The sequence below is a fragment of the Sciurus vulgaris genome (assembly GCF_902686455.1).
Source record: "Sciurus vulgaris genome assembly, chromosome: 14".
In the NCBI taxonomy this organism is placed as follows: Eukaryota; Metazoa; Chordata; class Mammalia; order Rodentia; family Sciuridae; genus Sciurus; species Sciurus vulgaris.
In genome coordinates, this window is record NC_136475.1 from 7,448,165 (window position 1) to 7,518,122 (window position 69,958).

The 69,958-nt window shown below is 55.2% G+C and overlaps 1 long non-coding RNA gene across 1 annotated transcript; it reads left to right on the plus strand.

Annotated features, from left to right (window-relative positions):
- Positions 1-2,820: 2,820 nt before the first annotated feature.
- LOC306644115 lies at positions 2,821-55,882 on the plus strand. Its single transcript, XR_013759168.1, has 2 exons — positions 2,821-2,886; positions 55,569-55,882. It is a non-coding gene; the product is annotated as an uncharacterized lncRNA (long non-coding RNA).
- Positions 55,883-69,958: the final 14,076 nt, after the last annotated feature.

The window sequence follows — 69,958 nt, forward strand, 5'->3', positions numbered from 1 at the left end:
CAGAGCTTGGCGTCTGGAAGGCGTCTGTTAAATATTTGCAGGAGGCTGAGCTCAGAACTTCCTGTGCTTGGCTCTGGACTCTGGTGTTTGGGGGTTGGGGTCCGCTTTACTCGGTGCTGTTTATGATCCTGTTCTTCACTCACAGGCACAGAGTTTAAAAAGATGATGCATATTTAGTGGGTGATTCATTTATTTAAATTCTAGGCTTTTGATTGTGACCCGTGACTCAAATCCTGCACTGGTGGGAAACTTTCAAATATCAGCTGCACACATCATGGGGCTCCTGCTAGTTCAGTGGCACTTATGAATGAGCTGAGGCTTGGAGGTGGCACTTGTCACTGTCCTGGGCACTGAATGGGTATTATAGATTTTTAATTCTCATAGATCATGGCCAGATGGACTATTGTCCTCTCCGTTTTGCCAACAAGCTGAGTTCATTCTTCCTTCCTTCCTTCCTTCCTTCCTTCCTTCCTACCTACCGACCTAACTTTCTTTTTCTTTTTTCGGTACTGGAGATTGAGCCCGGGGTGCCTCACCACTGAGCCACATCCCAGCCCTTTTTATATTTTATTTAGAGACAGGGTCTCACTGAGTTGTTTAAGGTCTTGCTAAGTTGCTGAGGCTGGCTTAGAATTGGCGATCCTCCTGCCTCAGCCTCCTGAGCCTCTGGGGTCACAGGTGTGGCCATGGTGCCCAGCCCAGGTGCCTTTTTCTAGTGCCCTATGACTGAGCGACTTAGACAGCCTGCGTCTCTTGGCTCAGGGTTCCATGAGTCAGACACCAGCTGTCTGCTCAGGGTCTCACAGACCAAAACTGAGGTATGGGGTGGGCCGGGCTCAAGTTGGGAGGCTTTGGAGGAAAATCTACCTGCACGCTCCCTCATCAAAGCCAAGTGCTCCCTAAGCCATGGGTCCCCACCCTTTCCTCCTATGCCACCAGGTCTCTTTGGGAGAAATCCAGGGTAGAGGCTGAGGCCCTTTCCTGGAACATTCCAGAAGGCTCATGATAACAGCATTGCTGTGGCAGGAACCACTCTAGAGCAGCCAGGGGGCGTTTCTAAGTTATTTTGGATTTCTTTTACCCCTCCCTCTCTCCTTCCTCCCTTCCTCCCTTCCTCCCTTCCTTTATCTCGGCTCTCGCAGGGGTTGGTGAGTCAGCCTAAGGGGGGCTTCGCCCACCAGGCCAAGCTGAGGTTCCGTCCAGGGCAGACAAGGAGATTTCTGTCTTCAGCAGCCCCTGCCCAGCTCCTGGCCCCGGCGTCCTCCCCCCGGGGAGGGGGGTCTCTGCACTCCTGCCATCTGAGGTCTGCTCCTTGTAGAGGACAGAGGTGAGAAGCCGTCTCTGAGGCGGCTGCCCCTCGCCCTCAACAGAACACACTGCAGCCGGGTGCCACGCACACGCCTGTACTCCCCGCGCCTCGGGAGGCTGAGGCAGGAGGATTGAGAGTTCAAAGCCAGCCTCAGCAACTTAGCAAGGCCCTGAAGCAACTCAGTGAGACCCTGTCTCTGAACAAAACAGAAAAAGGGCTGGGATGTGTCTCAGTGGTTAAGCACCTCTGGGTTCAAACCCAGTATCCAAAAAAAAAAAAAAAAAAAAAAAAAAAAAGAAAAAGAAAAAGAAAAAAAAAGAAAAAAGGAAGGATACTGCAGACAAAGATGTCCCTAAACTCCTGCATAGCAGCTGGCTTTGGGCTCTCCTGGGAAGAAATAACCCCAAAACAAAACTGCAAGGACTGAGATTTGACCAAGTGGCCAACTTTTACAGCAGAAGCAAACACTTGGTATTATCTGATGGAAAGATGCCCTGATTTTCCTGGTAAACTATCTGGAGTAGAGAATAAGAGACGAAGACACCCCCTGAGATACACCCCACTGTCCATGAGGCCCGGGGCCTGGGGCCCTGCAGACGCGGGGCCGACGTGGCTCCGCAGACGCGGCCGGATGACACATGGATTCTGCTCTCCCATGCTTCTCTTAATTCAAAAAACGCCCCAGCGTGTGGGGAGGGCCGCCCCGCCCTCGCATCATTCAAAAGAAAACTGGAGGCGAGGCCACATCTGCCCTCGCATGTAAATATCTGCCAACCGTTTCTAGAAGCCCGAGTGCCAAGCCTCCCTCTCATTCCCCGGGACTTGGCTGTGCTAGTGCAGCACATTCTCGAGGTCTGTCAGATGCAGAGAAAAGACACGGTCCTTGAGCCTGAGGGACAGGGCAGCAGCCCTACCCAACAGCGCTGCAGAGACACTGATATTGGATCTGTGACTTGAGCTATCAAGGGACAGAGGAGGAAGAAAGTGCACCAGGAAGTGGGTATTGGCAGGCAGAGCAAACCCAAGCACCGTAAAGAAGAAGACCACATCTCATTCTTGTCCCTTCCCCGGAACTTTTGCAACACTACACGATTTCAGCATGTACTTGACATTCAAATGCACACATGACTCCTGCATCTTATTTCTCTGTGGTTCCCAAGTCTCCTAAATAAAGCATTTCCCAGGGTAGGCGATCCCCAGGGTTAGGAATGTGGGAACAGCCTTTGGATCTCTCTCCTGGGTTAGGAAGGCCGTTCTTTCCGGAAGGGCGGCAGAGACTCTGGGAACTGGACCAACCCAGCTTGAAGTATGAAGAGAATGCCGGGGGAGGAAGTGGCAGCCGAGAGTCAGCATGAGTCATCTCGTCCCAATGAGAATGAGGGCCGAGGTGTGTGCTTTTTTTTTTTTTTTGGTCTTAATTGTGTGGACACCGCTGGGAATGGAGGGGACCGGGTGACTGTGGTGGTTGCTGGTTTTAGAGCAGGGCTCGGTGCAGGGAGGCTGTGCCGAGCTGGTGCAGACTGGATCTCTCTGGCCCGGTTTCTGGGAAGGAAGGAACAGCCCTCCGCGTCTCCCTGGTGAGTATGTGCCTGTCATTTGTCTTCATCGCTCAGTGTGCCTCCGAGTCCCAGCTGGGCGCATCCCAGAGTGGACGCTGGGTTTCATGAGATGTTGAGGGTCTGAGCTTCTAGAAAAGTGGCTCTCTGCCCCCCGCCCGGGGCTGCTGGGTTTTAGCCAGACTCTTGGAGGAGGTTCTTGGTGGTTCATTGTGAAAATGAAATGTTGGTCATCAGTCTTGCTGTCTTGGGGGCAAGGATGAGGGACGGAGCTGTTGGCTGGAGAAGATGCCTGAGGCTTCTTCCAGAAGCACAGAGCGGCTCGGAGCAGGGGCGTCTGAATCAGTGCAAGGCAGGCTGCGGCTGTTGGCTTCTGCTTCTCAGGGCTGGAGGAAGGAGCCCAGGAGCAGATTTTGGCCTCCTGGTCCAAGGAGCCCAGCTGGAGCTGCCTGGTTTCAGTGCAGTGTCCACAGGAGCCGGGCAGAGGCTGTTCTTCCTTCTCTGGATCCGATGAATGAGCCCAGGAGCTCATTTTACGTCCTTTCCTTTCCTTGGAGGCTGAGAGCCACAAACTGTGGTTAAAAACCAGAAAGAAAAGAAAGCTGCTGGGGCCTGGGGGGGCCTGGGGGTGGGGGAGGGGCCCGGAGGGTCGGAGGGCGAGGGTGGACCTGGCCCCACAGTGTCTGCCAGAGTCCCTGTTCAGACGGAGCTCGGCTTTACTGTCAAGCGAAATACAGGAAATGTTCTTTTAATGTCATCCTAGTTACTGTAAGTGGGACCGTTGAAATGTCATAAATACTTTGTGATAAACACTTTTCGAATTTGCTAAAAAAGTAGCTCCTGGGCCAGCAGGGCATGACAGGGAGCTTTTTCAGAGCCGCGCTTTGAGGCTTTGAGCGTCAGCTTCCTGGGTTGACAATGAGTCAGCAACAAGTTTCTAGCCCGGAGGTGCATCCAGGCCCCAGCCGGCTGGCTCCTGCCCAGCTCTGCCTCCGTCCTGGGTTCACAGTTGCGCTGAGTGGTTGGCCTAGGGACCTGCTCAGTGCCTCCAGGCCTCTGGGCTCCGGCTGCAAGGCCCCAGCTAAGGGCCTGGTCCTCTGGTGGTGGTGGAGGTGGGGACGTCGCCTTGGGCGTCCCCAGAGTCTCCTGTGGCTGGAGCTGGTGACTTCTAGGTCCCACCTTGAGGAAGTGGCTGAGCACATGGTGACGAATGACCTGGTGCTGGGGATTCAGGCTGTGTCCATCTCCTGGGTGACACGTGCTGGGGGTTGGGAGGGAGGGTCGGCGAGGATGGGACCCTCGGAGCTGGACGTGTGACGTGTAGGTGGGAAGAGGAGGTGGGCAGAAGACAGGGCCAGGAGGAAGGCTTCCCTGGGTGCTCACTCCCCAAGGGGAGAAATGCCCAGGACATGCTGGAAACTGGACTGGCCGGGTTGGGCGGCGGCCCTGTGTGGACTGCTGAGTGCTGCTTCTCCTCCCGGGACTGCTTTTCTGAGTGTAGATAAGGCTGGGTGGGGTCCCAGCTCTCCGGATCTCAGGCCCTGCCACACCCTGAGGCTGCGAGGCTGGGAGAGCCCTGGAGGGCAGCTCAGACGCATCCCGGTGGCCCCAGTCCTGCAACTCAACCCTTGCCTGGCGGGGCCACAGGCTTCCAGGTCCTGGCACCGCCTGCCCCCTGGACCCCTGGGGCTCCCTTGGTTGGCACCTGCCAGGGGCTTAGGCTGGACCCGGATGCAGGTGGATGCACTGATGTAGCCCTACTGGGTGCTCTTGCTGATCTGTCCTCTGGGGACCCTGGCTGCTGGGCCCTGAGGAGGCTTGAGCTCTGTGCTGTTGAGATGGACGACCTGGCTGTGCGCAGGCTGCCAGGGTCTGTCCAAGGCGGGAGGCTGGTCCTGTCTGTCTGTCCGTCTCTCCTGGTGAGTGATTTATCCCCCTCATGGTGGGAGAGGAGCCCTGGGTGGAGACGCCTCCAGTAGGAGGCAGACCATGTGGGCCAGCACTCTGTCCCATGTGTCCCAGGGGCCGCCTCCGAGTCCTCCCGCGGGCACTGCCGGGCGAGGTCCCCAGGTGTTGGCAGCGATGGGGACTGAGCAGGTTGGGCCAGCTCTGACCCATCCAGCCTGTGCTGGCCGGCGACGCCATTCTGTCATCGGGGCAGAGTCACTCGATCAGGCCGCGGACATGTGCGCACGCAGAGCGCTCATGCAGTGGTGCGCGGTTCCTGAGGGCTTTTCCAGCCACCAAAAGCCACTCCAAGTGTGACTGCAGGCAGGACACAGCGGGGAACTTCCAGGGAAGAAGCTGAGTGCGTTTTGGAAGGACAGGATCTCAGGACATCAGCAGCCCGGGGAGGGGCATGGCGCCCTGGGACTGGCCGCAGCCTGAAACTGGGATGGCTGGCCTGGGAGCCGCAGGGCCGGCAGGGCAGGGCTTGGCTCGGGTCCCGCATTGCCAGCTGCAGCTGCCTCGGCCGTCCAGCCCAGACCTGGTTATGAGACCGTGGCCGGGAAGGGAGGTGGCTCAGGTTGGAAAATTAAGTAAGACACACTTGGAACTCAAACCAGAGCGCAGGGATGTGGCCGTCCTGATCCCCCCCACGCTCCAGGGCCAGGGGCCAGGTCCTTATGCCCAGCCTGCATCAGGGGCCCCTAAGAGGTAGCACGGGGTCCCAGGGAGGTGTCCCCTTCTGAGAGCTGCGCTCGGAGGCGACCTGAGTGGTCAGCTGCAGCGGTGCTGACGGGTGGGTGTGGCGGGGGTCCCTGCAGCAGCCCCGCCCCCTGCCTGAGGCGGGGCTAGACCCAGGGACAGGGACAGGGCTCGCTGCAGGCTCCGGGAGGCGAGAAAAAGCCAACAACAGATTAGAAGGAAGTTGGGCCCCCAGGAAGCAGGGGCGGCCGCGCTGGGCAGGCGAGGATTCCTTCTAATTCAGAAAATACAGACGTTACCCGACGAGCGTGCTCACGAGCGCAGGGGCTGCAGACCTTATCCACTGAGGTTTTCCTGCTTCTCTTGCTTTCAGGGCCCATCACCCTACTGAGCAGGGGCTTCTGCTCCAGGGCCTCTGGGCCCCTCCTGCCACCCTGCCCCTTTAAAACTTCATGGGGATTTTTAAGGGCCGCAGGAAACCTATCATGTGAGCCCTTCTCCCTGCACCAACAGTTCACGGAGCCTGAGAGGGCGCGCGGCTTTCTATCAGTTCAACTAGACTCATGGGAAATGTATACAGCAGCAGTGCCCTGAAGGACTCGGGCTTGCTTTCTCTCACACAGAAAGGCTTCTGTTCCCTGTGCAAGCTGTTCCCAGACAGAAAGGGAAAGTCTCGGGGCAAGGCCAGTAGGCAGCCAGCTCTTCTGGTCCCTGCCCTGGCAACCTTGGCCTTGGCTGCCTTCCTCCAGCTTATCCGATAGTTTCAAGAAGGCTACTGGAGCTCCAGCCCTCACCTCTGCATTCCAGAGAGGAGGAAGGAAGGGGCAGGCCAGTGGTCAAGACTCCCACGTGTCAGCCTCCTTGAAGGGCTTTCCTGAGATCCCCGGTGACCCCACATCTTTCGATAGCCAGCCTACCTGTGGAGGGGCTGGGGTGGGGTAAAGCCAGGCTCAGAGAAGGTTCCGAGCAAGGGGGGGGCGTGGGGTCAAGGCAGACAGCAGCAAGCGCCTCCCCCAACCCCCACGACCTCTGCTCTGGTGGGGAGTCAGGTCCAATCATGTGAAGACTCTCCCGAGAGCCAAACCTGCCCTGGAAGTTCTAAGCAGGAACCACCAGCTCTGCCGGAAGCAGCCGGGCCTGGGCAGCCAGGTCTGCCACTCCGCTTGCTGCCCTCGGGATGCAGGGCATGGTCCCCACCCGGCAGGGGCACTGTGGGAGGCGATGCCCTCGGCCGAGCCAGTCACCTGGGCACTGCAGCAACCTGACCAGGCAGCTTCTCTCCGCAGTGAGGCTGAGTCCCCCACTGCCCCGGGTCCCCCACCAGGCCGTCAGCTCCAGCCTGGTCCTCTGCTTGCTGCCGGGGCTGCCCTGGGCCTCTTGGTTCACTCCTGCGTGGACATCGGAACACAATGGCAGTCTGCCACCCACGGTTCCGTGAGGATGAAGAGGGGCCAGGTGTTAAAGCCCCAGACAGAATGGTGTGCAGATTGTCCCTGTTGTGTTACTGGGGTCAGGAAAGTAGTTGCTAAGTGCACAGGCGGTGTGATGGTTAATCTCAACTGTCAACTTGGTTGGATTAAGAGATGCCTATGATTAAGAGGCTCTGGGTGTGTCCCTGAGGGCTGTCGGGATGATTGGCATGTGGGGTAGGCACTGAAGGAGCCCCGCCCTACGCGTGGCCCCACCTCCCGATAGGATGGAAAAAGGCTGGGTGAACAAGGAGGCGGCAGCAGGTGCAGCTCGGCTCTTCCTGAACTGGCTCTTGGTTGCTGCTTCACTGGTCTGAGGACATCAACCTCTTGCTTCTTCACTCTTCCAAAGAGAACTCTGCCTGTGGTTCTCCAGGGAGTTTCCAGAAGCCTTGGCCTTGGACTAGGTAGCACTGTTGATCCTTCTTGTTCTGGGGCTTCCGGTTCTTGGACTGCACAGCTGCTGGTTCTTCCAGCTCTCCAGCTGCAGACAGCCATGGTGGACTGTCCAGCTTCTGGTCGTGTGAGCCCATCTAATAAATCCCCTTTTATAATCACACGTCCTGCTGATTCTGTTCCCCTAGGGAACCCGACTAACACAGGTGCAGAGATCCGGGTGCACGCACCAGTCACAAGCAGCGCCTGCTGTCGGAACACCGCGGCCAAGTTGCTCAAGGCCCTGACACCCCAGGCTCTGTGCCCCTTCCTGCTACTCCTGGAGAGGGCAAGTCACAGAGGAGCGGAGCCGTTTTCCCAGGGTCCACTCCCAGGGCAGAGGGCGGCATAAAGCACAGAGCTGTGGTGGAGACTCCGAGCTGACCCTCCTGTGCCCATCCTCTTCTGCTTCCTGTGTTGCGATGACTTCCAGGTTGCCAGGGACAACAGTGTTTCCAATTAAAAACCGCATTTCTGCTGGCCGCAGCGGTGCACGCCTGTCATCCCAGCAGCTCGGGCGGCTGAGGCAGGAGGATCTCGAGTTCAAGGCCATCCTCAGCAAAAGTGAGGCACTAAGCAACTCAGTGAGACCCTGGCTGCAAATAAAAATACAAAATAGGGCTGGGAGTGTAGCTCAGTGGTTGAGTACCCCTGAATTCAATCCCTGATACCCAAAAAAACAAACAAATAAGCAAAGAAGAAACTGAATTTCTCAGGCTCCTTTACAGATAGAGTGGCCAGTGAAAGATGTAGGCCTAAAACTTTCATGGGGGATTCTGGGAAAGCTCTTTATAGGAGGCTTGACCTTTTGCCTACCTCTTCCCTTCTGTCTGCTGTCTGGAAGGGCAGAGGTGATGACTGGAGCCGTAGCAGCCTTCTTGAACACTTCCACACACACACACACACACACACACACGACCTCCTTGGTTTAAAGACAGGTATCATCCTGGCTGGATGTATTACTGTATATCCACTTTTACTAGATTCATTTTTTCCTCTGATTTTAATAATGAATTAGAACATTTCTGTGTGCCCCTGAAGGTAGCAGGACCTCATGTACTGTACCCTTCATGCCCAGGGGAGGAGGAGGCCCTGGGGGGCAGAGAGGGGCCAGACAGGGGCCTTCCTGGGAGCCAGGAGGCTGGGCTCCTGAGGGGCAGCCCCGAGGTGCAGACGGGTACTGCAGCCCCGGGGAAGCGGGCGCTGGCTCCCCTGAGCTTGGCAGACGGGTCGGTTCCTGGATCGCTGGGCCCTGGAAGGATGCTGCATGCTTCTGCAGCAGATGCTCTGCCCTCCGCCCGTCTCTGTTTCCGTGTGCCTCATTTCCTCCTACGAAATCTCTGCTTGCTCAACTTATCCTTTGGTGCAGATGAACTTCAGTCTCCGAGGGGAGGTACCAGGACGTGAGGAACCGCCCTCCTCCTCCAAGGTTCCGACTCCTGCTAAAGCTGCCCGAGCATCCTGCCCCGCCCACGACGGGGAACTAGACTCATCTCACTGGGACCCTTGCGGGTCTCAATGCTCCCGTGACTTCATGGTGGCCCGCGTGATGTGGGCAGCTGGGGGCGGGGGTCCTGCCTGGGGCAGCCGCCCCTGCACGCCGGCACCTGGAGGCTCTATGATCAGGGCCTGCACCTGTGGTCTAGTCCCTGGCCACAGGCTTGGTTGCAAGATGTATCTCTTCCCTGGGCCTCTGGGCTGCCCTCAGCTGTGTGGCAGGCTCTCTGCAGGCCTGGCTCCCCATTGCTGGCCACTGCTGGCTTCTCCCAGCCTGGGCCTTCCCATGGGCCTCCCAGGAGGAGGAACAGCAGTGACAGCGAGGAGGCAGAGACGGACAGACGTCAGGGGCTGGGGAGGCACACGGGGCCAAGCCCTTTCAACAGTACTGTCCAGAGCAACCTCCACAGTGCTGGGAACGGTCTGTCTGCACTGCTCAGGGAGGTGACCACAAGTCACACCTGGCTCCCGAGCAGTGGGAGAGTGGCTAGCCTGATCAGTAACTGAACTGGAAGTTTTGTGAATTCAGGGTCGAATGCCCATAGCTACATGCGGCAGGAGCTGCGGGCTGGGACATGGACTTCCTGTCTGAGGACAGACATCCTTGAGGTGGTCCCCACCCCACCCTGTCACTGTCCACAGCTGTACCTTCCTGGTTTCAGTCACCCGTGATCAAGTAAGGGCCACACAGTTCAGTTCCAGAAACAAACCATTCCCGAGTCGTGACTTGCACGATGAGCAGCATGATGGGATCTCTCACGGCCCTGCTCCGCCCTGCTGGGGACACGAGTCAGCCCTTCATGCAGCGTATCCGCTCTGTATCTGCTGCCTGCCCGTTCCTGACTTAGAAGCCACAAGTGATGCTGGCCATTTTATTACAGTCTGTTGTTATAATCGTGACAATACAGTATTCTGTGGTTAGTTATTGTTGTGACTCTCTTGTGTACCTAACTGTAAACTTTATGCTGGGTAAGAATGTATAAGAAAAAACAGGGTATGCAGGGTTTGGTGCCAGCTAAGGTCTCTGGCATCCTCGGGGGTCTTGGATAGTATCCTCTTAGCTAAGTGGGGACTGATGAGATTGGCATAAGCAAACCTCAGGTCAGGGTCCTGCAAAGTCCCCTAAGCTGTCTTTGGGTGGTTTTGTGAGAGAGAAGCACTAAACAACGTGCCCGCACAGTGGGCTGGGCCCTGGCCGTCCCTCCCCTAAGCCACCCATCAAGTTCCAAGATGTGGCGAGCAGTTCTTCCATTGCACACGGAGCCTCAGCTCCGGCGTTGTGGACCGTCCTTCCCTGGGGAGGCCAGGAAGCATGCTGGTCATGCCCCCACCCAGGCTGAGCCCGGCCCGGGCAATCACTGGCTGCAAGCACAGGCTGTACCCTGCACCTGCCTTGGTTTCCTAATCTGCAGAACGGGTGCGCAGGGCACTGCCGCAGAGCGCTGGAGGAGCAGGGAGCCACTGCCTGCAGCTCCTCTGGAAAGTGCTGCATGGACCAGGCGCTCCGTGGCCTCTGCTGGGCGTGGAGGATCTGTGTCTTTTCCCGTTTATTCCTGCCCAGTGGTGCCTTTCTCCGGACACGGCCCTCAGCTCCAGCAACGCCCCCTCTGCCCCACGCCCCTCGTTCCTCCCACCCGGGTGCGGCTGTAGCTGCGAGTCCTGGCGTCTGGGGGCAAGAGATCCAAGCGTCAGTCTTCACTGGTCATTTGCAGCAGGGTCGTGAGCCACTGGAGGGGGCAGGAGGATGTGGCCGTGCAGATTTCCAGCCGAGGGGACTTGGCCTGCCAAGAGGGACCCTTACGTGCAGCAGGAGGTCTCCCTGAGGACTGGCGTGAACTGGCGTGTGGGACAACCGGCTTATGCACTTGTGAGCTGGCTGTTTTCCTGGATGGAAGCGGCAGCTCCAGCGGGGACAGGAAGAGGGACCTGGGGACACTCTGTGGTGTCCATTCCCACTTGGAGTCAGGGGCCCCAGGGCTAAGCCCTGGCTCCTCCTGCTGGCCGTGGCTGATGTCCTTGATCGTCCCCAGGCTTGGTGAGTGACCTAGGGTGGCAGACACTCAACCCTCAGCTTGGAGCCACCGTCATTGCTGAGACACTGAATTGCGGTCATTGGGTGCCAGGGTGGTCCTGGCCATAGCAGCCCCTCTGGGAGTCCCCACAGAGTGCTGGCCTAGGCACCCAGGAGCCTGTCCCTTCCCCAGGCAGCCCAGAGCATGGCCTGTTTGTTCTTGGCTTCGTACCCTGGAACCACTGGATGGCACTGTGATTCTACAGATGGTCACGAGCCACCGCCCCTGGGCCCTGGCTGGGGGCACTGCTGCACCAGGCCGCAGCCCAGCCTCAGCCATCCCTCCTCCCTGGGAAGTCCCCTGGGACACGCATCCGGCACTGGGCCCGCTGCCCTCCTGGGGGTACGCTCGCCGCTTTCCAGCATCCCTTGTCCCCTGAGCACGGGGCCTTCTTGTGCTGGACCCAAGGCTGAGGCCGCTGGCAGCCACGTGAGTCTGCTGGGCCCACACGGCCCTCACAGCTGCCGACGTGGGGACAGGCCTCAGGTCACACATCTCTCCTCCTGTGTTTGGGTTGGCCACTGTCTTGCCTGGGATCTTCAGTGGGACTTGCCATGGTCCTTGGTGAGTCCTTGTGAGCTCTGGCGCTCTTCAGCAGGAATAGGAAGCCGAGCCAGCTCCTCCACACCTCGGGCAGGGGCCACCAGGGTCAGCGGGCCGGGAGCTCTGCCCCCAGAGGCTGTTCCAGGTGGCCAGCGTTCCAGTGTTCCCAGGAGTCTCCCCAAATGCAGGCTGCCCCTCTCGCTGCACAGGATGGGACCCAGGGCCCTGGGAGACACGGCAGAGGACAGAGCGTCCCTGCGGCCCTGGGGGGCCTGGAGCCGGGTAAGCTGAGCACTCAGCAGCCTTCTCTGGCCGGGCACTCGTCCACGTCCTGAGGCACAGGGACGAGGGGGAGGCTGGCTGGCCCCAGGAAAGATGCCCGTGTAACTCACCCTCGGCATCCAGGGACTCGCCGGGGTTCATGGCTGCTTTAGCTGCTTCTGCCTGGCCACGTCCTCGGGTCTGTGGGCCGATGCCTTTGAAGCTGGTGCCCTGAGCCCAGTGTGACGGATTCTGGCTCATCTCATCCCCAGGGGGTGGTCTCTCTGAAGTCCCCAGAAGGGCCTGCTCACAGTCCTGCTTGCAGAGGGAAGTCGGGGACAGGGGTGGGTGGAGACTGCCACCCAGCAGCCCAAGAGGTGGCTGCAAGGCAGGAGGCTTTGCAAGAGGAGTGGACTCCCAGACCCAGTCACCGCTCACTGCCGGGTGTGTGTCACTTGCCTCTGCGATCACATGGGGCACCTGGACACGACAGGTCCTATCACTCGGGGACCGACAAGGGCTGCCTGTCCAGCCCTTAGGCGGCCCTTAAAGGAGCACAGCTCTCGGAGCTGGACAATTGGACAGCCGTCGGGTGACCCTTCCCAGGACGAGTCCTGAGCAGGGACTCGCGGCTGGCTCACCTGGACAGGGCTCCATCTGGTGTGCCGGCCTTCTGCAGGAGCTTCCAGCAGCTCTTGAGAAGAGCAGTGGGGTGTCTGTCCACCTGCAAAAGAGGCGAAGGACGGACGAGGATGTTTCAGCTCTGATTCGCATTTGAATAAGATTGAAGATGGGACTCTATAAAAGCCCCCGGAGCAGCGCTCTCCCCGGGACCGGGAGCCCTTTGCTTCCTTTCTCACGCGTCCGTCCGTCAGTTTCTTCGTGCGACTCTGAAGAGGAGTGACAGCCTTCTTTTCTGTCCTATTTTTCACAGAAGCTATCACAAATTGCTTTTCCTTTTTTCCTTTTTGTTCTGTGGTGCTAGGGCTGGAACCCAGGGCCTAGAGTGCCCGGCAAGTGCCAAGTCCCTGAGCGCCCAGGGCCCCCGGGGTCCTGAGCTCCGCTGCCCACCTCTGGGGCTGGCTGGGCAGCTCCCTGGGCGAGTCAGGGGGCCCCGGAATCATCCAGATGTCCCTAGGGGAGGTTGGGACAGATGGACGGGAGGCCTTTGCACAGAGCAGGGCCACTCAGCGAAGTCCCGGGGGCCAGGCCATAGCTGCCACCACTGGGCTCCACAGTGGTTCTGAGGTGTGCTCTCAGGGGACTGGGGCTTCGTTCCCCAGGGTGATGATCCTCCCTGGGAGCGTGACTCAGACACCAGGGGTTTCAGGAGGGTGACCAGTCACCCTGACACCAAATTGTGTTTGCAAAGCAGATGGGCTAGGAATTGGGTCTTGGAAGGAGGTGGGAGTGTGTGACCCACCTCTCCTGGGGACAGCAAGGCGGGTGGCAGAAGGCCCCAGTCTGGCTGGCTTCTTACGGCTCCCCCTCGACTGAGCCGTAAGGCTAAAGGGCTTCGCAGGCTTTCACCTGCATCGCGACTGCCGCCATCATGCCTCTCCTAGGGAGGAGGCAGCGCCCTCACCGGCTGGCAGGCGGGAGTCAGAGGACGCCACTGTTGCTCCGCCTGCCCCAGCAGCTCCTCAGCCATGCGGCACCCCTGAGTGCAGGGCAGCACCTCCAGGGCAGTGGGGCCTCCTGAATCCTGCGCAGGGTGCCCGTGGTGTCAGAGCCAGCGGGAGATCTGCAGGGGCATGGCAGCCGCCCTGTCCCCTGCAGAGGCTGCGTGGAGGCCCTAGGAGCGCTTCCCGAGGAGCACCCTCTGACGGGGCATGGTTTTGAGCTGCCCTGAGCTCCTGGCTTTCAGCACCTGTGACTGACACCTCAGCGGAGATGTGGAGGAGAAGGCAAGTGCTTACCCGGGCCGGCTGCCCGCAGGGGCAGAGCAGGGGAGGAGGCTGGCAGAAGGAGCCACAGGGGCTCCCCAGTCCCATGCTCCCAGCAGCTCAGAACATGACCTTGTTTGGCAGCAGTCCTGGCAGACGCTGTGGGTCAGGACAAGGGCTAACTGGAGCAGGGTGGACGCCTAGTCCTGTGTGACGGGTGTCCTTACAAGAAGAGCACCTTTGGCAACAGACACAGAGAGAAGGCCATGTGACTGTGGGGTCACCCTGTAGCAAACCAGGAACAGCAGAGGCTCAGAGAAAGGCCCGGCAGACCCTCGCCTCAGAGGAAACTGCTGACCCTCTGATCTCAGCCAGGCCTTCAGCACTGTGAGTCAACAAATGCCCCCCGTGACGGCCACTTGCTTGGTGGCATGCAGATGACAATCCTCACAAACGCACAGGGAGTGGACGCAGGGTGCGGTGTGCCCTCCCAGGTGGCTCCTCCAAGCAGGTCCCCCAGTCCGGGTCTGAGCTGCTCCAGGGCGTCTGCCAGGGATGGACACCCAACCATCTGAGAGCAGGAAATCGGCTTTTTTTTTAGTTGACGTGCGCCGAATGCTCTTGCTTTCTTTGAACTTTCCCCGAACTACAGAGAATCGGAGGCTTGAAGGTGGAATTTGGTCTTTCCATTTGCTAAAACAAAGCAAGATGTGATTCGTCCTTACAGGTGACATGACCCAGGTTCCGACCAGCTACAGGGTGTGTCCTGAGCAGGGACCCCAGGGCTCCCAGGCTGGTGGCTCCCAGCTCAGGGGAACCGCACACCCAGAGTCTTGGCCGCAGCGGAGACTTTCACCTGACCCATTGTTTTCCTGTTCCTGTCCCTTTCTCTGGTGCTCACCAGCATCACGTCAAGTGACAAGTGACAGAGGGGACAGAGGCCGCAAGTCACTTCTCATGTGGGGACTCCTGGCCTCGTTTCCTAGTTATTGAACAAGCGTGCTGGGTGAGCCCGGTAGAAACAGGCTCTACCAACAGTTCAGAACAACAGGAACCCTCAGTTCATGAGAACCTGCAGAAAAAAACAGTTTAAAGAACCGAGAAGGTGCCACAGTATAGTGAAAGAGTGTCGGGTTTTGGAAAAGACAAAAATGAGCCATCGCCACCCCGAGGAGCCCGCTGATCAGTCACACGAGACGGGACCGCACACAAACACGGGCATTTCTTATAATACCCCGGTATTTACAGTCAGGACGCTTCTTCAGAGTTCGTGGAAAGTTATTTTCGTCACGGGGTCGCCTCCAGCGATGAGTGTGTGTCAGTGAAACCGTGACTTCAAAGCTGGGAGGTGACGGAGGACTCAGAACTGGAGCGCCCCGGCTGGGCCCACGTGCCGCCTCCTCACAGGGCCCGGGAGGTCCTGGGATCCTCGTGCACTTGGCAAACGTGGCCAGGCAGCTGGGGATGCCCTCGTGGCTGCCGGGCGCCCAGAGCACCAAGTGCCAGCTTTCCCGTGTTTAAATAATTCCTTTTATTGTGAAATCGAGGATGTCACTGAAAGCAGCCAAACATGGCATGAGAAGCAGCACACCTGTGGCCCAGAAGTGGCCCTGCTCTAACGTGACGGCTCTGAAGCACCGGGGGACAGGGTCCCCGAGGGTCACCGCCCCAGGAGAGAGGAGTGGCCTGCTGGCTCCTGCCAGTGCAGGGTTTAGGAGAAAACTCGTTCAGATCTTCCTGCACAAGGGCCAAGCGCTGCTCCCAGCCAGCACGGTCCCCAAGGTCCTCTGCCTCTGTGTCATTTGACAGTAGCACACCCATCTCCCACGCCCGTGGTCCCCTGGCAGTTTGTAACCGTACGGTTGATGTTGTGCCTTTGGCCTCCATGCCTTCGGTCACCCTGGCAGTCACGCAGGATGGTCAGTCTGCACAAGGACTCTGCATCTGGGGCTGTGCTTAAGGACACGCCCTCCCCGCAAGAGTTGATGGCACAAGTCCAATAACACTGGCTATGCATTGAAAAGGATGTGAGGGAGTGCACCCAGCCTCCAGAAACAGCCATTTTAAAAACAAGTACACTAGCAGGGCGTGGTGGCGCACACCTGTAATTCCAGCGGCTCGAGAGGCTGAGGCAGGAGGATCACCAGTTTGAGGCCAGCCTCAGCAACTTAGTGAGACCCTAAGCAACTCAGCGAGACCCTGCCTCTAAATAATAATCTCTAAATAAAAGGCCTGGGGATGGGGCTCAGTGGTAAAATGTCCCTGGGTTCAATTCCCAGTTACCCCCCCCCCCCCAAAAAAAAAAGAGGAAATAAAAACATATATACTAACTAGCAGATTGTTCTGGGGAGAATTGGTTTAAAAGAAGACCTGGCAGGCTGGGCATGGTAGTGCACACCTATAATCCTAGTGACTCAGGAGGCTGAGGCAGAAGGTTTACAAGTTCGAGGCCAGCCTCAGTAACTCAGTGAGGCCCTAAGCTACTTAGTGAGACCCTGTCTCTAAATAAAAAATAAAAGGGCTAGGGATGTGGCTCAATGGTTATGTGCCCTGGGTTCAATCCCTGGTACGAAAAAAAAAGAAGCCCTGTGGCCTGTTCATTGCTTTCATAAATAACCTGCTCATAGTTTTACCCATTTATTTCCCTCCTCCCTCCTTTCTTTCTCTCTTCTCTCTCCTTTTTTTTTTTTTTTTTTTTTTAGGAGTCCCTCTGACATTCTGGATTTTTCCACGTTTTATATATGCTATGAACTATTTTCTCTCAGCTGGTCTTTTCTTTTCTTTTTTCTTTTTTTTTTTAAACTGTGCTCACTGTTATTTATTCTGTAGAGATATTCCATTTTCAAGTAGCTGTTATTTTCCTTTTTGATGCTCAGGCTTCATCTGGCTTAGAAAGTCCGTTCTCACCCCTTTCTTACAAAATATTCTCCCTTTTTTTCTTCTGATAATTCATCATCTTATTTTTGAAGTTTAAAATATGAGATCCAGTTTGAATTTCTGTTTATGAGTTGAAGTGAGGGGTCTAGCTTTCCCCTAAGGAGGCAGCTACCTTCCCCGTACCACTTAGTGAGCAGCCCACCTCTCTCTGATGAAAGGGTGAGTTTTAGGTTTCTGGGTTTTGCATGTGTGCGGCTGGGGTGTGGGATGGGCTGAGCTCCGGCTTGGGGCTTGATGTCTCCAGATGGCCCTGTGAGTTCAGGGAGCCAGGCGGAAGGTGGGGCGGCTGAAAGCAGGTGGGGTTGGCAGGGGCTGGGGGTGGCAGACGATGCAGAGGGTCTCCCGGTGGGTTTCAGGGATGGAGGCACGTACAGATCCAGCAGGGTGAGACCAGGTCAGAAAGGCCCGAGCCGGTGCAGGCGGGCAGGGCAAAGCACTGGCTGGGAAGACCTGTGGGTGCCGGGAGGGTCAGGTTCAAGTTCACTGCATGGAGAAATGTCTCAGGTGGGAAAGGGAGGCAAGCAGCCCCAGCAGGGAGCGGGTCTGAGTTTTGTAGGGCCAAACTATACAGACCAAGAGAGGCAACCCCAGGAAGGGATGGAGACGACCTTCCAGGACGAGGCCCGTCCAACCGACTGGAGCCTGCGGTCCTGGGTCCTGACGAGGCTGCTGAGAAGGGGGGTCCCGGCCTGCGCGGGAGGTGGCTGTGCTCACCGAGGGGCCCGCGCCTGGTTTAATGCTTTGCTGGCGTCTTCTTGAAACCCGTCCTGGGTTCTGATCAAGGAGGTGCCACGCTCAGTTAGCATTGGAGCCCGTGCTTGCCAAGGGGTCCTGGGGGCTGGCAGGTCCCAGCCCCTCCCTGCAGACCCCAGAAGGGGCTTTAAGTGACAGCAGGTCTTGGTTTATGAGAGGTGGCTGGAAAGCCACTTAGGGAGAGAAGGGTGGGTCAGAATGGGTGGTGAGCTCTGCCCTCACTGAGAAGCCCCCTGCCCAGGACGGGGCGTGTGCTGTGCTCCCGGTGGACGTGCAGAGGGAGAGGTTTAGGGCAGGAGGCACCGCCCCTGGGGCACTGGCTGCAGGACATCTCTGTCCCCACAGAGACCCACTGCATCGGGTGAGCTGGAGCCTGGCTCTCCACTCCAGCCAGCTTCAGGCTACCCTGGGGGGTAGACCAGGTTTCCTGTTCCAGATTCTCCTTCGCTCACTCGATGTCCTCTCTACACGGGCGCATCCAACAGGCTGGCCTGGACATTCAGGGGCAGAGAGGCGCCTGTGAGAGATGCGTTTGCTTCCATCGCTCATGGACATGAGCCTGCATCAGCCACGCAGATGGGCACCCCTCGGGGGACCGCGGGCCAGTTAGGAAGCAAGCAGTGGGCGGGGCGTGGGGCCAGCGCGTCCCCGTCTCATCTCCCACCCTTGGCTCTTCCAGACAGCCGACTCCTCCGCTGTGAGCCTCCTCCGCTGTGAGCCTCCTCCGCTGTGAGCCTCCTCCGCAGTGAGCCGGAGGCCAGACCGGCTCCTACGCTTCGTCCTCTCTGCTCTTCCCAGGCTCCGTCCTCCCAGCGTGGGGGAGCCTCCAAAGATGGCCCCGAGGAGGTCCGTATCAGTGACTGAAGAGACCCCTAGTAGGTGCTGTGCTCCAGGAGCATCCGAGTCGCTTAAGGGTTTGGAAAGTCCGGGTTGAGCCAAGAGAAACGTTTTTATTTTTCCTGTACTGCTTCCAGAATCTTCCACCACCACGCACCGTAAATATCCACACATTTGCTTTAAATCTCCAAATGGTACAAAATAGGAGCCTGAGTTAAATGTAGACGATGTGCAATCTCCACTTTTTTTTTCCCCTTGGAATTTCATGGGATCCCAGATCCAGAGGGCACAGTTCAGGACAACACCCGGGAATGCCGTGGAAGATTAGGAGGAGCCGGCGCAGGGGCACACGCCTGTGATCCCAGCAGCTAGGGAGGCTGAGAGGAGGATCACAAGTTCAAAGTCAGCCTCAGCAACTAAGTGAGGCCCTAAGCAACTCAGGGGGGCTCTAAGCAACTCAAGGAGCCCCTGTCTCTAATTAAAATATAACCAAAAAGGTTAAGCTCCCCTAGATTTAATCCCTGTACCAAAAATTATAAAAATTAAAAAAGATTAGAAAGGAATGAATTTCTGCGGGCTGAGGGATGTGCTGGCAATGTGACGAAGTTTCAGAAGTGGGAAAAGAGTCTGAGGGGGAGGAGTGCAGTGGCGTGCAGCAGGCACATGTGGGGGTCCCCAGGTCCCCAGGTCCCCAGGCTGGGAGGAGGCACTGGGCCCTCTGTGTGGAGCCAGGTCACAGTGCGGGGTCTTGCGCCTGCAGGCAGTGCATTTGGGGGACGCTTACAAAGTGTCTTGAGCAGACAGAGGATGGAAGGACCGGCACACAGCTTAGATGAACAGCTCTTTGGGCAGCACTGCAGAACGAGCCCCGTAGTCTCTTAGATGCCACTTTCAGTCTGGACACGTGGCATGGCCAGGAGGGAGCAGGACTGGACCGCAGACGGCAGAGGAACAGGCACAGGCGAGCCATGGTCCAGACAGAAGCGGCAGGATGGAGAACAGGCTGGACTGTGGAACTCCAGGCCTCTCACGTCACGCTCAGAGCAGATGGGGACACTGGGCCTCCATCTGTGCAGATGGGCAAGAGAACATCAGGTGTGAAGGGTGGCAGCCGGTCTCCAACTCAGCTTTGAGAGGCTGATGGGGTGGCATTGTGACGGAGTCGGCAGAGCGCCTCCAGGGGACTCCCCTGGCCTGCCACGTGCATGTTGGTGAGCAGCCACCAATAACCGGTGGAGACACCTGCTTGCCAGATGGCACCCCTGCCGCTCTTCAGCAAGGCCAGCTTCTTTGCTGGCCTGCTCCCGGGGACACTGCCTGTGACCAGGGCCTGTGTCTCTGGCTGCTGTGAATGAACCCCGCTCCTGGGTAGGCTCTCCTGCTGGTCAGCAGCTACAGCCCGACAGAATGACGTAGCACCCAGCTGAGGAAGAGCGTTCCAGCTGAGTCTGACTCCTTAAACAAGGAGACGTCTTGGTGTTTGGAACCAGCGAAGTCCACTGCTTATTAAATTGACTTGTACATCCTAGAATCTCACAAATTTTGCACATTGAAGTTGTTAATAAAGAAAGAAATGAGTGGCTCCTTCAGATATGCCCTGTGGTTTGGAAGTCACAGGCTTTGCTTCTCAGACCTAGAACATTCCAAGAGCATCTCTTCTTAGACCAGGGCTGGGTGTTTGGAGCGGCTGCGGCTGCTCCACACCACCTCCCTCAGGAACACCATCAGCCTCTTCTTACTCTGTCCCGTCCTGTCCCCACCCTGCCCTTGGACAGGCATTGGTGTGTGTTCACACTCGTGTGGACGCGAGCTGGGGGGCTGTGCTGTGCACCCAGTTGTGCATGCAGCGAACCCCTCTTCAGTTAAGGCGTGCCATCCGGGTGGACAGAGTGGGAGTGCTCAGAAGGCTGCAGTGGTCGCTGGGGATACAACGAACACGGAGAGCCAGTCTGTTTGGAATGTGTCCTTAGGACTGCTTCTGCATAGCAGTTAGGAAGTAATGGGACTCAAAGTGGAAAAAACCATACACATACAACCGGCACCCTAAGGTGGTCCTGAGGAAGACACAGGGGGGATCAGACAGGGACTCCAGTGGCAGTGACTGGTGACCTGGGAGAAGTAAGACCTAGGCTAGAGGAGGTGGGGGACATGCCGCAGGGGCCATGGGTGACTGCCTGGAGCTCGAGAAGAGATGGTGACCCACTCTGGGATCCGAGGCACATGGACCAGACTCAAGGTGCAGGTGGAATCATGTCACCACCAGCACAACCAAACTCTTGGGTCCGGCGAGGGGCGAAGGGGGATGGGAAAATAAAGATTCACAGACTCAGGTCTTGAAGATGAAGCTGGGATCAGGTGGAGCTCTGCCCTCTGATGGAGCTGCAAATCTAAAGAGGTGCGCCCAGCCATCTTTATTTATGTATGTTTCACTAGCAGGTTAAAGACTGTGCATCCATTATTCTTTGTATTCAGGAAAGTTACAGAAACCAGGACATCTGTGCAACTTTTCTGCAGTTCCAATCCACAGTTGCAAAGTGCAATAGGAGGAGCTTTGTGCAGCTCTCATGAAAGTCCATTGTTAAAAGTCACTCTAAGGTGGACAGGAGGGCTAGGGATATAGCTCAGTTGGTAGAGTGCCTGCCTTTCATGCACAAGGCCCTGGGTTCAATCCCCAGCACCACAAAAACAAAACAAAACAAAACAAAAATGCGGGTAGGAACTGGAGACGCGGAGCTGGTGAGCCATGCGGCTGTCTAGCAGAAGAGTTCCTTCCTTCCCGGGAGCTGTGTGCCTGAGCTCAAGGTCGGAGCTGATAGGACTCCTGCACAGCCTCCTCACGTAGGGCACTGCCACAGCAGCTGAGCGTCCTGTGACCTTGCACAGGAACATTCCCAGGCACACCCAGGTGCCCAGGTGGCCCGGGTGAGGCTGGGTCAGCACTGGTGCCAGGGGAATTGTCGCCTGGAGCTCAGAAGGGGAAATGTGCATTGTTTGGTGGCCGACGTGTGCACAGGCAGAGGTCCCTGTCAGAGGTCCCCAGCTTCATAGGGAAGGTGACTTCAGCAAACATGCAAATGGACCCAGCAGTCCCCTCAGGATGACTCCTCTTTCCGCCAAGGTGCATGTTGCTGCGGACATGGCTGCAATTCCTTTTAGGGGGTCACCCTGGTGCCCATCTGGAAGCCGCAGCCTAAGGAGCCCTGACTGCTTTGGCTCTGACCCAGAGAGCTCCTCCCAACCACCAACTCACTCGCCTGACAGTTTTTACAGCCTCCCACGTGGAGTTTGTCACTCCATCAAGCAGCTGTAGCCTGGCTGTGTGCCTGCAAAGCCACTCCAGAAGAGGAGCTCGAACCTCAAACCCGACCCACCAACAGCCACTGCCCAGCCACAGGGTCGGCCCGAATGAACAGCTGAGGCCTTTATTCACACCTTCGACGTGCAAGTCTGTGAGCTGCCAGACAGGCACCAGTGAGCTGGTGCATTTCTCTGGTTCCAAATGGCGAGAAAATTCTCATTTTAAAGAGCGAGGTCCCTTTGGGACACTGTCTTTGCCTCTCCGCTGGGCCTTTGTGGGACTCCCCATCTTCTCTTCTTGTTTCCTCATGTGGTGGCTGGTCACAGAGCTCCAGGAGGCCGTAGCTGCTTCTGTCTGCGACCAGCTGGTGCTCTGTGTGGTTGACATGGACATCTTGGCTCCCTATGGGTGCCTTACTTTCTAGGAGTCACGGGAAGCCACCAGTATGTACTGCGAGAGCAGACTCCACGTGTGGCCTGAGACGGCGTGGCCTCCTCTGAGCAGGTGCAGATGGCTACCTCCTTGGTGGTCCTGGAGGGCAGTGACTCTTGGCTCTGTACCAGGCAGGTAGCAAACGCCAGCTCTGTCTTTGTTTCAGCTTCTCTGGATGCATGTAGCATTTTGCAAAGGGATCTTTCCTTTCTGAGGTTTAGCCCAAGGCTAGAGAGGCCACTTAGAAACGTGTATTGAGCGGCTACTACGTGCTGGGTTTTAAGGGCTCGACAGTGTGGTTGTACTGATGTCTTCTAACTTCTCTCCCTTCGTCCTGCCTGGCCAGACGGATGTCCTCCCTAGTCCTCACTACCTAAAGCCAGGGAGCTGGTAACACCAGTTGGTCTGTGGCATAACATCTGTTTACCTGGACATAAATGCAGGTAAATGATTTCTATACCTGTATACGAGGGTATTTAAGTCCCTAGAGACTGATTTGGGAGCAATTTTTAAAACATGGCCCAGTGTAACTGTAACAGTGGGAAGTGGGGCAGGTGGCCACTGCCTTGTCACTGGACAGTGGGGCTGAGTCCGAGGGACCATGGAAACGTGCTCGACCCTCGACTCAGCTGGACCCAGAGCCCCCTGGTGCGCCCAAGGGGAGCGGGTTACTGCCGGGTCCAGGCGAGCTGCAGGAGCTGCCTGTGCAGCCCCAAGAGCCCAGGCCTTCCCTCCTGCACGACCTCTGTCCAGGGCTCTGCGGCTCTGGCTGCCACTCCCCAGCACGTCCCTCTTCAGCCTCCTGCTGACTCACCCGGGGGTCCCTCTCTGTCATCCGACTTGGGGTCCCACCTGCCGGCCTCTCAGAGGCTCCTTCTTTGACTAGCCCCCACTTTTCTTGCTTCCGCACCCTTAAAACCCTCCCGTGGTCGCTCTGGAAAAGGGAGCTTATGAGACTCAATCTGATTCTTAATGTCTTCAATGATCTCTTATTTTCCCCCCCTTGGAAATAATTAATATTGGATTCAGAACGATTTTTCCTGTCCCAAAGAATCAGGTCCTGCCTATCGGTTGGGGATGACCGCTCTCTTCAGGGTCAATAGCAGCAATAGCCAGAGAACCTGAGTGGTTTCCTCGCTACACTGAGCCCCAGGGTCTCTGCCTCTGCCCTGACCAGGGTAGCTGTTTCTGGACTTGAGGGCAGGTGTGCGTGGGCCAGGACTGGGCCAGAGTTTTGGGCCTGACACCCTCACAGACGGCAGGTCCTAAGGAAGGCCCCGGGGTGCCCAGAGAAAGCCAGCACACGGAAGGCATTTGAGTCTGGTGGAACTAACAGCCTACAGCCGAGCACAGTGTGTCCCATGTCACGTGTGTTTAGGGACCATCATGGATCCCCCCCCCCCATGTCCTTCAGCTACTGATGGGCAACCTCAGAGCTCCCCAGGAAACAGGCCGGGTAGAGAGAGGCCCTGCAGGGCGGAAGGGGGCCCCCACTCTCATCCAGGGTCTCCACAGGCCTGGACCAAGGAAGACTTGGTGATTTACTTTCTTTCCAGATACCAGCTGTTTTAACTGCCAGAGCTGCTGAAGAACAGGGTCGGGCATGCAAAATGAGATCCCTAGCCAGGCTCACCAGCTGTGTGCACACCGGCGGGAAGGGCTGGGGACCCCAGGCCGCTGCAGACACACAGTAGGGAGAGGAAGACCACTCTGGGGAGCCCGGGTTCAGTCCTGGATAGAAGGTGGACATCTGGTCCTTCTGTTCTCCCATGGACGGGGACGTAATGGCGCCAGGTCAAAAGCCACTGCCCTGAGCTCTGGTCCCTTCACCAGGCAGGAGGCCTTGGGGCCACCATGTACCTGGAGACGGCACCTCTCGCAGGTCGGCTCACGAGGCTGGTGCTCAGGCCGTCCCCAGAAGCCCAGGTGTAGCGTACTGTGCAGCTTTCTCAACCAGAGCCCCAGGCCTGTGACCTGTCAGGGCAGCCAGTACCCGAGCTCGGAGGGATGGCTGTCCCTGCAGCAAAGGCTGGAGGCCAGCACTGTTGAGTGACAGGTCACAGAGAGCATGAGCACCCGCTCCTACTTCTCAGGGGTCCTCCAGGGGGGTGGCACCTCTGCAGTGAGTTTCTCACCCGCCGCTGCGTTTGCGATCCTGCGAGGGCTTTCAGTGAAGGAGCTGGTTTCCTTCCCACGCCTGGCACTTCACTGTGAGCTTTGCGAGGACCCTGCAAACGCGTCTTGGAAACAAAACTGAGGACAAGCAGGAGTCCAGGAAGGATGTCTTTGAGGGCTAGAAATTACGCTCCTGGGTGCCTCTCCTTTGTACCTGCTGGTAGAAACCTGCAACATCTGTAGACAGAAATGCAAAATCACTCTGAATTTCATAAATAGTAGCCATCGCAGATTCATAGAATTATTCTGGCCTAAGACTCACATGATGAAACCCCTAGGGAGTTGCTGAACGGGGCAGTAGAGGAAGGCACTCCTGTGTCCCCCACATCCATTTTTTGCACTATTTCTGGGCTGGGAATTTCTCCTCTGGTGACTGCTACCTTGAATCACTTGCATTCACTGCCAGTGAGTCACACAAAATGCAGAAAAGATGGCCGCGTGCTTCCGAGTCTAGAACATGAACTAGACGGACACCCAGGTGCTGGACGTGGCTGAGACAGCAGGCCAGCAGCTGGCTGACCCCCTCGAGGGCCTGCCTCCCCTTGAACCAGCGGGAGAGAAAGAGGGGATCAGGCTGGCTGGTCTTCCTGCTTCCCTCCCTCCCCGACCCCCGTGCACACTGTCCAGGTCCCTCAGGTTGGAATTTCCGTGTGACCTCAGGGCTTCACTCTTGACACTTCCACTGATTCTCTAGTGAACATTCGTCCTTGCCCTTCTGAAAGGAGAATTTTTGTCTCAAAATTGCACCCAGCTTTGCGCGTCCTTGGACTTTGGGATGAAGATGGAGCCGGCAGGAGGCGTGGGGCGTAGTGGGCACAGGGGAGCATCTGCATGCCTGCTGCCGGGCGAAACTGAAACCGGCCCTGGGGGTGGGGCTTGTTTCCTAACGTCAGCACGGCTGCCCACGAATGTCCCCACCAACGCACGCGCCCTCCAGCCACCCACAGGGGCAGGGCTGGTGAGGCCCGGGGGCGGGGGCACAGAGTGTGAAACCAGATGCAGCACCTGGCGTGCAGGCCGGCCTCAGGCTCCCTGCTGTCACCCGGGAGGAAATGCACCCTGGGGACCAGTATGTGAATCTGCTGATGGGGTCCCGTGGGTGACATGAGACCCGGAAACAGGAGCAAGTTGTTCCAAAGAACTGACTCTTAGTTTTCGGTCTCCCCCGAGAGTCGTTTTCTGAATCAGTGACCCAGGGCTTGGTGCCTGGGGGCGGTGGAGGGCAGGGCCCACAGTTTGCCAGGGGACTCCTGTCCTTCTTGATCTGTGCTCCTGAAATCTATTTTTTTTTCTTTTTATTATTATTATTAGTTTTTTCTGCTAGGAATTGAACCCAGGGGTGCTTTACCACTGAGCCACATCCCCAGCCCTTTTATTCTTTTTATTTTGCCACAGGGTCTCCCTAAATTATTAGGGCCTAAGTTGCTGAGGCTGGCCTTGAACTTGTGATCCTCCTGCCTCAGCCTCCTGAGTCACTGGGGTTACACCAGGTGCTCCTTTGCCTTTTGCTGTTCTCAGCAGCTGCCAGCCTGCGTGCTTGCTGGAGCAGAGGGAAATGTTTTCCCCCCGGAAAAGCTCCAGCCACCCCTGGGGCCTCTGATCCCTGGATCTCCTGGGCGGCTCTGAAATGGACCTCCAGGTCAGCCCTTTTGAGTCATTGCTAACCGGAGGCTCTAGCATGCGTAGTCCAGATGCAGAGGCCCCTTTCACGTAAGGAAAACAAACAGATGCCTTTGCAGGCACCTTAAACCCACTGCCATCTTCCTTGGCGACCACATGGTGAGGCGTAGCTGTGCCCTGGGCTGGGGAGAGCTCCGCCCGGGCTGGAGGTGAGCGCCCGGCCTGGTGGCTTTGGCGCTGGCTGGAGGGTGCCAGGGGGCAGTGCTGGGACCACATCGGAGGTGGTCGGAGTTTTCCGTGATCACTGGGTCCCTGTTCTTTGGGCCCCAGGGCGAGCGCCGGCTCTGCTTTTCAGTCTCTGCAAGTGCAGCCTTTGGCTGTCCACTTGTAGCTGAAAGTACGTATTTTATTGGAAATAATGAAAAGTGGATAGTTTGAGCGTCTGCTGAAAAATGCTAACTGGTCTGTCCTGTTTATTACACTTTGGAATAAGGAAGAAAACAGCCGCCTTAAAACTAGAATTGAGTCGGGACGGAGTTATTTCCAACACTGCCTGTTGTGATCATTACGTCCCAGACACCACTGCACCCCGGAACAGTGCCCTTGACCTTGGCAAGCTCACAGTTTGAAGATGACGTGAGCTCAACGATCATGTTTCTGAGGGCCAAATACGTACGAGGCTGAACGTTCGTGTTTCTGAGGGCCATATACGACCAGGCTCTGCGCCTGGCTCACTGTGTGAATTGTTTCATTTCATCCTCACAGAATCCATGAGAGAGGCAATAGTAAGGTCCCTATCTTACAGATGAGGAAAAGGAGGCACAGAGCGGTTAAGTGACTTGTTCCAGGCCACACAGCAGGTAGGTGTTAGGGCCTGGATTTGAAGTCAGATGACAGGATCCCATCCCAAAGTGCAAGGTCTTAATTGCCATGTTACTAAACCACATTGAAGCCACACTCTGAACACAGTCCGGGGAGGGTACAGAGGACGCTGAGGGCTGCTCATGGAACTGAGTTGCGTTCAGAGAGTCAGGGCTGCTCTCCCGGGCGGGCTGGGTGCCTGTGCTGGATGCACGCTTATGATGGCCTCCGCATCTAGTGGCAGAAGAGAAGTGCAAACGGCCATTTGCTCACACCCAAAGCTGCATGGTCTTGAGGGCCCTGGCTGTTTCCCACCCCTCCTGCCTGGCAGGGTGGCTCTGCTCCCCACGCGACCCTGGGCAGAGAGCAAGCGAAAGCCTGAGACTAGCAGAGCTCCTACCGGACACCCGGCGGCTCTCACTTCCTGATGCCAGGGCCTTCCCATTCCCCAACGATGCGGGGACAGGACAAGCTGGTGGCCACCACGGGCCCTCCAGCAGCTTTGACCAGCCAGAGGCGAAAGGAAGGGGAGGCAGCGTCTTCTCCCACAGGAACAGAATGCTGGCTGGGCACCTCCCGCACCAGCCTTGCCCTGGACCCCAGCTCTGTCCTCCTCCGCAGTTTCTGGGTGACCAAGCAGGGCAAGGCAGAGGGTGTGTCCAAGGGAGGGTGTACACTGGGACCAAATGACGGGGCAAGAGCAACACAGAGGAGGAAAAGTCTGTCTGTGGCTCGTGGTTTCCGAGGTCTTAGTCCATGGACGGCCAGTTCCACGGCCCTGGGCCCGAAGTGAAGCAGAACGTCACCGTGAAGGGCGTGGAGCAAGAAGGCAGCTCAGTACGTGGCACCAGGGATAAGATCCGAACCCACAGACACGCCTCAGTGAGCCACCTCCTCCTGCCACCTCCCCCCACCCGCAGGCCACCAGGTCATCCCGTCGGGGGTGGACTCTGCTGGGGTGAAGGCTTGGAACCGCTCATCTGCCTCTAAGCCTCCTGCCCTGTCTCCTACATGAGCTCTGGGGGACACCCCACGTCCAAACCATCACAGAAGGCCAGGCAGTCAGGGGCCACCGAGAGGAAGCACGTGGGACACCTGAAACCTGCGCAGAACAGGGAGAAGAGGCGTAGGGCAGGCGTGGCGCTGGTACGAGCGAGGAGAGGCCCGCAGTCCCTGGTGAGCAGCGGGGTCCAGGCTCGCCTGCTTGGGAGCGGGGCCGTCGAACAGCCTCGCTCCCCGCCCCACGGCGATGTTCCGGTGCTGGCTGTGGACTGAATTCAGTCCTGCCCCACATTCCTAAGGTGGAACTGACCCCAGACCCCAGACGGGGACTGCGTTTGGGGATGAGGTTTTGAAAGGGAGATTCGTGGTGAAGTCGCAGGGGTGGACCCCAGTCCAACACCACCGGCGTCCTCCTAGGAGGAAATCACCGGGCCACAGACAAGGCAAAGACCCTGTGAGGACACAGGACCCAGGGACCGCCCACAGCCAAGGACAGAGGTCCCGGAAGAAGCTGCCCTGCCAGCAGCTTGACCTCAGCCCTCAGCCCCAGATCTGAGGACACCCGAGCCCCTGGCTTCTGCCTGCCAGTCCTCGGGACTTTGCTCCGCAGCGCGAGCTGATGAATGCTGAGCTCTTCGTTTTTGAGGAAGAAAAGGTTCGCCCAGGTGGGGACCAAACCACAGCGGTCTCTCAGCCTGGGAGCCCCACAACGGAGGCTATCGAGCGTGGTAGGCCGCGGGGGGGGGGGGTGCAAGGCCAAAATGCAGTATGAATGGAGGCGCTGTGGCCCTGGGTGTGGGGACGTGCCTGGGCCCGTCCAGACCTGTCTCCTGGGGACCTGAAGAGAGGCTGAGTGTGGTCCTCCACCATCAGATCCACCTGCAGACCCAGGCGGCCACTGGGCAGCAGTGGGCTTGCTGGGCCCCGTGGGATCATGGGCTTTGTTCCGTCTCCACTGGCAATGGGAGTTGCTCAGCGTCCTTCCGTGGTCCTTGGCTGGCATGGCTCCTGGTTGCACATGGAATTCTAAGTTCAGTGACTCGGCCTGTACTCGGTTGTGCACAAAGATGGATGAGTGGCAGATCCGCACAGATCGGACGTCAGACCTCGGCGCTGCCTCCATGCGGGGTTGTTTCTGCCAAGAGATCAGAGTTTTCTGGTGTCAGATGCATTTTTACAGTGTTCACCGTGATCAGAGTTGGATCCCTGTTTCTTGTTACTTCTTCTTCTGCATGAACACCTTTCCTAGGCTGCTAAGACGAGTTGGACCAAATTGCAATGAGAAACCGAGAATGTGAAGATTAGGCTCCTCTCTGTGTCTGGTCTTCCGTGTCATTGTATCCCACTTGGTCGGATCCACAGTAAAGACCACCGAGCCACATGCCCAGCCCTTTTTATATTTTATTTTGAGACAGGCTCTCGCTAAGTCGCTGAGGCTGGCTTTGATCCTCTTGCCTCAGCCTCTTGAGCTTCTGGGATGACAGGCGTGGGACACCGTGCCTGGCTTGCCTTTTAACAGACCGTCGAACCTGGCTTTCATTTTTACCTGGATGCTTTAGCTTCTATTTTAGTTGCCTTTATAATTGTGGGCACTGGCCCCGAGTCCTTGGATGAGCGAGATGGAGGGTTGATCACGGCACTTGATGAAGGAGGAGGAGGCCAGGCATGCAGATCCTCTCCTGTCACCGGGGCGTGTCTGATTGCAGAGTCATGTCTGATTTCAATCAAGAGTCTTTATGCTAAAACGTCACCCCGCTCCAAGTGGCTTAGGTAAAATCCAGAACCTCCCACCTCCTGTAAGTGAACCATCTGGGAATGGGGGATACAGAGATAGCTCACAGGACATCGGAAGCCTCAGCTGCTCCCTGCTCTTGTGCTGGCTCGGCTTCTCTGTGTCGACCCTTCTCCAGCAGGCTCGCCTCTCCCCGTCTCAAGGCGGCTGCCATTTGTGTTCTCCCACCCAAATCCTCAGGAAAGGACTTTAGTCTGTGCCTTCCCTAGAAGTGTGGGATTCAGTCCCACTGTGCCAGTGGAGGCCGGGTGCCCCTCCTGGTGCCTGTCGCAGGTGTAGAGGGCATAGCGTCCTGATAGATTTTCCTGACCTCTATCCTCTCCTGGGGTTGGCAAATGGGACGCCAGAGAGGTGAGCTGTAGGTGTCTACTAGGTCGTACTCAAGGACGTCAGTGACCCATCAAATTTAAGCTCACTGGTGTGCACAGAAGCCCTTTCTTGACTGACAAGTAGCCACCTATTGTTCACCTGGCACACAGCTGTGCCTTTGTAGGCTGTCTGGAAGACGGACCTCGGTAGCTTTCCACTGCACATCCCTTACTCCTCAACTCAGCGGGGAGTGGGGGCAGGGCAGCCCCTATCTCCAGACTGCCCGCTCTGGTGGCTTGTCCCCAGCTCACCAGCTCCCAGCTCCCAGCACCTCCCTCCTTCCTGGATGGCACGGGACTGTCTTTTGTGTCTGAGGAGGACTTTCTCACTCCAGGCAGCCACGCTTCCCTTCCGTGAAGCCCAAGTTTGGAGCTTTGTCTTTCCGACTTGTGCTATTTGAGGAACCAGTGAGCTGCCTCAGGAACACCTTCCGGGGTGGTGAAGCACTGTGTCTATGGAGTGAGTAGCTCTGGCACATCTCTGTCGCCAGTCAAGGATGCCACAGGCTGCCGTCTCCCATGAGGGTCCCCCTTCCTGGATTTGGGTTCTGACAGGTGGGTCAAGACCACTGGGCAAAAACAAGCCATCCCACATTCTTGGTCTCCCATGTTGAAGGCACACCCAGCGAGCTCTCCGGGACTACAACAGGTGAAGGTGCCGTAAGCTGGGCGGACGTCATGGTTGCCATGGCTCAGGTCCCTGGTCCTTACACTTTCAGTCATTTAGAAAGACCCTAGTGTTCTGCTAGAGCATTTGCACTTTGTTTCCGATCAGTCAACTGGTCTCTGCTGAGTTCATGGTGCGGCTCTGACCTATGCCCTTGCTGTCGCAGCGTGGTTCTTGTTCCTGGGACACTGGGTGGCCCCTCATTGGTTCCTTCCACTTTCGTGTGAACAGGTAGCTGGTATCAGGAGCAGCTAGGCAAGGCCACGCGTGCTGACGTCATATGAGATATGGAGGGTCCCTGGGAGCTTAGGAAAAGATCTTAGGCAATGTCCCGAGTTGGTGGTCCCAAGTTTCTAAGTGTCTTTCTCGAGTTGTGAAAACACGATGCTAATAAATAACTGGGACCTGGTAGTGTTTAGAGATATAAAAGAGAAAGGGGCCCACAACCATGCAAATGTCCTAGGACCTTGATCTCACATTCCGGCGTTTTCGGGGGAACATGTGGCCTCCCAGGCCACCCATCCTGTGGCCATCAACTCTGTTGAATGTCGGCAGGGAAAGAGCCAGAGACCAAGATGGCGGGCAGTTAAGGAAGAAAGGCAGAAGTCTCTGACGGGTCTGTGTGGCCTCTTGACTCGTCTGGAAGGACCCCATGGGGACTCTGTTCCTGGGAGAGAAAATGCAGGCGTCTCCAGTCCTTTGTCCACCTCCAAGCCCAGGAAACTGAAAGGACACCTGGGCCTGCCCAGTGCCCCTCCGCTCCTCTTACTAACCAAGCTGGCGGCAGACACCCTGGTGACATTGCCTTCCATGGTCTGTGTGGGTCCTTCTAGCGAATCATGCTTTCTTGCTGATGGAATGTGGACGTCTGCGGTGCAGAAATGGAAACAGCCCGGCAGAAAACAAGCCCCCTTCTTTTCTCAAAAAATTTCAAATTGATCCTGATTTTTATAAGTTGGAGAATCCGCACAGGCCTCCTCACCCCGCCTTCAGAGGTGTGGAAGGGTGGAGGAGGAGGAGGCGTCATGCGCATCGCGTGCCTGCCCCTCACTCGCCCCCCGTCGTACAGACTTTTGTTCTGCTCTCAGATAAAATACTAATAAACAGGAAGTCGAAAAAAACGTAGTGCGATTGTTCCGACCTTGTTTTTCTTACAAGGCCGCCTGGGCCCTGCCACACCGTCCCTTTCCCGGCAAGCCCCTGTAGGTGGCGCTGTGAATAAAGAAATGGAGCTGCCTGACCCCGCGGCCGCGGGCAGGCCGGGCTGAGGCCTCCAGGGCCTGCCCGCGGCTGCCCAGACTTTCGGGCACTTCCCTCTTTATTTTTCCCTGACTAAATCGTAGAATTTCAAGAAGGTGAAAAAGTAAGGTCATTCCCATAGAAAATATATTTTCCTTCTTCTCAAGTTGAGCACCTGAGAATATTTTATTCCCCCTGAATGTGTGTGTGTGTGTGTGTGTGTGTGTGTGTAAGAAAAAAAGAACCAGGAACAATTTAATAGGAATATGCAATCCTTTGTTTATCTTTAAGGCACTTAATTAGCCACAATCCAGAATCGTTGGCATTTGAACAAATTAAGAAAATCTGAAGTCGTCTTTTTTTTTAAGTGACTTTTATAACCATAGTGATACTGACTCAGATTCATGATCTACTACAAGTTTATGGGCAAGGACAGAAACTCCTGCAAGGAACCCTGTGTCCCTGTCCTCAGCACCCCAGAACCTTTGTCCCTGGCCTGGCTAGTGTGATCTGCAAGCTTAGAGATCGGCCTCCAGGAACTGCCTCCAGAGGCTAAGCACGGGCCCTGCGGGGGCTGAGCTCCTGAGTCACCTGAGAAGGTTGCACTGGGCTTCCCACCTCTGCAGAACTAGGCCTGAATTTTGAACCCCATTCTTTGCCTTCTGACCCTCCTTGGGCTTCCTGTGGCAGGGGTTGCCGGGCAGGAAGGGATTCCAGAGCATCCTGGAGTTGCTGGGAGGAGCCAGGCCAGGCTCTTCCCCAGGCGTCCAGGGCTCCCGACAGGGGTGCTGGTGAAGAGGATGCCTTGCTCCCTAAGGGTACAGGGAAGGCTAATGGTCCTCCCACCATCACCTGCTGCCAGACTCCAGGAACTCCGCTCCCCTCAGGCTGGGCCTACGGTGGGGACAGGGTCCCCAGGCCTGGCCTGCTGTCCCTTGACTGTGTGTTGAGTGCTCAGGGCAACCCACTGATGAAACTGGAAAAAGTCTGAGGTGGGGTGGGGGACGGGCGGTGGACAGGTGGGGAGTGAAAGGAAGATTCCAGAGCCAGGTGCGTGGACCCTGGTCCCCCCACCCCCCGCCCCGCCCAGATCAGCAGGCTGAGCTCCCCAGCAGACGCAGTGCGGTTAACGTCAAGAAGCAGAGGAGACACTCCCTGGTGACCCTGTACCTGGGGAGGGCAACCCCCAGCCGTCCTGGACTATCACCACCTAGACAGCCCCGGAGTCTTTCCTGGGTTCAGGTCTTTGGGGGAAGAATTGGGACAATGTGTGTCAGAACATTTGCCCATCCCTGGGGAAGGTTCCAGAATGGGAAGGCTTTGTGTTTAAGGGACCTTTGGTGGCATGGCTGGGAAGAAGCCCAAGTTCCCCGGGCTCCGGGGGATCAAGCACCAGTGTTTGACTAGCACGTTGGCGTCCCGGTCAGCCGTGTGGACCTGCAGTGCTCCCGAACGATTGCTGGCGTTTCACTTTCTGTTCAGGGTGCAGAGCTGTCGCCAACCTAAGTCAGTCCCCTAAATAGAACATTCCAGCAATCCCAGTGTCTCAGTGCTTCCTAGGCCAGATCCCTGCCGTGTCTGTGAACCCTGCCAGTCAGGCTGCAGGGACTCCGGGCCGCTTCTGAGAATTTGAGCCGTGTTTTCGTGTGTTTTCGGAGACTCTTCTTAGATGGCTGAGGCCGGCGGTTAGACGGCTCTTCTCTTTAAAGCTGAGCCTCTTCACTGATCTCGCTCTTACTCACCAGCAAACGCCGGCTCACCCACAGATGCCGGGACCTAGCACTCCCACGCCAGCTTCTCCCGTGGGCATTTTAGGCCCCTTCTCCCGGCTGTGGCTTTGGAAGTCCTGCTGAGGATTTAATTAGCGAGTGGAGTCCTGGAACTTGCCCACCCCACCCAGCTGTGACATTTGGTGGCCAGGAGGGGCCTGAAATAAAACCCCAGAGTCCTGTGAAAGTCGCCCCCTGGTCCCGCCTTCCGAGGGTTTGGACGTTGTCGCTTAGGAAGCTTCGTGACTGAGCAGAGGGTCCCGGCCCTGGGCATCTTTGTGTGACATCGCAGAGGAACCCACAGCAGAGGCTGTTTCAGTCACTTTAAAACCTCAGTGCTCTGAGGCCGCTCAGCGTCTTCTCGGTCTTGACATTTTCTCTCTTAGAAGGATCGTCAGGAATCTGGTCTGCTGGAAACGTCACCCAAGGCCGACCTGCCAGCCTGTAGACCAACCATGTCTTCATTTTAAACGTAGCTGTTTCCTCTCTGGGCAGAGATGGCTCCCTGCTCTGCACCAGGTCTGGGGACTGCAGTTCACAGTCCTGCAGAGCAGGGGGTTCTGGGCAGGGGCTGCAGGCTTGCCCCTCACCGGGGCCACCTTTGCCTCAGGGGCACAGGAGCCGGCTTGGCTTTTGTCCAACAGAGGGGACAGTGGAGGTGGTGTGATTTTAGTGCTTCCTGTTGGGTTGTCAGCTCAGAGACTCATTCTCTTCCAGAAACTGTACAAAATACATTCCCCTTCCAACTTCCGCTCCAGGTATGAAGAGAACCTACCACTAATTATGCCAAATCAAGAATTTGCTTTTCTCTCTGGTATTTCCTCCTTTCTCCCCCACCAAGAATCCTATTAATAAATCTTGATGGTGGTCATCGTTTATGTTTTTATATGTATCTCTATATTTTTTATTTAATTAGGCATATATATGTACATATGCAAATCATCTGAGGCTTTTCAAACAGAAGTTATTAGTCAATTAACTTCAGTTTCTTTTTTGATATCAAATGGGTAATAACCCCAAAAAGAGAGGATTCAGAAATGACAGTGAGTGGATGTTGGCCCGGATCTGAAGGCCAATGAAGCCTTTGCTTCCTTTTGGCTCCTCGGACGAGCTTTATTTCTGCCTTCTCAGATGGAAGATAAACATGATTTACAATCACTCTGCAAGTTAGAAGTGCCCGTTCCCCGCCTCCGCGGTTTGCTCTTTACGATTCAGCAAGCCATGCCCTTAAACTCACGATGCACGCTCTGGGCCCGTGATTTTTTCATCTTTCTATTTATCCACATTGTTCCATATCCACAGCCACCCGGCCGGTCCTTGAACTGGCATTGCCCCAGAGCCCACTCAGGAGATGTGCGCTCCACCTCTGCTTGCCCGTGGAATGGATGGTTCTGTGATGCCACATCTCATCTTGTAGCCTCCAAGTTGAAAAAAATCAGCGAGGTCCTTATTGGACACAATAAGTCCTTATTGGACACAAGGGACACACACTGTCTTTGTCAGCCGTGTCAGGCATCGACAGAGGAATTTTTGAATAATTCTTGCCCTCTCTGTTAACAAGGAAAGCGTCTTCTCCCCTTCCCTCCAGTTTTGTTGGTTCTGTTAAGGGATTTAAGCCCTCTGTGGTGGACTTTGGTGGCCCTCTCTTGAGGGAGTTAGTCACTGTCCCCGGGCTGAGGCAGGAATCCATGGGCTGGGGCTGTTGTGGCTTCTCTCGGTGGTGAGAGAGGTGGTGTAGGGAGCGCGGCGGTGGGCATGAGCCAGCAGCCTGGCTTGTTTTACTTCTGAAATGACTTTCAAAATATCAGTTTTAAAAGTGTGTCATTTACCAAACCAAAATCGCCTGTGCACCCCCACGATTCTCGCCAGGTGCCAGCCTCCACGTTGGCTGTGTGTGAATGAGCTGCCCGGGCCCGACTTCCACTGTTCAAATCCGGGGAAGCCTTGCTGGGCCGGCAGCTCTGGAGAGGGTCACTGTGTTTTAGTGTCACTTCCATGTTCCAGGACAGAAACAGGACTGTATATCGAATAAACCCCGGTCCTGCCTGGTGCTTACCAGGATGAGGGTGTCTGCGGAAGCTAAAAAAATATATGTAATTCATTAGTGAAGCCCTAAGCAGCTCAGGGAGACAAAGTCTCAAAATTAAAAATTTAAAAATAAAAATAAAAAACAGACCAGGGGCGTGGCTCGGTGGTTAAGCACCACCAGGTTCCCGGGAATCCCCCCCAAATTTTCAAGACAGCACTTAGATGAGGCTACTCGAATCCACAGCAGAAGAAAGTAGGCTTGGGGTGGTGGAGGGGGTATGGGGGTGTTGCGGGGTGAGGAGTTGGAGTCTCCTGGGGATAGGGTTTCTATTTGGGATGAGGCAGGGGCTCTGGAAGGGTGGTGGTGTCCCCTGCACAGCACTGTGAGAGGCACATCATCCGCCCAATTGCACTCTGAAAAACGGTGGCAATGTCAAACTTTTTGTGCATATTTTAGTACATTAAAAAATTCCTGGAAATTGGGTGTTTGAATCACCGTGTGTATTGAAGTTAGAGAAAGCTAGATGTGTTAGCAAGAAATTATAGAGGGGAAAGAGTCTCCAAGCACCCTCCAGAACGTTTGTGGGTGGGAAACGGGGGTCAGAGAGCCCCTGCTTCCTGAGTGGCAGGAGCCCCCAGGGCAGGAGCTCAGCCCAGAGAGGGGGGCTTGCCCTTTGCTGGCCCCCGCACCCCCGGTGGTTATTTATTCTCGCTCTGAGTAAACGTGCCGCTGACTAGATTCGCTAGCTTGGGAAGGGACCTGCATTGGGACCTCCCAACACTTTAATCTGGTTCCTGAGGTATGCTGACCTCCCCAGGGAAAGCTCTCGGACCGAGAGCTGGTGGCACTGGGCCCCGTGACCTCAGACGCCCTTGGTGGAGAGGCCTGTGCTTCACAGGGAAATCCTTCTGCAGCCCACTGGCTCTTCAAGGGACAGCCAGCCTTTTCAGTCGGGGGTACACAGCATCTATGTGAGCTTTGAACCTGGCAGGGTCTAACCCAGGCTTTTACTATGCAAATCAGAACTCCCTTCTTATCTAGCACCATCTTAAGAGCATCATTTTGCTATGTGGAAATAATCCATGTGATTTTTTTGGGGGGGGTGGGTACTGAGGATTGAACTCAGGGGCACTGAACCACTGAGCCACCTCCCCAGCCCTATTTTGTATTTTATTTAGAGACGGGGTCTCACTGAGTTGCTCGGTGCCTCAGTGTTGCTGAGGCTGGCTTTGAAGTCGCGATCCTCCTGCCTCAGCCTCCTTAGCTGCTGGGATTACAGGTATGTGCCACCACGCCTGGCTTCCATGTGACTTTTGTAGGTGGCTTCTATCAGCTCTGGAGCTAAAACCTCATGAAACAAATTTTGATAAGCGCTCCTTGGATTACGACTTCCTATGCCTTTTCTGAGGTGGGCCTTTATTTTTGACTGTCACCTGCATGGAGCAAGCTCATGAGCCCCAGGTGACCTTTCAGAAACTCCACCTGAGTGGAAGGAACACCGATTCTATTTCATTCCCCTTCTGCTGTCGTGCCCATGTCCCGACTTCCTGGCAGTGAACACCAGGGTGCCCGGGCGAGGTTCAGTCCTAACACGTCGGTGCCCGGTATCAGCATGCACGGTTGGCGTGAAGGTGAAGTGAAGTGAAGAAGCCTGTGTGTGGGACCGCGGGTGACCTGGAGTGCGAGGCAGGCATTTGTGTGAACCAGATGCACCACACACTTTTTCTTTCCAAATGAGGCAGCGTCAGAACAGGAGGGCCTCTTGCCTTTCACTTTCTACAAGGCAACTTGCTGGGAGAACCAGAGGCGCCCTCCCACCCACGCCCAGCTCCATGCCAGGGAGGAGAGTGAGTGACAGCCGGAGATGGCACAGCAGGGCTCCGTGTCCCTTTCAAGTTGGCGTCCCTCCGGCTGCTCCTGGGGTTGGTGTGTCACTGGGCTGGCTGGGAATTGCAGGCTGAAGTGTGTTTCCCCTGAGCGATACGTGCTTTCCCGATTCTGAGCCCCTCTGAACTGCGCCACCCACAGTGAGGGATGTCCAGCAGTGTGGGGGCTGGAGGGCTCCCGGGAAGTAAGCAAGGGACGCGTCTGAAGGAGCCGCCTGGCCGGGGAAGGCACTTTCCTCCCCGGCAGTGAAGGTCGCTGCTACCCAGGAGGGAGACAGGGATCTAGCAGGGCGTGAAGCAGGGCCACCAGAGGGACAGGCCGGACCAAGGGAGGACTCCGGGGATGTGACATCACAAACACACCTCCTGCGGCAGCTGGCGAGGCCAAGGCAGGAGGATGGCGAGTTCAAAGCCAGTCCCGGCACTTAGTGAGGCCTGAGCCACTCAGCAAGACCCTGTCTCAAAATAAAATGTAAAAAGGGCCAGGGACGTGGCTCAGGGGTGACGCGCCCCTGGGCTCCATCCCTGCTACAGAAAAGAGAGAAACCTCCAAACGAGTGTCCGTTGGAGTGTGAAATGGGCTTATCAGGAAAAAGAGAAAAATCCCTGCGTGCCAGTCCTGCTGACCCTGGAAGGAAGTTGGGGGACGAGCTCAGGACCAGGGAGCATGTCTGTCAGAGAGAAGGGGCACGGGCCAGGCCAGGGCACTGGCCTGGACGGGGCAGGCATTGTAGAAGTTTCTCCAAGCAGTAGACTGGCCAGGGAGGCCGAGTCCCTCCACCCCACAGGCCTGCTCTGGACCAAGAGCTGCCGGACGCTCCGGTGGCCCGTCACCATGTGTGTGACCATGTTTGTGGGCACTGGGCCTCCTAAGGACCATGGCTTCCCAGATGTGGCAGTCTGTTCCCACCAGGACCTCTTTATCACTGCGAGATCTTGTCTGTGCCCGGGAATCCATGTAGGAGACTGCAGTTTAAAACTGTCCCTCGTGGTTTCCGTCAGAGCTGCACTTACTAAAAGGACCCGGGAGGCTGCCCTGCCCGTCCCCGGTGCCCCTTGGGCTTGCCCCGCGGCAGGAGGCCCTGATGGCAGAGGGTTCCCGTGTCCTTCTCGCAGCCTGGGCTCAGTCCTGGGCTCTGTAGAGCCGTCTGCGTCTGAAACGCCCCGCACGGGTCCAGAGCCTCCTGCCCAGCTCCCAGCGCTGGGCTGTCTCTACCAGTGCCCGATATGGTGGGGAACGCGCCGGATCCCCCCACGGGTGTGTGTGGTGTGGTGTGTGTGTGTAATGTGTGGTGTATGTGTGGTGGGGTGTGTGTGTGTGTAATGTGTGGTGTATTTGTGTGGGGGTGTGTGGTGTGGTGTGTGTGTGTGTAATGTGGTGGTGTAGCGTGGTGTGGTGTGTGTGTGTGGTGTGTGTGTGTAATGTGTGGTGTATGCATGGTGTGGTGTGTGTGTATGTGTGTGTAATGTGGTGGTGTATGCATGGTGTGGTGTGTGTGTGTGGTGTGTGCGTGGTATGTGTATAGTGTGTGTGTGTGTGTGTGTATGTGGTGTGTGTATGGAGTATGTGTGTGATGTGTGTGTAGTGTTTGATTGTGTGTGGTGTGTGTGTGGTTTGAGTGGTGTGTGTGTAACGTGTGTGGTGTATGATAGTGTGTGTGTTTGTGGTGTGGTGTGTGGTGTGGTGTGTGTGTATGTGTAGTGTATGATACTGTGTGTGTGTGTAGTGTATGATACTCTGTGTGTCTGTGTGTATGTGTGTGTAATGTGTGGTGTATGCGTGGTGTGCTGTGTGTGTATGTGTGTGTAATGTGGTGTATGCATGGTGTGTGTGTGTGTGTGGTGTGCGTGGTGTGTGTATGGAGTGTGTGTGTGATGTGTGTGTAGTGCTTGTGTGTGTGGTGTGTGTGTAGTGTTTGTGTGTGTGGTGTATGATAATGTGTGTGTGTTTGTGGTGTGGTGTATGTGCGTATGTGTAGTGTATGATACTGTGTGTGTGTGTGTATAGTGTATGATACTGTGTGTGTGTAGTGTATGATACTCTGTGTGTGTGTGTGTATGTGTGTGTAATGTGTGGTGTATGCGTGGTGTGGTGTGTGTGTATGTGTGTGTAATGTGGTGGTGTATGCATGGTGTGGTGTGTGTGTGTGGTGTGCGTGGTGTGTGTATGGAGTGTGTGTGTGATGTGTGTGTAGTGTTTGTGTGTGGTGTGTGTGTAGTGTTTGTGTGTGTGGTGTATGATAGTGTGTGTGTGTGTGTTTGTGGTGTGGTGTATGTGTGTATGTGTAGTGTATGATACTGTGTGTGTGTGTGTGTGTGATACACGTCATGTGTAACAAACTAGAAGGACAGTTCCCACCTGGAAGGGACGGAGCTCCCTAGACTGCTCCGTCTGGGGTCTTGTGATTTCTGCAGCTGCTTTTTAAACCCTCCTCCGATTAAATACTTGAATCACAAAGGAGGGGCCGCTCCTGCTCCCTCCGAATGAAGCCCTGTTGTGTCCTTTTCCCTCTTTTCCTCCCAAACGCTCCCTTCTTTTCTTCCTCTTCCCCCTCCTTTTCCTCTGACTCCTCATCTGCCCTTTATTCTGCAATTTATTTTTAGTTTTTACAATGTACATGGGTTGCTTCAAAATTTCTTTCAAAAAGGAATTTATTTGTTCTTAAAAATAAAAAGACACACGATGGCTCACACCGGTAATCCCAGCAGCCGGGAGGATGCACATTCGAAGCCAGCCTCAGCACTTAGGGAGTCCCTAAGCAACTTAAAAAATAAAAGTGAAATCTCAAAATAAAATAAGAAAAGGCTGGGGATGTGGCTCCGTGGTTAAGCACCTTTGGGTTCAGCCCCCGATGAAAAAAACAAGCCTGAAGTTCAATGTTTAGCCCGTCCTTAATAAGCGCGTCTACGTGAAGAGAAGCAGGAGGTCGTCTTCCAGTTGTGGAGGGACTCAAAGGGGGTCTGTCCCCACCATGGGCTGTGGGGTGAGCACCCCATGGCTTCTGAGGGCCGGATGGGTCAGACCTCTGCCTTGGCAAAGGAGCAGGAAAGCCCTGGTGTTTGGGAGGGCTGGGGCCACAGAGGGACCACCCAGCCCTCCTGATGACCCCGCTGTCCCCTGCCCCGCGGGCCCAGCAGGAGAACAGGGAGGGGAGCAGTCTGCTAGCTGCCCTGGGGGCACGTATCCACCCACTGATGAGCTGGCCTGTCCCCAGACGTCAGCCGCCCTGCCTGCAGCCTGGAGAGAGTCCTGCACCCTGCTCCTCGGTGGGCAGGCTGCTCTGGGCTGGCGACCTCTGGTCTGGGAGGCTGCCTTCAGGGAGCCAGGGCCGCAGAGCCCTCCCAGTCTCTCCAGGCCTCGGAGGGCTTGGAGGGCAGGGGGCGTTGACTGGGTGCCTGTGGCTCTCGGAGACGAGCAGGCCCGGGGTGGGGTGCGAGCAGGCCTGGGTGGGGTGCAGAACTGAGACGCTGCTGGCTGCGCCTTGTGGGAGCCGGGAGGTCTGAAGGAGGCCAGACCCAGGGAGGGAAGGGGCTCCCCTGCCGCCCTCTCCACTGCTGCGTGTCCTGCTCCCGGGGCCCCAGTTCTCAAAGTGCTGAGACACCGCGGGGAGCGCTCCCGACCCCGATCACGGGGTGTGTGTTCCTAAACGCACGTCCAGTTAATTCCTGAAAATCACCTTGAGAGTCATTTCTGCACCTTTACGGCGATCGGTGCTATTGGGGTGTGTTTCAAAGTGCTTGGCCTCCTGGGCGTGCAGGGTTGGGGCACGTCTCTGCAGCCACAGCGGGCAGCAGGCCGGCTACAGGTCTGACAGTGCCTCAGAGCGTGGTCAGCAGCCGGCGCCGGGAGCCAGCCCTGGTCCTTGATCCCGATTCGCTACCCACTTCCCCTTGGGCCCTTAGGCCTCTGTTTAACTGGACAAGATCCTTCTAGAATAACCCAGGCTGCGTCCCGGGCCAGCCCTGGGACGGGGGGTGGAGGGTGGGGGGGTGTCAGGAAACTGGTTCGGGGTCCTCTCAGGGGAAATTGCCCAGGAAAGCCTTTCCAGGGGCTTTGCATGGAAAACCTTCCTCCTTCAAATAAGCAGATGAAGAAATGAACGGCCGGCATCCCTGCCCTGCCCGCCTCCCTGGGCTGTGGAGGTTTCATGAAGCCATGTTTATAAAAACCCCAGTGAAAATGGTAATGGAATAACCCATCTAATAAGCTTCTAGTTTCTGTGGAAGACACACAGGTCCCTTCCCTAGCATGAAAGCCGTACTGTCACCAACCCATGCAACTCCCTGGGGCCAAGGCTCGTGTGCCTCAGAACAGGCCAGGCGCCATGGTCCCTGCCCACGCACCTGGTGCCATCTTGGTGAGAATGTTCGCATCCCCCTTGGTCTCTGCCCGTGAGATTGCTCAGCGAGGGCTGGGCTAGGTGTGCCAGACTCGTGTGGCTGGCTGGGAAGAGGACACACACCAGCCTCTATGGAAAGAGGACACAGGCCAGCCTCCATGGGAAGAGGACATATGCAAGCCTCCATGGGAAGAGGACACAGGCCAGCCTCCATGGGAAGAGGACACAGGCCAGCCTCCAGAGACAATGTTATTTAAGTGGATGAACAACTTTGTGCTGCTTTGCTGCTCTGCCTTCCTTCAAGGCACTGCTGAGGGGCTGGAGTCATTTGTAGATTTCCACTGGGGTCAGTTGTGGGCATGAAAGGCTTCCCGGGGCGCACAGCTCGGAATGGACTTCGGAGCGGGTCTGAGAAGGCCCAGCCCCGCCTGGTGGCGGCCACACCGAGGTGACTTCTCCAGGCCCCAAGGTTTCTTGCCCTTGGCAGAGACCCAAGTCCCCGGTCCTGGAGGTTTCCTCCTTGCTTGAGGAGGCCACAGGGGCAGGGAGCATGGATGCAGAGAAAGTGCTTCTTGAAAAGCCTTAGAAATAGGGGAGGAGGCCCAAGGTGCTCCAGGCAGGGGGCTGGCCAGAGGGACAGGGCGAGCTGAGCGTCTGTCAGGGGAGGTCACCGAGGTCCCAGGAAGGACTCCAGGAGAGGGCTCCGCAGGCTGTGGGGCGGCGGCCGGGACCCGAACGACGTGAAGGCGAGAGCCAGGGCTGGGCCGGGGTCTGCGGTCCTCCCTGAGCTGTCTCATCAACTAGCCACCCAGCTCCTTCTCCGGGAGGAAGGGGTGAGCTCTGCGTCCGAGGCTTGTTGCACACTGGGCCAGGAAGCACCTCAGTTGGTGGGTGGTGGGCGTCCTTCACCACCTTGGTCCTGTGGGGGCGACGCTGGGTGGTGGTGGAGGCCCACGAGAGGAGGTCAGTTCCTGCTGCCCACCCTGCCATTTGTGAGCCCACCCAGCAGATCCTCACCCAGAGCCAACCCGGAGCTGAGCTCGTGCTGGGTGGGGTGCAGTGACCGGCGCAGCCTGGCCCTCCCTCCCCGAGAGCCTCAGGGGCCTGCTGCCCCGTGGAGCCTGAGGCTGGAGGCCTGGCTGCCCAGTGCTGAGGCCCCTGCTCCCAGCCAGAGGGAGAAGATGTGCCTTTCCTGCCACAAAGTGGAATGGGGCTTGTGCTCAGTGTGGGCGGCAGGGGCCTGCCACCTCTGCCAGCTTCCTTGTCTCTGTCACCAGCCCTGGCCCCATGCCACCCCCCCACCCCCCCAGGAAAGGCACAGGCAGGTTTGGGATGCCACGTTCCCCAGGATGGAGGTGACAGGTCGAGGATGCGCGCTGCCCTGCACTTGGAGGAGTCCGACTCCGACCGTGAGCACCCAGAGGAACACTAACAAGAGGACGGTGGTTCCCAAGATGCCCTTGGAAGTGGATCGGGGCTACATGGCCTCTGCTGCGAGCGGGGAAGCCCGGCCTCCTCCGGGTCGTGTTTTTAAATGCTTCGACGATGCGGTTTTCCTTCTTTTTCTCTGAGAAAAAAAACAGAAAACAAAAAATCAAACGTCAGTAAAGGCTGAGCACTGAGCGAGACCCTGGACCCGTGACTCTGAGAGCCCTCGGTCACTCTGCACACCCGGGTTGGCGACCAAGGACAGAAGTTCTATAGGAAAACCGGTCCACTCCCGACGTGCCTTGCCCAACCTTGATGAGAAGAGGTGTATTTCACGGTGGGGCCCATGTGACCTTCCTCCTGCTGGGATCCCGAGGAGGATTTCTGCTTTTGTCACCAAACTGAGACGTTGGTGCTCATCTCTGAGGGCTGAAGCCGACTTTGCTCTCCTCCGGGACAGCAAAGGAAGCTCAGCTAGCTGACCACGGTGGGACCAGCCAGGGAGGGTGACACCTGGGCAGAGCGCGGCAGGCTTCTTGCGGAGGCAGTGGGCAGGCAGGTCCCTCTGACTGGCTGAAAGCCAGTGTAGTGGCAGGCCAGCCTGGCCACGCTGGGGCCTGTCCACCGGAGCTACTGCGGTGCCCTACTGTGACTCTGTCCTTCTCAAAGCCAGTGCGTAATGCAGACGTGCTGAGCAGCGTCCCTGGAGCGTCTGTGCCTGGAGAACCTGGAAACAGACCCCGCTGCTCAGGGAGGGTGGGGCCCTGAGGGTGGGGCCTGCATTTCACCCCCGCAGGCGGGCTTCCTGCTCTTCATGCCCTGGCTGCCGTCATTTCTCGAATGACTGACACAGCTCGGGCCATTGGAAGAGAGAGCTCTTAATGAAGCCTGGGTCCTTTGAGATTATAAAAAAGTCGATGTCACTACTCTCTGCTAGAAGAGAGGTACTCGGTCCCCATCAGTATTGTCCCTTGCAGGTCCCCTGTCCTGCTTCCTTCTCTCACTGCTCTGCATGGGGACTTCCTCTGGCCCCTTTCTCCTGAGCTTCTGCTGCAACCCACGTGGACAGACTCAAAGCCACAGCTTTTACAATTTTATTGAGAAGTGATCCACAAACCATATACTTCACCCTTTTTAAAAAGTTTATGTTTTAACTGATAAATACAAACATAAAACGTGTCCATATTTGTGGAGGGCCACGTGGTGTTTGGTACCTGCACACGCTGTGCGATGTTTAAATCAGATTGCTCTGTCTCCTTAAATAGTCACCGTTTCTTCGTGGTGAAAACATTCAAATTCCTTCCTTCTGGCTTTCTGAAATACACGGTAATTCTCTACAGTCAGCCTACTGTGTAATAAGACCACAACTTTTCTTTTTTTAAACAAGATGATCAATAATGAAAGAGGTGAGCTTGGGGGGAAAGACCTTTTTAAAACCAACCCTGGCCGACAATGGATGAGCGGTACCGTGTGGTATGCTGCTTCCCCTGTGACCCTGTCAGGTCGACGTGGCCAGCAGCATGCAGACGCCCCTGGTCCCCTGACCTCTGTGCTGTACTTGAAGGCACAAGGGTCCTGAGGAGCAGAGTTCCCTCTGGCATGTGCAGTTCTGTCCTGAGACACCAGTGACGGTGTCCCTTTCTGTTTGCAAGACCTGGGCCACCCCAGGATGGGGGTCTGAGGTTTGGGGGTGCCTGGCATTTATGTTAGAGCTTAATTTTTTATTCCCAGCAAATCAGGCAAGACAGGAAGGGACATTTGGAAAAGAGTGACGGACACATGCACCAAGCATGATTTCTGTGACAGGGAAAGGCTAGTGATGCGTGTCTCCATCTTTTGACAAAATCAAGGGGTCATTCTTGGCTCCAAAGGAAGGACAGAGGGCTGAGCCTCGTTCCTGGTTGAAGATACCCTAAGACAGATGTTCATCAGGGACTTTCCTGCTGCTCTGATAGGACATCTATAAAGACAGAGGTGACAGGTTTGGCGTCACTCTGGGTTTTCCTCGTCCTCATCGATTTTCTCAGCGTCCACTGAAGGAAGGCCCTCTGTGTCAGTCAAGCTGCAGTGGAGAAGTAGGCCGGAGCGTGGGCCCTCCTCCCCGCGGTCTGCGGCCGTCACCGTGCCTGCGATGGTGTGTGAAAGCTGCCTTCTCTTGCACACGTCCTGGCTCCTCTTTCCTTTGAGTAGCCTGGGTTAGGAAGTGAGAGGATCTGGAGAGACCGGCAGGAGGTCAACCAGAGTGAGCTCTTTTCTGGGCTGGAAGTCAACAAAAGGAGATCTGCTGGTAGGAGGGTGACATCTCCGCCAGGTAGAGACTGCAGATGAATCTGACAGCCTCTGCCATCTTTAAATGTCAAACCCACTGCACATCAGAGATGACATCGTGCCTGATCGGCTCCCTGTAAAACAGGCTTCATGTAAATACATTTTTGTGAAACCGCAAGTTGTTTCTCTCGGTTTTGTTTTCTGCTGGCTTTGATAAAGAGATTGATTGGCATCTCCAGCTATTAAGCAGGCTTCAAGCTGACACTGACAGGGTTCAGGTGACTCACAGGCACACTCTCCTCTGGAGGGTCCAGGCGTGTCCACGGGGCCCTTGACTAGTGCTGATGGTCCCTTCCAGAGGAGAATCGCTTAGCTCCACCCTGAGCCTGCAGCCCAGATCTCCTGTTCTCGGTGGGACAGACCCAGGTCACTGCAGCACCCGCATGGTGGGTGGAGTCCAGCTCTGGAAGTGCCTTCCTGAGCTCACTTAGGTAGATCAGTCGTAAATAAATGGCAAACTTCTTAGACTTTCTATGCCTTTAATTTTATAACCAGAAATCCATTTTATTTTTTTCCCTCTGTGAAAAAGAGAATGAAATGTGAGAGACCCACAGTCCCAGACAGGAATTCTGAGTTTCTGGACTTCTCTGTCTTTTATAAAAATTTTTCCCCTCAGTTGCAGTTATTTCTAGATTCTAGAAAATTATTCCTCACTTAAAAAAGTACTTGGTATTCTATTTTCATAGTGGAGCCAGCCCTAAGGTCTAAAGTCAGATTGCTTTAACAAAATTGTTGTCTCCTTTTTGAACATGATAGATTGGCTTCAGATAAGAAAGTAAGTAGTGGAGAAGCTATATTTTACTTACACTTTATGCCTCTAAATAGAACAGATGTTTTTAAGATCTTGGTGATAATAAATGCGTTTTGTGGAAAAGAGGAAGAATAAATTAGCTAGGCTGCATGTGAAGGGATCATGCTGAAAACATTAATTTTTAATATAGCAGAGTTCACATTTTGATTCATAAACTTGTAAAAAAAAAAAAACAAAGTGGGATTTTTTAAAAAAGCTTTTGTTTATTGAGTGAAAGCTTTTGTGCTGCGCTACCCTTCTCTTGAGAAATTCCCGGGTGTCAGAGACCATCGAGGGTGAACTTGAACTTGTTCGGTGAGCGCGGCCTTTTGTGTTGTGGTAAAGCAAAGTTCAGAGGACAACCGTTCTGAAGAAAGCGCGTGAAGACCGGGTCTTGTTTCACTCTTTCCAGATGACTAAAGTCACCATCAACTCCCAAGCCTCATGTCGGGGGACGGGGTCTGTGTGGTTTTATAAGAGTGGTAACTGTTAGCTCGGGGCAGGCTCTTTCTGAATGTGAAGTTCAGTTTTGCTGGACGAGATTAGGGTTGGCATTCCAGGGTAAAATCCCCTGATAGAGAGTATCTGAAAGGAGCAGAGAAGGGGACCCCCAAGTCCCCTCCTGGGCCATCGTCCTTCGAGACCCTGTTCTCTCGAGGGTGTGCTGCTTTTCAACACTGTCCTCTCGCCTGAGCCTGGCTGCTTGCTGCAAAGCATCAGAGCAGTCTCAGGATGCTGAGGGCTGCGCAAAGGAAAAAGATCAAGTGCAAATTCTGAATCCGTGTGTGTGAGGCAGCATCGTGCTCTGCTGCTGGTGGAGGCTCTGGCTGCCCGAGATTCCCCGGTTGGGACTCCTTTAAGCTGACCACGAAGGTGTCTCTCTTTCTTAATGGTCTAAAATTCCTCAGGCTCAGTTTTCTGTCAATTTATAGGTGTTTTCCAGTGATCTTCCTGGGCTTTGTTATTTTTTATTTTTTTTGCTCCTTTTAGACACATATTTGCTGGTGATCCACGTTTAGGAAGAAATCCACTTTGGGAAGAAATGATCATTTCTTGTTCTCTGTGTGTGTTTTCTTTCTTTACTACTTTAAAAGTGTTCAGTTGTGAATAGATCAGGGGGGTCCCCATGGCAGAGGACGTGGGGAGCAAGAGGCAACTAATTTTTAAATTGTTTGAAGTCAGACAGCTACTGTGCTGACTTGACTGGTGTTTTTGAGTGTTCCTCAATTTAATGAGCCCCGGCACCGAACAGGATTGTTTCTAAAATAGATGTGAAAAACCGTTCAGTTTTTCTAAATGGAAACAGCCAGGGCAAATCCTCCAAGGAGTGTCTGAAAAATCTAGAAGGATCTGGAAGCTTCAGTGAACAGTTCTGTCTCTTTATGGAGAGTACTTTGGGCTTTTTAGAAACGCATTAATTTGATTGTAAGTGCCTCGGTGTTATCAGGAAAAGAAGCTTTAGAAAATGGTTTCAGAATGTGTCATTTTCTCCTTGGTTTAATCTGAGTCGGTGTGTGGGCATGCTGGTATTTAAAAAGGCTAAAAATGTTGTACTCCTTGCTGTACCTTCCAGTGTGAAGGAGGGCTAACACCCCGGGGGGTTTTCTTCAGCCCTTTGCCTGAAATGCTGCTTTTCCTCTGAGAAGTCGTTCTTAAAGTTTTAGGAGGGAATCTCTCATTGTTTTTTCATTTTAAATGTGTTACTGTAATCAAGCAAGACAGATTTTCAAAAGCCACATCAACTCTCCATCATTTTGATCTTCATATTTGAACGCTTTATAAAATAAACTCTGCGTTTTCATCTTAACTCTTTCATTATTTTTTTTTTAATGAAATGATTTGCGGTGTAAGACCTGCTATTTGGTTTCAATATTAACATATAGCATGAACTACGTGGGAGTCATTTATTTTCAGTAGTAAATGACTGCTTAACCGATGATTTTACTTTAATTTAATTCAATTGACTCCTGTGGGATCTTGATCTTCAAACGCTATTTGGTGTGTGTAATTTTTTTTTTTTGTCAATTGACAATGATGTAGGCTTTCACAGTGCCGTGGTGGTGAGAATCAGGGAAGGTGGTGTCGTTGGTTTCAAAAACCAATCAGTAGGTTAATTATTAATGATTCTTTTTGCAGGAGAGACTAGTTAGGTTGCTTAAGAATTTCAATTGATCAGAATTCTGTTTTTCTATATATGTGTGTGTGGTGTGTGTGTAAATATTTATATTATTACTATTATTTGCATTTTAACCTTAAAAGGGGTTAATTTGTTGAGAAGAATCACCTTCTGTGTGTGCTTGTGGCTTGTTCATTTTCTCATAAACTGTATTTGGTAGCTCGAATGTTGAAAGCAGTTTGGGAACAAAATGTCTGCTTACAACATGACAACACTGGCCACAATTTGCCGATTGGGTTGATAACAAAAGCCAGCAACACAAAATAGGTAGAAAAACAGTTTGTTCGGTGATGTGAGACCACTGGAGGTTTTTTTTTTTTTTTTTTTTTTTTTGCATGTTATTTTTTTCATGCTGGTGTTGACGCTGTGATGGAAACACAGGAGGAGGCAGGGGGCTGTGCCCTGTACTCCTGAGGCTCATTAACCATTTCATCTGTGGATGGCTTTTAAAACTTCAGAAGGCCACCTGCCCACCTGGCCTCTGAGGCACACGTGAGCTAAGAGCCAGCTCTGCACCTCAGCCCCGGTTTCGTCTGGCTCCACCTGTCCATCAAAGCTCCTCATTTGATCTTTGAAAGCAGGATTTAAATTCCCTCTTCCTCCCCAGACTCCCACACTGCATTAGACTGCTGTTGCTACACTTCTCCAAGTGTCAACGGATTTCAGTTAGAGGGTGTTTTTAAATTAAAAAAGAAAAAAAAAAAAAGTTCTCTGTCTGGGAATATAGTTGACGAAAATTTCAATACAAAAATTGTCAAAATGACACATCAATTCTCATATCTGAACAGACTGTAAATAAATGTTCAAGTTCGACAGAGACTTTGCATTTTGTTTTGAAATGATGGGAGTTAAAGGCAGACTCCCTGGTCTTGTTTTGACTTCTCTTGCTTCGTGTGTGTGTGTGTGTGTGTGTGTGTGTGTGTGTGTAGGGTCTTATTTTGTTCGCCTTCAAAATCAGATACTCCAGGACAAAAATTAGAATGGGGCTGATGTTTCTACTTATCTAATCTTTGTTTTCACAAATAAATACAAATAACTCAAACTGAAACTTGATGGCTTTGGTGATAATAAATTAGCAGCCACGGGGAAATTTTCTTCATTTTAATGTTTCTTTCACAACCCACATTTAGTTTCGGTAGGAAAATTATTAACCTTTTCGACAGGGCTGAAACATGGGTGCACGATTGACTTGAGAATGATTTGCAGGTTTTGGTTCTATTTTGAGATGCTGGTGTACAGAGCTTTTTCTCTTTCTTTCTTTTGCTTCTCTGTTCTTTCTTGAGTAATTGCTTTCTTTGACAGCGATGGCCATGACTTAAAATTCTTCATCTGCAGTCTTTCCCATGTGGGCCTATTTGATGGGGTTTGTGTTTCATCTTTTTAACACGGAGATGGAGGATTTCTATTTCCTTTTCTTCCCGTTTGGATCTGCGAAAGAGGAAGTGGCCTTTGGTCTCCCTGTTTTTCTCCTTTCCAGTCCAGATTGTGTGTCCCCCACCCCGTTTTAAAAATCCAGTGGAGTGGCATTTCACAGAAGGCAGGTGTCTCCGTGTCAGGCATCAGCCCTCGCTCCCGGCTGCCCTGGTGGCTGCATGTCAGTGTTCATCAGACTCAAGCAGGTCTGCTGGTTTGGGCTTGTCCTGAAGGGCGATGGCCCCAGGCTTGCATGGAAGGCTTTGGGGGCGGCGGGCAGTGTCCCCCAACGGCAGGGCTGCTGCTCTGGGGGTGGGGGTCCTGAGGGTGTGACTCCTGCCCCATGGGAAGCACACGCAGGGGCTGAACCTGGGCAGTAGAGGCGGGAGGAGCGGGAGGGTCCAGGATGGCAGTTCCTGTGTCAGATGTCCAGCCCAGCTGGGTGGCCACACCTGCAGGGGCCCCTGACCGGGACGTGGTCCCTCCCTGTGTTGGGCGAGCCTGTGCCCTGTGCATGGGGTCACCTGCCTGCCCAGGCTCTTCCCGCCTTTCAAAGGTGGGCATGGACCCTGAGAACACTCATTTCATCTGTGACAAAGGTGCCCTGCCAGTGTCACGGGAGGTTTTTTTCCCCTTTCCTCTTCTTCTTTCTTCTTTTTCTCATACTTCCTGTATGAGGTCGGCTTTTTAAAATGATAAACAAACTATGTTTTTTTCATCTTTTTTTGGCCCAGTTGTCTGCTGCCTGTGCCCCGAGTGCCTTTTGTGGCTGTCCTCGTCCTGCACAGGTGCTGGTGCGCGCAGAGCTCAAGGGTGTGGGCTCTGCACCCCGAGGGGCAGCGAGGACCCTCCTCCCAATCATACCTGTGGACATCGGGGCTCAAGGGTTGTCGTGGGTTCCCACAAGCTGAGGGGAGGAAGGCGGCCTGGGGCTGCGAGCCTTGCTGGGCTGGAGGGGCTTTGATCTGGGAGGCATTAGGGAGCAGGGTGACCACCCCACGGGGCTCAGCCCTGCGCAGCTCAGAGGAGCAGCATCCAGAAAGGAGGTTACTGCACCCCTGGGCCACCCCAAGACTCCTTCAAAGTCCTGGAGGCTTCGAGCTGCTGGCTCTCCCCTCCCACTCTGGGGATCTCTGGAGAGAGCTGTCCAGTGAGTTTTGCTTGATAGCAGGTGCAGTCACTGTGGTCAATAGGGACTGAGCCCAGGGACAGTGGCTTCGATGATGACCTGCCACCCGTGGTTCTTGCTTCCATTTGAATCACCTGGGGGCTGTAAAAACATGTGCATTTGCACCCCACCCCCCCAAGTTTCCACATTAGAAGATGCAGGGAAGCCTGAGAATTTGCACAGCTAGCAGTCAGGTACCTGTGCTGCGGTTGACAACTCTGGCCAGCCCAGCGACAGGCAAGACAAAAAGTCCTGATGGAGTCTGTGTGCTGTCTGCATGCCCCAAAGGCTGTGGCTCCCTTCTGTGTTCCCACACAACCTTGGGGGTAAGGCCACCCTTCCAAAGGCCCTTGGCCTTTCTTAGTGACTGTTCAGCAAGGTCATCTGTGATTGTGGCCTTTTGCAATGCCAACCACACTATACAGCTGCTGAACTGTCCATAACATTCAGTTCTTTGAAAAATAGGTTTTATGGAGCAGATGAAGTGGCCAAGGTGAGAGTCCTCTTCAGGACTAGACCAGGACATGACCCAGTCGGGGGGAGGGGCTCTTGGGTTGTGACCTTCATCCATTTCCGCCTTTGGTATCGACTGGCAGAGCTGTTGGAGGATCTCCCTGCTCCAGGCTCTTCAGGGGCCAGCTGTTCTGCCATCTGTGAGCTCCTGGTCACCCCAGAGGCTGCAGGGTTTGGTGACCAGGATGCTGGATTGCAAGCTGGGCGTCACCCTTGGCCAGCTAGCCGTGGGGCTCCCTGTGCCTCAGGGGCAATCCTGATGGGATAATCCTGACAGCCCCACCCTGAGAGTCCTTCAGTAAAAGCACCCTTCGGGAAGATTCCAGCAGAGAGAGGGGCTCAGTCTGTGGTGGCCACGGCACCTGGGTGTGTTGGGGAGCCCTGGGTGGGAGCGTGTTCTGTTGCCAGGGCCTCAAAGCTTCTTCCACAAGGACACGGTCTGTGTCTGTCTCTAACCATGTGGGGCACCTGGCAGAAATTGCTTCTTAGCGCAGGTCCCCTGGAGGGCTCTGAATCTGCTCAGAGGTGCGTGGACATTGCTCTGGACACGGGAGCCCCCATGGGGGATAAGAGAAAGGCTGGTGGCTTGCTCCTCGACCCTGACGTCTCCAGCAGCACACAAGCCCAGGCATTTACCCAAAGAACCATGTCGCAATTCCTGGAGGGAGTCCATGATGACATCTTCCATTTTCTGAGCAATGACCTTGGCCCGAGGTCTGCACACCTTGGTCTCATTGAGCAGGCCCAGCCTCCCCCACAGCCGCTCTGAAACCTCGGCGAGCTGACCTGCAGCGCTGTCAAGTGCAGCCTGGGACGCCTCGCTGGCCCTTTTTCTATGATGATGTTGGTGCAAGGGGGGCAAGCTCAAGTGTGCCCTTTGCAAGTGGGCGGCTGGGGCTCCGGTTTGGCACCTCGCAGGTGAGGTACTGGCAGTGCCTCTGATGTGTCTGTGCTTAAATTTCTGGTCTTCACTTCCCGTGGTACTTACTGGAAGTAGAGGCACGGATGGGTCAACTCCAGGGACAAAAGACCCTGCCCTCGGTGTGAGGGTGGGGTTGCGGGGGCGTCTGAGTGACTGTCTCTAGTCCCTCCTTGGACTCCCAGGCCAGGACCTTTGACAGGAGCAGAAAGAGCACATTTAGGAGCTGGCCTGGGGGCATGGGAAGGTGGCCTGGGCTGCATTTCCGGTCTGCAGAGGGCTGGTATTCAGCGTGGTGTGTGGCCCCAAGGCTTCCCTCGGGTGGGGGCAGGTGGGTTCTGCACCCGCTGTTGGGGAGCTAAGTGGGGCAGGAGCTGCAGCGCTGGGCCACGCTGGGAGTGAGTGGCCGAAAGTGTGACCAGACCCCTGGGGCCTGTCCCAGCCCTGGGGGTTGCTGGGGTCTCCACCCAGCCCCGTGTACAGTGGAACCCAGGGGAGCAGTTTGCTTGGAATTAGGGACAAGCCTGAAGTAGTCCCCAGATGGGTGCTCCCGGGTCCTTCAGTGATGGGGGGCCATGGCGGAGTCCCCAGGAATTCCACCAATTCACACAAAAGCTCCCAGACACGGGCACACGGGAGCGCAGGCCTCCAGCGAGCGGAGAGCTGGGTTTAAACTCGTCATGGGTTTGGCCCTCTCTCAAAGGCACTAGGTGGACAGGCCCAGGTCCCTTCTGTGCGACCTGGGAAACATCCCCACTTCCTCCTGCTGCAGGCTCACTTTCTTCACCCGCACAACTGAGGGTCATCAGGTGACCGCGAGGCCCTGCAGGCGCTGGCTGTGACTTGGGTCCCATGCACGTGGCGGGCTGTGCCCTGCTGTAGCTCTCTGGGCTGCTGTGGGTGCTGCTGGATCCCAGTCAGGAGCAGGGCACTGCGGGCGCTGGCTGGGCAGCCTCCTGCCTCTCAGTGGTGCAACGGGAGGAGTCAGGGTCCCCTTCCACCCCTGTGGCCACTGGTGTGTCACTTACTTCCAGTTTCTCTTTGCCCACCCAGGAAGGCACCGCTGACAAAATCCTGGGCCCAGATGCCAGGCCTTGAGTCCCACTGGAAAATGCTAGCTCACTAGACTAGTGACACTCCCTGCAGAGTGCTTGCCTGACATGCGTGAGGCCCTGGGCTCCATCCACAGCACTGGAAGCAGAGAGGGAGGGAGAGAGAAAGAGAGGGGAAGGGGGAGGGGGAGGGAGGAGGAGGGGGAGAGAGGAAGGAAAGAAAGAAAAAGATAAAGAAAACACAGGCCCTGGACTCAATCCACAGCACTGGAAGCCGAGAGGGAGGGAAAGAGGGAGGGAAAGAGGGAGGGGGAGGGGGAGAGAGACAGGGAGAGAGGAAGGAAAGAAAGAAAAAAGATAAAGAAAACATAGGCCCTGGACTGGATCCACAGCACTGGAAACAGAGAGAGGGAGGGAGAGAGGGAGGGGGAAGGGAGGGAGGGAGGGGGAGAGAGAGAGAAAGAGAGAGGGAGAGAGAGAGAGGAAGGAAAGAAAGAAGATAAGGAAGACAGAGGCTACAGGACCCGGGATGGGGAGTTGTTCCCCCAGAGTCATACGGGTGGTGGCCCTTCCAGAAGGGCCAGGCTCCCCAGCCCCACCAAACTCCTCACTGCCACTAAAGAAAAACAGGACTGCAGGAGTTGGTGCGACCGGCTATCCCAATGCGAAATTTCAAGAAACGGAGGCTGTCAGAAATAGCCACGTGTGGGGCAGCAAGGGCCGCGCCCCGGGAGAGGCCTTGCTCTCCGCGGGCCACGACCCAGACAGAGGCGCTCCGAGGCGCGTGGTCCACTGTGCCCTGAGCACCACCCAGCAGAGCCCGGCTGGCGAGGGCCTGGTGGACTGCAGGCCCTGCCCCCGCACCCAGATGTTTGGGAAGCAGGCCGTGAGCTCATCGGAGCAGCTCTCTTTACTTCCTAACTTCTCACGTCCCTCGTACGCCACTTGCATTGTGAATGAATCTCTAGGGGGAGGATGGAGCTTTTCCAAAATCCCACATCCTCCCTCCCATTTTACAGAATCGAAAGGAAATGGGGAGGGGTGGGTTAGCAGTGAACCCTCCTTGCACCTTGGGCAGGCTGCAGGGGGAGGGGACAGCAGGGGACTCGGGGAAGCTTGGAGTGTGTGTGTCTCTTCTCTGGCCATCAACAGCTCTGGCCAGAGAGCATGGCTGGAGAGAGCGGCCGGCTGAGATTTGACCTCCCTCCCCTGGGAGCCTTGTCACCAGCCCCTCCTGGAAAAACTGTTCCCCTCGGAGCACATCTGGGCAGGGGGTTTAAGGGCAGGACTGGCCTTGTGGGGCTACGGTGGAGACTCTGGGGACGTGGCACCGTAGGTCTTTCTGACTCGACCTGCTTCTGTCCTCTGGAAATACCCTTTCACTTATTTGAAAGATCTGAAAATGATCTTCTGCAAACGGAGGCCAACCACGCTGGCCTCGGCAGGAGAGTGGTTTTAATAGACCCACGGTCTTTTGGGAGCTGTTCGTCCTTGCCACCCTCAGGGCTTCCCGGAGGAGGCCTGCTTCCATCTTTCCTTCTCTCCCGACTGGGGTTCCTTGGCACAAGTTCGGACAGCTCCTGAGTATTGGGTGATGCTCCTGGGAGACCGTATCTCTGAGGGGGAAGAGGAGAGGTGCCCTCACCGAGTGAGAATTCCACATGCCCTCTCAGGCCTCTGGGGGCCTCGGGAATGGCAGCTCAGGGTGTCACCTGGACAAGCTTCTGCATGTCTCTGAGGTCCTGTGTCACCCTTGGGACGATCATCAACAGCACTCAGGGAGGAACCTCAGGGTCCCCCGACCCCCGGGGTCAGGCTGATGGAGAATCAGACTGGCCTCAGCTTTTCAATAAGCAGAGAGGACGTTCCAGGACCCCTGTCTTTCTGGTGGCTTCTGGGTTACTCTTAAGTGGACACTGCTCATCTCCATCACCGCCGGCAGCTCTGGTCAGTGTGTGAATGGATGCCGATCGGTTTGATTCTCCGGCGTACAGTGACATTTATGATCTATCTTCCTTTTCGGTTTCCATGTACTGGAGTGACTGTCTCTCAGTGCGGTTGGCAGTGACCTGTGTTTTTCGTGCATGTTTTTGTTTCAGAATAACTGGGAGACGAAACAGGAAGCTCTATGACACACTTGATCGAAAATGACACAGACACAGTAAAACCAGGACTCGGCCCCCTCCAGCGCCTCTGCCTGCTGCCAGCTGGAAGGCAGGCCAAGGGGTCTCCTGGGATCGGATTCCAACTCCTCGTGGACGCTCAGGGCTTCAGGACTTCCACCGTCGCTGGGGAGGTGTCTGCGATATTTCGGTCACAGACGGTATACTCCTGACGGTTCCTTATTTATTTGACCAGTCTCTTGTGTCTTAATCCCTTCCCCTTCATTAAAGCAAAACTAAAGGAAACCAACTTGTTTGCTTACTTGCTGTATTTAAACCCCACGTGAAAGGGCACCCACCCATGTTTGAGGAGCTTCTCCAAGGCCACAGGTGAAGCTTGTCACCACCAGGCCATCCTTAGAAGTGTTGAGCTTGAATCTCTTGTTCCTCAGCCCTGCTTGTCCTACTTCTTATCTCTCTCGAGAAGATCTCTCTAGAGTCAGCGTTGGCAGGCTGGCCTTGGAGAAGACCCTGAAGTCCATCTGGACATCTCTTGCTCGCCCACCCTGACGCTGGCCTATACCTGTGACCCCCAGATCACCAGGAACCTTGAGCTTTCAGCTGGAGACCTGGACCTTGTCTGCTTCCTCCTCCCTGCCCCACCTCCACCACCCTTTCGCTTATTCATTCCCTGAAGTTTCCTCTGCCTACTGTGTGCCAGTGTCTGCAGAGAAGGCAGAGGTTGGGACCCTCTCTCCCTGACCTTCCCAGCACTGCTCAAGGATCTCTGGGCAGATCACCCAGCGCATTTCACTGAGATGCTCTGATTTTCCAGATCCACTTCTTAGATCCGAGGCTGGAAGCTTGCCCCTAAATTGCCCTCAAAGAAACAAGATGGCAGACCATTCTCCTCTTCCACCCCCCAGAGCAAGACAACCCACCTTTCCTGAGGGTGTGGCAAAGAGGCCATTTGTCAACACCTCCCAATACTACTGCCTCTTCATTTTTAAGCCCAGCAGACATTCAGGAACCATTTTGAGTGGGTCATCTCGTCACTTCTCCACAATGCTGCCATGCTGAGCCACCTGGTATTCTGACCAGGGTTTGGTGCACAGGGAAACTGTGAGTTCATCTCTGAGGCTGGTCAGCACTGTGGCCAGGGTTGACCAGACTCAGCCAGGTCTCCTCCACGACACTGCCCAGCAGGAAAGGCGGCTTGTGAATCAGATTCTCATCAGAAACCAAAACTTGCTCAGCTGTGTTTTTAAAATGTTTATTTGCTTATATTCCTGGAGAATTATGTCGTGGAGGGACGTGTTCTCAGTGGGGTGTCTCTAGCTGCTACTGCTCAGCAGAACATTAAAGAGGCCAGATAAAGTGACCCTCAAGATCCCCCAGTCCTGAGCCTCTTATTTTTCCTCTACTAGTTCTGCTTGACTGGATTCTAGTAGAGGGGTGGCAATGCAGAGGGGTGACATTAGCAGCATGGACAAAGTCCCCGAGAACACCAAGTCACCCCGGCCGAGCTGGATTTCCACACTGTTCTAAGTCCACCCCTCCACCTCTCCTGGTGGGCACTTCTCCTCCTAAGGGGTCACCCCTCTCCAATGTTCCCGAGCAGAACACAGCAATATCCTCTGCCCTTTCCCAATCTTACCTGCTAGGGTTACATTTGGTTTCAAAAATATGGAAGTCAAAGACTTGGGGAGAATCAGAAATAACCCACAGTGTTCACAGGATAGTCAGTTCACAAGGTTAATAAGAGGAAAAGCAAAAGAGGTGGTCCACACAATTCTAGATGGTCAGGGTGATAACTGAGCCTGGCCAGACAGTGCAATTACTCAGGACTTAAAACAAGAATCCACACACTCAGACCCAGCTGGACCAATGCCATCAGATTGGGGTTGGGGGTCAGATCTCAGCACTTTTAAAAGCTTCATGGGCAATTTTAGTGCACAGCTGGAAGCCCAGGTCCAGGACTGCCCTGTCCAACATAGTAGCCACTAGCCACAAGAGTCCTTTGAACACTTAAAATGTGGCTTTCATGATCAAGGATCTGAATATTTATTTCCTTTTTATTTTGGTTAATTCAAACTTGATCCGCATGTGGCTGGGGTCTGCCATAGAGGACAGCTCAGGAAAGAACATATGTATCACGAAAAGACAGTAATAAAGAAAGTCCCGTGGTTTTGCGTGGCCCGAGTGGGCTGCGAGTCCTTACTGCTGTCTGAACGTGGGAGGACCGTGGCGTAGCTCTCTGTTAACTTTGGAGAGGGCCTGCCCTCCTGGCTCTGCCGTGGGGCTTGCCTCTGTACTTTGTGCCAGGGCTGGGTAGCAGCAAGGCCGAGATGCTTTCAAAGCACCGAGCTGTAGGACTGAAAATAACTTAAGATCAGTCCCCACACAGATGCAAGGCCCAGACCTACATCCCCCGTGTCCCCTCGGCCAGCTCGCTCTGGAGACCCAGCCCGGGAGGGGAGCTTTGCTGCTCTTTAATGACTATATTACAAGAATTTGGGATAGTGCCAGAAGAACTTTAGGGAAGCGGGGGCCAGAAGTGCCACCCAGCAGAGGAGTCACGGTTTTGAGATGGGCTCAGGGAGGTGGCTCAGCAAGCTCCCCAAGTCTGGGGTCAGAGATGAAAAAATAGAAGTCAAAGCTGAATCATTTTCTGCTTATCACTCATAGATTGTCAGATTTTCTTTTTTTTGGGTTGGAGGGAAAGCACCTTACGACAAAGAATTATACTATTTTGAATTTCAGAGCTTTCCCTTTTTCAAAGCACTTTACCATGTTGGGCTTATTTGGTCTTCATAACAAGCCTCAAAGACAAGTAGGAGAGGGGCTTTTGGTGGCCTGAACCCCAAGAAAGAGCTCAACACCATGGATAGAATCGAAACAAGCAGGTTTGGTTTTTATATCCCAGGCCGCACACGGGTGCTTGGTTGCATAACTCAAAGCAAATGTACACAGAATTTTTTTCTCCTACGGTGGGTTGTGTTTTTAAAGGAAAAGGACCCCTGCCCTTGTTCTATTGGGTTGCATCCCAGGTTCCTAGCCCTCAAGGCTGGATTCTTTGGGGACATTCCTTCCTCAGAGCTTCAAGCGATCTACAGATTTGGTAAATATGCCTTCAGTGTCTTTTTGCAGGTTATTTTAAAAATGGCACCCAGGACAGAGCCCTGTGGGTCTCCATGTGAGTCATTCCTTCCTCCCTACCAGGGACAGCATGACACCCTCCCCTTGGGGTGTCCAACTTTCTCACACGTAGAGAGTCCTTTCAAACCACACCTGCCAGTGGTCAGCAAGCACTGGTCAGTCTGTCCATCTGAGACCTCCCGGGAGACCTGGCCAGTGGGGCCATCTCCAGGGGCTGATGTGGAAGCAGCAGTTGGCAGGACTGACCAGAGGCTACCGGTTGAGCCTCTCAGGATGGCTGCCCTGCCCGTGTGACACCTTCTGTTCACACCATCATCCGGGCCACCTTGTGCACCTCCCACAGACAGGACAGGAGAGGTTGTCAAATGCTTTACTGAAAGCAAGACACACTTTCTGGGGCATTCCCCCAATCGACTGTACTGGTGAAGCTCGTCAAAACAGGAAATGAGGTTAGCATGGAATGACTTTCTCTCAGAGAACTCAGGCTGACTCCTCGAGACCACCACTTTCCTTCCCAAAGCCCGTGGGCCTTGCTCGGGCCTCCCCTGGGCCTTCTCGGCAAGGGGAGGGTATCTGCTCTTCTGCGGGACTCAGGACCTACTCCTTGGGAAAGCAGTGGCGAGCTCTGCTCGCCTTCAGCCTCCAGCCGCCAGCCTCCAGTCCTTCCCCCTCACACACCAGTGTCTCTAAGATGTCTGCATGTTGGCCTGAAGTTAGACGGGCACATTCTCCAACCACGGCTGGGTGCACAGGCCCAGCAACCCGCTCACGCATGGGCTCCTGGGTTTAGGTGGCTCCTTCCCTACAGGAGCTGTTTGGTCAAACACATTCCCTCTTTATCAGGGACGCCAGTAAGAAAAGACTAACCCAGGGAGGTGACGATTCATGGGAGCAGTCCACCGTCCTCCCCGGCTCCACAGAGGGACTTTGGCTCAGAATGTGCTGAGACTGGAGTGACTGGGCCTGGTGGCATTCGAGTGACCCCCACTTGGGGCGCTTAGGCTCAGGGTTTTGCGTCTCTGAGAGCTGCATCATCTCCTCCCTGCCGAGGCCTGATGGAAGTTTCTAGAGTCAGTTGTTGTTTTATTAGTACTAAAGTCCTTTTGAGCCACATACAATAGAAAGGAGTCACCCGAGGGACTGTCTGGCCTGTGACGCTCAATGGCTGGACTATCGACTCCAAGCACCAGACTCTGTTTACCTTTTGGAAATTCACCTGCCCAGGTATTGCGCTCTCTCTGTAATCGACCTGCTGCTTTTTTCCCCACACAGTGCAGCAGGAGCTCAGAGGCCGACCTTAGTTGGCAGCTGGGGTGGGTCATATTTCTGCTGCCTCTCCTCCCGCCCAGAGGCCTCTCCTTCAGCCCAGGGGCCTCACCACCCTCTCCCCAGGTCTGGGGCGCCGTGATTTCCGTGATGGCGCCTGAGCCGAGGCCACGACAGATGTGCACCTTCCTCAATCCCCGGCCGCCAGGGGAGACTCGGTCTGCTCTGGACACAGCTTTTGGTGGCTTGCAGTATCATTCCAAACCCACAGCAGGCCCCGGGCAGGATCACTGCCCTTTAGTTTGGTGGAGAAAGCTGGGTTTTGGTGGGATTGGTTGTCCCCAGATCACAAAGAGGGCCATATGACGTTTCCTGGGTTTAGATCCAGAGAGATCCAGCCCCACACCTCTCTTCCTTACGTCCTTCCTTTGTACTTTGTAAACACATAGGAAATCCATTTTCCCTTGGAAAGGACTGTGAATGCTAAGTGACGTTGAGAAGGGAGCCCCCGGGCGTCACTGGAGTCCACGGCAGGCGGGATCCTGGGCTCCCCCCGCTGCCACCAGAAGCTGCATTTCCACAGATCCCAGGGGACGTTGGGGGCACACAGGTGCGAGGTGCTCTTCGCTCTGGGTGCTGAGTGATTGTGAGAGAATATGGCTCCATCCTGACTCTTCCCAGGAGCTAGTCAGAGGGGTGGGACAGCCAGACGGAGGTTCCTGGGGTGGGACAGTCCCTCACCCCTCAGCTCATGGGGGTAAGGAAGTCCTTGGGGGGTAAGGGCTAGGGAGTCGTGGGAAGAGCCCCCGTAGAGCAGGATCACTGGCTGCCATGGGCGGGGGGCAGAATGGGAACACCGTCCAGGGTGGCCGTGCCCCCTCTGCCCTGGCCCACTCCTTCCGGGTTCTTGCAGGTGGCAGGGCACAACTCTGCAGTCATTGTCCCCAGTCCCTTTGGGGAGGTGGATATGGTCCCTGGTTTGCAGAGGATGGGCTGTTCTTGCCTGTTAGACATCATCATGAGGCCCTGCCTCACTCCTGTGTCCCCCTAGTGCTCCAAGACGTCCTGGTCTGGACATTGGGTTTTCATCTTTGGACCCCACATGGCTTCGCTGTTCTGCCAGCAGCCGGCTCTGCAAACGCCAGCTTCTGGCACCGGCCATCTCTCCCAGAGGAGGGTGTCCAGCAGCCCCTGCAGCCCCAGAAGGGCCACCTCAGAAGAGGCTGCGTGTGCACTGAAGCGGGGGCCCGTGGTCACAGGCATGGTGTGTGGTGCACGTGACTCGGGTGTTGCACATGGGAATGCAGGGGTGTCTGGCGGGGGTGCCTGTGAGCCCATAGGATGGGGTCGACAGTGCCCCCCGGGAGGGTGCGAGCCGTGCCTGTGTGCTGTGTGGGGCATGGAGGTGCAAGGGCCGTGAGCAGGGGTCTGTGGTGTGTGGTGTGGGTGTGTGGCACGCGTGTGTGCGAGGCCTGTGGCAGGCGGGCAAGACCTGTGGGTGCATGCAGTGCCGTGCCTGTGCCGCGGGGGCCGGGCAGGGCAGAGGTGGCCCGCCAGTCACGTTCACAGGCCCCGTCCCCTCCCAGGCCTGCAGGTACCACTGTGGCCTGGAAGCCACCTGCAGAGACTCGCTGGGTGCAGACCTGCCACACCCAGGCCTGGAGGCATGGGGGACGAGCAGTGGCTTCCTTGCTTCTCCCAGCTCAGGCCTAGCGCCCAGCTGGGCCCCAGGAAGCTGTGTCCAGTGCACCGTCACCGCACAGACCCCTTCCTCCTATCCCGCTTAGTGACACAGGCCCCCGGGATGCTTCTGCCTCCAAGTTGTGGGCAGCAGCCTCCTGGTGGCTGGCCTTCCCAAAATGCTTTCTCCTGGACACGGGGTTGAAGAGACCAAGACCAAGCTGGCAGAAGTTAGGACAGTAGGGAGACTCCCCCAGAAGGAGGGTCCCCCGCCAGCGAGTGCTTGGTCTCTCCTGCCGAGTCTTGGGGCTTCCTTCGGCTGCAAGATGCTGATGGGCGGAGGGAGGTCCACCAGGTGCCCTGGCCAGAGGCGTCCTGCCCACTGTCCACGCAATCCCCAGCCCAGGCCCTCACTGTCACCTCTCGGGAAGAGCTTGGCTCTGGGCTAAGGACCACACAGCTGTCCTCAACCACTCTCTCCCAGAGGCAAGAATGGCCCAGACAAGTTTTTCTGAAGACATGGTGAGTGTTGGCCCGTCTTTCAGGATTGAGGAGGAGGAGACTCGATGAATAACAGGGCCCCTGGTCTGGCCTCTCCTAAGTCCCTCCATGTCTCTGAGCCTAGTTTTCCAAATCCACAAACCAGAGGGAACAGTGCCTCCCACTCGGGCACAAGAAACGCTTGAGTGACCGTGCTCGGTCTCATCCCTGGCTCCAGCCAGAGGCCACACGCGGTGGCCATTATACCTGGCATCCTGGTTCATAAAGACTGTTTATTAAAAAATAAACACATCAGGAAGTAGTAGAAACGTGCCAGCAGAAAACGCTCCCAAGGGGTCCTCACGACCTTCAGCAAGCAAGGCAGAATGTCACAGGAGGAAAAGGAGGTCCAGAGAGAAGGGAGAGCAGACGTCTCAGAAGAAAGAAAGGAGGGAGGAAGGAAGGAAGGAAGGAAGGAAGGAGGGGCGCAGGGGCCGCGGGGCCAGCCTGCCAGACCGCCCCTTCCCCTGCTCGTGACAGTGCCGCAGCCGGGACCTGCTCCCGATCTGCACAGCCAGACGCGGTATAGGAACAGTGATTTGCTTTAATGTAAATATTTTGACGTGTTTCTTTTCCTGAACTTTTAACCTTGCTGGTAAACAGGGCACATACAGTAAATGAATTGTTTTTCTGAGAACTGACTTTTGAGGAAATAGGAAAAAAAAAAAAAAAAGATTTTTATTAGCTAATTGTCAGTCTAGCATGTGATTGAAAACCTTATTATTGTGCTTCTTAACTCTGCTTTAGGAGATCCTGGACCACTAAAAGAGAGCTTTATGTTAATGTATGGCAATGAGAAACATGAACGTGTGTATGTGCTCCAGGTTCAATGACAGCAAAACTCACAAAGACACAGGAGAAGGAGTCATTCTGGAAGGTTTCTGAGAAACACACCACGCAGCACTCGAAGCTCTGGTTTGCTATCTCCAAGCAGAAACTCCGTTCCCCCTGGGTTCCTGTCCTACCCTGACCACTTGTCTTCGTGTTCATCTATTATGGCAGGTTTTATACTGCAGAGTAAACCTTAAGGTCCACTCTTAATTCCCAAGGGACTGCCTTCCTTCTCCAGGCAGCAGGCTGACCGAGCCAGCCTTCCTCAGAGATTCTGCCTGTGGCAATCGGTTGCATAAGATCATTTTGTGAAGCTGTGCACAGTGGCACTCACCTGTAATCCCAGCAGCTTGCTGGAATCCTCCTGAGGCAGGAGGATCGCAAGTTCAAAGCCAGCCTCAGTAACTTAGAGAGACCCTAAGCAACTCAGTGAGACCCTGTCTCTAAATAAAAAATAAAAAGGGCTGGGGAGGTGACTCAGTGTTGAAGCGCCCCTGGGTTCAATCCCTGGCACAAAAAAAAAAAAAAAAAGATTATTTTGTGACGGGTGAGAATAATGGCAGGGACCACATCAACCTGAATCCCACCACTGACAGTTCCCGTGATAGGCTCCCTTCGCCTCTGTCCTGTAATCTCCTGGTCACCTGAAGATCTGCTCTCTTGGCTTCTAAGCCCCACGGAGGTGCTGGATCCCTCATGTGCTCTGAATCCCTGCAGGAGTAAGGACAGCGGACGTATCCCACGTCCTGTGGAGTCCCACTGTGACCGAGAAGAGCGAGACCAGAGGGTCGAGAGGCCCCAGGCTGCCTCTCCCCATGGCTTCTACCCAGTGCATCGACGTCCACTCAGTGGATGCTGGCAGGGTCAGTCCTCAAAGCCGGGCCAAGGACATCGCGGATAAATATACCAAGTCTTCTAAGATGTACGGCCAGGCCGCCAAGGCTTCCGGGCAAGTGTCTCCTTGCTGTCTTAGAAGACAGGGGAGGGAGGTCACAGGCAAAATGAGATGAACCCTGGAACCTTCCCTAAAAGATGGGGTCGAAGTGGACAGCAGTGAGTTAAGACGGCAGCTCCTAGGAAGCCGTCCCCGGAGCTCCCTGCTCCATCCTCTCCTCTGCTTCCTCCCAGAGCGAATGAAAGACCGGCGAGCATCCAAGTCCACCGTGTGGCGGATTTATCTGATTGACCTCCTTCTCCTAATCCTATCTTATCTTCACTTGTAAATTATTAGCATCCTCCTGCCGGTCTCCAGGCACCTTATTCACATTATTTCTTTAAATGTTAGTGTCTCTCCCCGGACCTCTCTCTCTCTCTCTCTCTCTCTCTCTCTCACATACACACACACACACACCCCTCTGCCCTGCAGAAACCATAGCTATTGCAAGTGATCCCATCCTCTGTGATGCATTGGGGACTTTGGCCTAAGAAGTCTCTCCGGTGCTGCTGGTGAACTCTTCCGCACTCTCCCAACAGCCTCGCAAGGGGCCGCTCTACCCAGGCAATGAAGCAAGACTTCAGGAAAATCCTAAAGAATGAAATTTTGGGTGGCAGAGGCAGGAGGGTTGTAAGTTCAAGACCAGTTTCTACAACTTAAAGCGGTTCTAAGCAACTTAGGGAGACCCTATCTCAAAAAATAAAAAAAGGGCTGGGGATGTGGCTCAATGGCTAAGTGTCCATGAGTTCAATCCCTGGTGCAGAAAAAAAAAAAAAAAGGACCAAGGGTGCAGCTCAGTGGTAAGCATCATAAATAATAAATAATAATTATAAATAATAATAATAATAATAATAATAATTACTCCATTTATTTTTCTACCTGTATCCCTTCTAGTTGACAGACACTTTCAGTGCAAAATTTGTTCCAACTGGTAAGTTTGAGCATCTGTTCATCTGTTTGAAGAATATATTAATGAAGTGTTTTTGAGATACATTGGGAAAAGTAGGTTTGTCTAGCCAGACTGCTCATAATGTTAATTTATTGCATGAAACAACCTGAGTGGTTGGTATGATTATCTCCAGTGTATCACCAACACCCAGGCCAGGGCGGAGTTCTGCAACCAGAGACCAGAGCAACTGGAGTGCACGGCCCTCCCTGCCTGCCTCCGGGTCACCTGGGCCAAGGCGAGAAGATGGCCAGCCCCAGAGCTGTCCGCTTGCCGTGCTTCCGTGCCTTTCTCCTGCACGGGCCATAGCAGTGTGAGAGCTGCCTGCTCTGCATCTTGAAGGAACCCTCTTCCAGAAAGGCTTCTTCCCCTCTGTGCAGCAAGACCAGCGCCAGGCTGACGGCCCTCCCTCCGCCGCGTGAGACCTGGAGGAAAGGTTTACCTGGACTGGACACAGGCGTGTCTCTCCTATTTTCTGTGGTTTGTTTATTCACTTCAAGGAGGTGAGAAAACCTGGAAAACAGGGACCCCCACTTTTGAAGCCACTAGCCACCCATTCTCAGGACCATAACCGCGAAGCAGCGGAAAGCAAACCCCTGGATAGAAAGCGTGGCGGTGGGCTAGGAATTCCCAGGTCCCTGGCCCATACTGTGGGGGTGGCACTTTGTGGCAAAGCCATGCAGCCCAAGAGTGCTGCCGTGACCCACCGTCATCTGGCTGTGCATTGCTCTCCTTCCACAGAGCACAGAATCAGGGAGGCCAAGTACGCGCCCCTACCACCCAGGGACCTGTTTCAAAAAAGTGTTGCACCCTCACACAAAAATTGGGCACTTGATCACTGTGGGCCGACCGCACGTTTTGAAAGAAGTTGGGGTGGGGGTCATTCTTTCCCCTGAAAGTTCCCATCCATTGGTGAGTAAACATCATAAATCCATCACGGAGAGACAGGCTGCACGACTCAAATTACCTCCTGCTACAACTTCAGCTTCAAGTTTTAAGGCTCTGAACATGAATGACATTGTGTCCCCTCACAGGTCTGATTAATGAGACAGCTCTGCCAACCTCAGGGTGGAAGATGGCTCCCAGCCCCTCCCTCTGCCCCCTGGGGCTCAGTAACTATTTCAGCAAATTTCCCCCATTAAGGATACAAGGCCACTGAGTGCCGCAAAACCTAAAGGATGCGGCAGGTAAGCACCAGGGTCTCTCTGGGGAGCCCTCGCCAGCCGATAAAGAGCAGGTTCGCTCGGGTTGGCCCCAAGGAATCCAGAACGTTCCCCGAGCACCATGCCATTTGCCTGTGGTCACGGGGGGCCTGTGGGTCACACCTGCGGGACCATCTGCTTCCCCAGCAGTCGCACGTGCCTTACTTGTCTGTGAAGTGACCAAGGCCACATTTGAAAGTGTGGCAGAAAGTCACATTCAAGAGGTGACCCTAATAAGCATCTCACTTCCAACCGGGGAAGAATGGGGGTTTTGTTGGATCCAGAAAGTGTCTGCCCCCAAATATGACTGCGGATCCCCCAAATAATTCCTGGAAGAAGCACTGAACACATACAAGGAGCCCCACCAGGAGCCAGGGTGTGAGGTAGGTGACCCCAGTACTTGCTGAGTCTGCTCTAGAGACATGATCTCACTTACCCCAGCAGTCAATGACATTATCTCCGTGTCCCCTTATCATGGCTTACGGGCTGACGGCTTGCCTGGTGGCCCAGCTAGGATGGGAGCTCTGCTCTGGCTCCAGAGTCAACACTCCCAAGTGCGAAAGCAGCGCTCATCCTTCTCATCCTTCTCATCCTGTGCCTGGCTTCTCCATTCACGCCTGCGCGTGCACGCGCACACCCTGGTCCCTTGCGGGGGTCAGTTACATCAGCATGGCTCACACCCACAGCAGGACCTGGCTTGGTCCAAATCACAGGGATCTGGAATTTAAATTTTCCATGCTATCCAGGTTTTACATAATTACGATTCCAGGTGAGTTTTGATTCGCTTTTAAACCCAGTTCAGCAAACATCTTTCCTCAAGGCGAGAGAGTCCGTACATACTTAGACTGTGCAGCCCGGTGGTCTCTGTGACAGCTGCTCAGCTCTGCCATTGTAGCATAGAGGCAGCCGCAGGCAAGGTGTGCAGGGATGAGAGTAGCTGTGCTCCAATAAAACTTTATTTATAACAACAAGCAGCAGGCCAGATTTGGCTGCAGGCCATAGTTTGGGACCCTATGGTTTCTAGTGTTTAGACAAGGGGTCTGTCTAGTCTGTGGCTTGGGGGCCAGCACCCTTGAAATGGGGTAGGGGGAGTTTGCAACTGCTTAGGAAGTGCTGGGGCCACTGTGCTTCTTCCCCTGATGAGCCAGACCAGCAGTCTCAGGGCTCGTTCCTCGGGGAGAGAGCGACGGGCCTCTTGCTAGAAGAGACCTCTGGATGGCTGGGCGAGCGAGCCCTTCCTTAGTGCAGGACTTGTGGGGTGTTCTGTATGCTGAGGAGCATGGCAGGTCTCTGGGGAGGCTGGTCCCCCCCGAATTGCTGACGGGCAGCCCGTGTGCGTGGAGACATCTGCACAGGAGCCTTCTTTGGAGAGCCCTTGATCACGCCATCTTCCTTTCCTCCGTCTTCTCCACCTCTTCCCAGTCAAGGGGACCCACCAAGTTGCTCCTACCCACACAGCATCCTGGTCACCCTCAGAGCCACGCAATGGCTCCACCAGGGCATGGATGTGGCAGTCTGGAAGGTCAGGAGGGCAGGGCTGCCGGCGGTCATTGTGTCTCCTTCTTTTCACCCCTGCCACCACCACCACCATGGCTGGAAGGTGCGTCTGGCCTTCCAGAATCTCCCAGAACTTCACAAGGGCCCCGGCTCCTGGTTAGAGAGACTGGATGAAAAGACCTGGCCCAGGAGAACGTGGATGGGTGTAGCAGGTGGGGTCAGGGATGCAGGGACAGGGCTGGGAGCTTGACCACAGGACGTCCATGCCTGGAAGGTCAGGGGCTCCGGGACCCCGAGTCCTCAGTGAGAAGGCAGGCTTGCCACGCAGGGTCTCTGCTCTAGTGCAGACCAGCCAGTGCAGGTAGCCTTGCCTAAGACGGACCCTTGCAGACTTTGGTTCTTTGCAGAAGGGAAATGCTGAGCCCACCAGCTGGCCTTGGAATTTTGGAAAAAAGGCTGAGGTTTTTATTGTCTGGGGGAAGACCCTGAGGCAGCTGGGATTTTCTGGGGAGAGGCACAGGGGCAAGGTGTGGGCTTTGACCACAGGACGTGCTTCTCTACACACATGCTTTAGCTCCACCCAACCTGCCCTCCCCGGGAAGCATGAGCAGGGAGCCTGAAACCCTGGACTCCGGCTCAAGGACCCAGAGCAGAAGGCCCTGAGGGGGCAGAGGAGCTGGGCAGCAGCCCCAGAGCTCTGAGCCTTTTTAACGAAGAGTCCGTGCTTTCCTTCTGTAACCGACCCTGCTTTTTAAAAAGACAAAGCGACTCCTGCGAAGCAGTGTGAGGAGTCAGGCCCGGGGCTGCTTCGTTCCACCACCATGGCCAGAAAACCCTCCCAGGTGTGCTGAGTCCTGTTGTCAACTCCACTGCTGTGTGCACATGTGTGTGAGTGTGCGCTTCTGTGGGGTGCACATGTATGTGCACGTGTGTGTGAGTGTGCATGTATGCATATATGTGCATGTGTGTGAGAGTGTGAGTGTGTGTGCACATGAGTATGTGCATACGTGTATGTGATTGTAAGAGTGTGTGTGCACGTATGCGCATGTGTGTGAGCACATGATTATGTTCATGCATGTGTGTGAGCTTGTATGTGTGCATGCACAAATGTGCATGTGTGTGAGTGTGTGCATGTGTGTGTGTGTGCACGTAAGTGCATGTGTATGTGAGTGTCCCCTCCTCTGTATCCCCCACCCATCAGCCAGGCCTTTGCGTTTTCTGCCTACAGAGCTCGGTGCCCTGTTTCCTTCTGAGATGCAAGAAACTCCCCAGCCTCAGTTTCCCCAGCTGTGAAATGGGTGGGCCTCGCTCTGGCCCCATGGTGGTGTTGTGGGGCAGCAAAGCAGGGCAGTGCTTTGCTGGTACATCCCTGGTACATCCAGGGAGATGCACCAGATCAGAGGGAAGCTCGGCAAGCCACTTAAAAGGGACCTTGACTCATTTTGTGGTGACGGAATGTGCAGTTCAGGAAGTGCTTCGCAAAAATGAACTGGGCTCCAGCCACCCCCTCGTCCTGCCCTCTGCTCAGGATGCACTGTGCCGTGGCCACGTTGCCCTGGCTTGCCACCCAACACTGCCTGGTCCACATTGGGGGCACCAGGGTGGTCACTGCAAGTGCACTCGGCCACTGCAGGGCTGGCGTGTGTCAGACCCGAAGGCCACCTGGCCCTGCGCTCGTGCCCGCTTCACCCTTCAGGCCAGGTGCTCAGCTGCTCTGAGCCTGTTTCCTCGCCGGCAGCTGCTTTCCTGTGTGCTAGGCCCGCCCAGCCCTGAACCCTCGGCAACCGTGTTATTAACACTCGCAAGCAGCTTGTAGGGAAGTACTAAGCTTCTCGTCATTCGAGGATGGGCACACTGAGGGACGCCAATGCCAGAGCCTGTCAAAGGCAAGTCCTGGAGCTGGAGTCGGAACCTGCAAGGTCGTGGGTACTCCAGAGTCCTCTGCCTAACCCCTGTGTCTAGAACCTGGCACATAGTAGGTCTTGGTGGGTTCTCCTGTGAGTGAAAGAGTGGCTAGTTTCCACCCACCTCACGCTGAACTTGAGCGGACAGGAAGGAGGTGTAAGAGGTGTCATCAAGCCCCTGCCACTTGGCTGGTGGCTGGGGAGTGGACATCCAGGCCGGGAGACCCTCAGGGCTTACCTGTGAAGAAGGCAGGCACTAGGGGGACCGAGACTGAGGGCGCCCTTGTCATCAGCGGGATCTGTCCCTCCAGCTTCTGCAGGTCTCAGGTCTCCGTGCTTGCCCCGCGGGGTTCTCAAGGTGGGGGGAGGGGAGGAAGGGCGAGACAGGAGAGTGACACGGCCCAAGGTCCCGAGGAGGGACCTTCCCC